Below are 71,862 nucleotides of genomic sequence, written 5' to 3' on the forward strand. Positions count from 1 at the left end.
CTCTTAAAAGCTGACATAGATATAACACGGTCTGTGTTTTTCTTAAATTCTCACAGACAGTGAGAATTGTCATGTGTCATGTGTAGGATTTAATTTCCCCTTTAAGAGAGAACAAATATAATTAAGTGATACAAATTGTAATTTGTATATATATTTGTATTATTGTTATTATTGTATTATTATCATTTCCCAGTAATTACAAAAGCCCACAACATGGATATGTTACTGAGCTATACCCCTCAGCTGAATGATTTGTTAAAGCTTGCATAGTTGATTGAAAGTAAAACTATCTTAAAAAGTGTTCAGAGTTTAAATAGCAGTAACTCATCTGACAGTACATGATATAGGAGCAGTTTTATTCGACTGACACATTAAGTATACTCCTGACTGCAAAGTGCGTCTGGGCAAGATAAATGGTTACAAATGACAATAGCCAAATAAAGGAATTACCAAACAAAACAAAACAAACAAACAAGCAAGCAAAATAAACAAGAAGCACTTTGAGAGTGAAATCCCTTGTCCAGGTAGTCTAATTCTATATCTTGGGATACAGCCAGAACAGGTGAGCTATCCAGGGTGTATCCTGACTCTGTGACAACTGGGATAGGCTCCAACACCCCTGTGACCTGTGGGAATTTTGCTTAATCACTGAACATTAATGGGAGATGCTTAGATGAACTTTACATATTGCTCTGCTAACAGAATGATGTGCTCCCTGTTCAGAAGGATAAAAACAGCAGTCTCACGGTGTGAAAGATTGCATAAAAAAGATACAGGTGGAAAAGGAAGGACACTGCTCACACTTACAGAGCACATTAGAAACTAGATTAGAGAAGAGGCAACAAAGAAAATGTATCTAATGGACGGAACAAAGGACAAAAGAAGAGTGTATGTGCGTTATCTTGTTTTGCAGGCAAGTGTTCATGTGAGGTGAACCCAACACAAAGAAGACCGGAGACTATTGCCTTATCAGTAAATACCCAAGAGACAACCAATCACAACATTGTGGGGCGATCGTGGCTCAAGAGTTGGCAGTTTGTCTTGTAATTGGAAGGTTGCCGGTTTGAGCCCCGGCTCCAACAGTCTCGGTCGTTGTGTCCTTGGGCAAGACACTTCACCCGTTGCCTACTGGTGGTGGTCAGAGGGCCCAGTGGCGCCAGTGTCCAGCAGCCTCACCTCTATCAGTGCGCCCCAGGGCGGCTGTGGCTACAATGTAGCTTGCCATCACCAGTGTGAATGACTGAACATGTAAAGCGCTTTGGGGTCCTTTGGGGCCATTTACCATAACAGTATACTGGCTTCCACATATCATAAAAATGTTGTATCTATGTGACTCGGGGCTATACGCTGCATACACACTGCCTGATGCAGTGAAAGCCTGGCGCTTCATTGTTTCAAATATCCATCCTGTTAGTAATATTCTTTCTCTCAGTCTCTGATAACATTACGGTAACAAACACAACAGACCTTGAATGAGAAGACAAGCGGAAAAAAATGGAAGGACTGATAGAATGTCTAAAATACATATTAAAAATGTTGATCATAATGTCTTGTATTTCACTGTGACATATTTCACTTACTGGTTTTTATCAAGTCTTAAGACATTCGTTCAGATTTTTGTTACAACATCACACTACATTTTCTGGTCCTAGCATGGCTGTGTGTGTGCTTTGAAGTGTTAATTTTTGTGTTATTGAATGTTACTCTTTTTAGAATTAGCCCCCAAATCCATAGAAAAGAAAAATGTAGGGATCTGAGTAGGTATGACCCCCCCCCCTCAAAAAAAAGAAAAAGAAAAAAAAAGACATCATACTGTTCTAGAGATTGTACTTTGTTTGTTTGTATTTTGTATTTTTCTTTATTTCAAACTGTCATGAAAAGAGCATGTGGTGTGCAGAGAGCAGAACTCATGAGACAGAGGTTTAGTTAAAAACCACAGCTTTTATTTGCTGGAAAAAGGCTTAGCAACAAAAGAAAAGCACACACTGGGACGTAAATTGCACAAGTGAACTCGACAAAGGAAAAACAGAAACACGAAAGAGAACAAATGTAACATATAACAAAACAAAAACCGGGAACTAGAAAAAACAAACTCAGATGCACTAGAGAACACAGACTTAAAGACAGAACTAATACAGAACTAAACTATATGAAAATCTCTTAAAATAAAAAGAATGAATCACAATACCACAATGCACTGTAAAACCCTGCTGAAGACCCAGGACTACGACACAAACCAGTCACCTTTAATGTGTCTTCACTTTGTAGCATGGGAGAGAGGAGACCCACCCATGAATAAATATCTCAAACCATACTGGATTTATCTTCCTCATTGTCTCCTTCCTAACACAGCCATCATCATTACACAAGCCAAAGTACTGGACACTCAAAATTAAATTCATTGTGTGTTCAGATATTATAGCAGTGAAGATTAAAATCACCTTACCCTCCTATTAATTTCACCCATTTGTCTGAGTGAATAAAATGTTGAATCAGATTTTTCCAGGTAATTAATATCTCTGCCGTCAATAAGTTATATGAGTCAATTTAATGTTTTAGCTGTTAGGAGTATTAAAAAAGTCCACCTTCCTTAAATTTGTTATAATGGAGGAAATTGTCCTCAAAGTACAAGAGTTTTTTTTTCTATCAGGTGTTTAACGTGCTCTTTAATGCTGTAACATTTTACACTTTTGGAATAAGCCTCAAGAGGTCATTGGGGGAACTGCAATTTTTGGCACTTTGGCATTGGCTTTACTTTTCAGCACAGTATGATGTGTCTTTGACAAACAAACAATTCTAAAAGTTCAGTCAAAAAATGTTTGTTTCTTAGTGCTCAAATTTGACAGCTTTATATGAGGGTAATTCTGTAAGTTTATAAAATTAAATACTGTAAATTAATTTCTTTTTGCTTGTTTGTGTTGTTATGGTCATTAAAAAAATACTTTTTACATTTTTTCTTCAGCCTGTACACTGCTTCCACTTTTCTTTCTCCAAGAGCTTTAGGTTGCCTGCTTCACAGAAAAACAAAATGTGTACAGTGAAAATTACTCTGAGGACGTATAGACAGGATAAAGCACTCAGTTGCTATCCTCAAAGCTGAGAAAAGTTTATTTTAGTATTTGCATCGCTATTGTTTGTTTGTTGTTCTTGTTTGTTTTTCCCCCCTTCCTCTAAGTTGATTAATTCATTGACCTTGTGTGGTTCTGGTCACCACCCTAAAGGGCATGTCTCAGGACTTCTTAAGCACAGCTGTTCCCTCGTTTTGTTGCCATCCAACTACAATTCTCTAGTACGAATGACATTCCAGTGTTGTTGCTGTAGATCCTAGTGGTGTTCATTAGTAAATCAATGTCACATTTACTCCTGTCATCCATATAGAAGAGGTGGGTAGCAATTCTTTCATTTTGTAGTTGGTATCTGTAGCCAGTCTTGTCAATGATTTGGCTGACATGGTTTAGGCCTTTGCACCACATCCCAGTCGATATGTATTCCCGATGAAGGCTCTTACAATATGGTCCTGTTGATCTTGTATAGTTCAAGGCATTCCAGTATCCATGTGTGAGGCATTGAATCATAGGATTTTCAGTAATCAATCATTGCACAGGTTGGTCAGTCTGGTCTTGCAGTTTCAGGTAACTGCTCTATCTACCAGTAGCTGGTGTTTTGCCCCTCTGGTGTTTCTACCATTTCCTTTCTGTTCCATGTGCATGACATAAGTCTACTATGATGCTTGACAGGAGCTTCCATATGGTACTGAGGAAGGTTGTTGGCTGGTAGTTGGATGGGACCGGTCCCTTCTGGGGTCCCTAACGATCAGGACTGTTCCGGCCTTTAGTTAGCCATTCTGGGTATTGCTCATCAACTAGCAGCTGGTTCATTTGTACTGCCAGACACTCATGGAATGCAGTCAGCTTCTTCGGCCAGTAGACGTTGTTGGGATTTAAATATATATTCTTAGTGCTTATTTTCTGATTATATTGTTTTATGTATTTTAATAAGAGAGAGCCAACTTTGAGTGTAAACTAGGTTGCAGGCTGACAGGAAACTGCATGCTTTTGCAGAGCACAGGAGGTGCAGACAGAAGGCGAAACTAAGCAGCGAAGAAAAACACGGCTTAAAGTGGTCTAACTCAAAAAATGATCTTTATTTTACATTCCCGGGAATGGGGAGCTGCTAGGCGCTCTCATGCCCCAACAGCTCTGAAACAAATCACCAAAAAGAATCTGTATGTGTCTTGTTCGGCTACGTCACACACACACCCTCAGTTTACTCAGTTCCTCTTTCTTTGTGTCAGATTTCCAGTGCAGCTTTGTAGTGATGGGATTTTCGGCTCTTTCGGCTCCGCTTTCTTTTATTTATCGATCACTTTAGTAATTGTAACATCACTTTCTCACTTAGTTATATGCATTTAGAATAATACCACAAATGGGCCTTATGCTGTATCACATACACACACACAGTGGGGCCATTGTAAGTTCATCCCAGCCAAACACCCTAGTGTTTGCCTCAGTTACATAAAAGGCTCATTTGACATGTCACATAACTCACTGGCTGGATCGTCAGAGGCGAAGAGGAAAGAGGAAGAGGAAAATGTGATGGTGATCTATAAAGATTATAAGAAGTATAACACCAAGAGGCAAGTGAGAAGTGGTAGCAGAAAATGATTAATCTTGTAAATTCATAATTTCATACATTTACTTTAGCACTCAGTGCATGATCAACACTGATTTATGGCCAACAAGACAGCTGCACATTGGTGAGGTTTAAATCTTTCTACTGATAGATTTACACATTTTATAATCTGCTATGACACTGACATCACAAGCACGAGTCAATAATATAAGTCACATCAAAGTTAAGAGATGGAAAATATGATTGGAGGGGGTTTTATAAGTTTGAAATACCTAAAGTGAGAACCAGTGTTAAGTATAGATGTGTGTCAGATTGTGTTTTTCTTTGTCATTTTTCAGGAAGAATTTAAACATTTGTATCATTCAACGTTACGGAAATTTGGCTTGATGAATTACTTTGTGTTGATTTAATTTGTTGATTTATCATTGATTTCTTTTCAACCTGTTATATAACTTATTTGGTTAAGGATTTGATTATTCCTATAGGGTAAAGGATAGGATAATTATAAACCACAAGGCTTCAGCCTATTCCTTTTTTGGTTACTGTATGATTGAGTACTTTTATGTAAAATGATAATCTGTGTTGTTGTTGTTGACCGAAATAAATTTCACTTCACTTTCACTTTCAAAGTTCTATAACTCAAAGAAGGAAACACGTCCGTAACACTAACATCCATGGTATGTTCATTTCTTTTACCTCGAAAACTGTAAAGCAAACATGTTAATTGTGTGAATCACAACAGAAGGAAATTGATTCAAATTCATTATACATTATTATGTGTTGGTTTAATCTTAACATTTGAACAATTTTGTATCATATTTTTAATTTCTTACAGGAAGGTAAATGTTAATGTCGGGTTGCAAATTTTGAAACCAATATGATAAGCTATTAAAATCAAATCACTCAAAGAAATTCTCTGGAATAGGAGTAGAATTCTTAAAACAGGATTTATTAAACAGTGGTCTATGAACAGTAAACAGTACAGCTGGCTCTTCTGATTCACTGCAAAGCACATTTGCACATGACACATCACTAGTGAAGATGGACAGAGCCCCAGGCGCATCCTCAGCAGGGCCAAGTTTATTTAACCCTATGTTTGGACTTGTCACCACAGGCCATAACACGATCAAAGGTTACTTATTGATCCTAATTACTATATTTCAAACAGTATGGATCAGCAGGTGCTCATACAACAAGTAGCACAGACTTTATTAACATAATTGTAGATAATATCTGGCCTAAATATATGGGTCTTGTGATTTGAACATGTAGGTTAAATGCTTAACACAAAGATTCCAATATATAAAACACTCCGGTGTAGGTGTATGTTGTGTATACGAGTATATATGATTACATAGTATATATGATTACAGTATGTGGTATATATGTATATATATATATATCATAGAAAAATCCCCAACATTAATAGCACCTCTAGATTTCTATCAGAGTTTATAATATAGCATGTGTATACAGAGATGGGCAATCTGATTACTTTTTTCAAGTAACGAGTAAAGTAAGGGATTACTATTGCAAAAACGGTAATTACATTACCGTTACTTTCCCGTAGGAACGCTGCGTTACTGCGTTACTAAAACCGTGATTTTTTTGCGAGAATGTCTCATGACAGTGAGGTAAGCGAGTGCGACGTTCATGACAACAGCTGTGTGCAGATCAACAATGGATCATATATCGCGTGCGGGAGAGAGTACAAGCGTGCAGCGTTTAAAGCGTGGAAGTACTGACCTTACTTTGAGTTTGATTCCATAAAAAGTGACAAAAACATTAGTGTCCGTTGTGCGTGGGAAGAAAACTTCTTTTTACGCCGAAAAAAACCCCTAAACAAGCTCCGAGTGCGCAACGGCGTAATGGGAAATTCACAGAGAAACTTGCGGATTCTTCCACTGACCGCTGCGGCACACCTGCACCAGAGCACACCTCCGCCTACCCAACTCCTGCTTTACAGGTGAAAATAGAGCAACGGGACCGCTAGTCTTTGATTTTATTTATTTTCTGCTGTGTTTTACTTGCATCTATTTGAAAGACTGAGTGTAAACACAAAAAATATTTTATTTTATGTGCTGGAATGTGCAGAAAATAGGTTTAAATGTTAAACTAATTTCTTCAAGTCAGAGAATGGTGCATATAATTTAATTTTTGCTTGATGCATAAAGTTAAAAGATTAAAACTGATAAAACAAGTTTAAAAAAAGAGACTTTTCCATTTGATTACATTTTGTATGATGGATTATGCAGAAAAAGTAGAATTGGGCTGAAAGATCTATCGCTTTATCACCTATTGAGGTTGTAAATCGTGTTTTTAAAAAGTAACTAAGTAATTAATTACTTTTGAAAATAAGTAATCAGTAAAGTAACGGGATTACTTTTTTGGGGAAGTAATCAGTAATTAGTTACTGATTACTTTTTTCAAGTAACTTGACCAACACTGTGTGTATATTGGTAATAGCCTATTTATTTTAGTATAGTGGTGTTCTCGGAAAGTCCACACAAGGCCAGATTTCAGAGACACGTGGGCGTTATCTGTGATACCCCTAAAGTATAAGTTGTCTAAGTTGACTTAAGTTAAGTTAAGTTAACTCGAGGTAACCAAGTCAGACAGTTCTTTTGTAATGAAAATGTAAACAATTATATCGCCGGTACGTTACTGCAGTGCCAGTTGTTTAATTCACACCACCTTATGCTGTAACCATGGTAACCACGGAGCAGCTGGATCAACACATCTTTTTAGAGAACCGGCTCATTTATGGGATCAGAACGATGCCACCTTGAAATGAAACTGAAAAAAAATATAGTAACTGAAATAAATGTACTGAAAAATCTTATATTGAAACTGAAAAAAAAATGATAGTGAAAAACAATTAATTGAAACTAATTTTTTTGTTTTCACTTATAATTTTTTTTTCGGTTTCAATCAATTTTTCGGTTTCAAACCATTTTTCGGTTTCACTCTGCTGGCACCGTTTTGCCATCCGGCGCGCTGGGGGGGGATTCCGACCCACATGTATTTGCAGACATTATAGAGGCCACTAGTGCTGACCAAGCTGCCATCTTTCTTTCTTCCCGTCTTTCAATGGCTGCTTCAATTTCAGCTTGACCCTCTAAACCGCGGGTAAGTAAAAAATTTTTGTTATCTTTCCTTGCTGTCCCACTGGACTGGACATTAGTTTAGTCTTTTTAACTACATCTGGTGAAGTTGTGGTAAAATACTGGTATTAGCCTATTCGTCGTAGCAAGCTAGCCTGAAGCTAATATTTGCTAAATTTAGGGATACCGTGTCTCTTTAGGAGTTGGAGGCCGGTGTTTTAGGAGCGGCACAAGATCTCATCAACAGGCAGTGTTAAATACAAAATATGAGTAAATGTATCCGTTACAGTTACCGTTCAATAGGTGATATTCAGAATACAGTTACTATGCTGAAATAAATGGATTACATGGCGGTAATTTCCTGTTTCATATGTTAGGCCAGACCTTCCCAAAGTGTGGGGCCCGCCCCCTGGGGGGGGGGGGCGCCCACACAAACGCAAAGCAGGAGATGAAGCATAGCTGAATATGTTTCCAAACCAACTTTATTCTAAGCCAAAGACTAGAAAAATGGTGAAGCATATCTTCCCTTTGGGTTCCATATGAACCAACGCAAAACACTGCAAATCCCAACACAATTAAATATAAATTAAAATATGAAAACAAAAAGAAAATGCCGTTCTCTGTAATAATGGTAAATGGACTGGTTCTTATATAGCGCTTTCCTACTCTTCTGAGCACTTAAAGCGCTTTATACAATTTGTGTATTCACCCATTCACACAAGCACATTTGTCTAAGTGTGTCAGGGGTTGTGTGTGGAGGCGTGGAAGAGATGACCCAAACGCAGGACTCACGGTGCAGAAATGATGGGGATTTATTGGAGCGGGTGAATGAACAAAGCAGGAACGAAGGACTGGCTGGCTGAAAGACTGGATGAATGGCTGGCTGACTAACTGAACATACATACGGAGAGACGAAAGGAACATCAATGACACGACAAGGGCTGAAGGGAAGAGAGGGCTTAAATACATAGACTGATGAGGATGATAATGAGAGACCGGTGAGTACACAGCTGAACATAATCTGGCTAATGACACGAGACGAGCTGACACAGGAAAAGCAGGAAGTGAGAACATGGAAGTGGCAAAGCAAACTGAACATGAACACAACTGAAAACACTGGGTCACCAACCCAGGAACCCTGACAAAGTGCTTTTTTTAGCTAACATTCACACACATTCATACTCCGATAGATGCATTGGAGAGCAATTTGGGGTTAGTATCTTGCCCAAGGATATTTGGCATACAGACTAGGGGAAGCCAGGAATTGAACCCCCAACCTTCCGATCAGTAGGTGACCTGCTCTACCACCTGAGCTACAGCCACCCCACCGATATGGCCTGCATGAATAAACTTTCTGAATCCTTTATCATCTGCAAATGAAAATAGTTGTGGATGATTACTATACCTTTATAATGTGACCTTGTTGTCCCTGGCTCCCTTTCTCTCTCTCTCTCTCTCCCTCCCTCCCGCTCTGTTCCTGTGCTACTGCCAGTGTAACTACCGCCCCTCCCCCCTCTGCCCAGCGCTAAGCACAAGGCTCGCGTGTGGAATGAAGTGGCAAAAGCGCGAGAGAGAGTGTGAGAGAAAGAGAGAAAAAACCACAGCTCGCGTTATTCACTTCAAAGAGTCGGCTCTAAGAGCCGTTTCGTTCGCGACCGACACATCACTAATGTATAGAGTTTTGCTTCCCCTTGGTCTCATCATGTGTGATTACTCCCAGCTGTGCTCTCCTCCTGTGCCTCATTTCCCTCGTTCCCCCTCTGTGTACTAAAGCCCTGTGTCTTCCTGCTTGTTGTCACTTCTTCCGCAGTTGCTGTTTAAGCGCCTTGTTTTATAGCCACGTCATGTTATGTCTCGCCTAGCCATTCGTGGTTTAGCGCAAGATTCTTAGTTCTCATTTCATGTTTGTTTCCTTTTTAGTGTTCATGTACTTAGTGTTAGCATGTATTTTCCAACAATAAAGCTGCTGTCTTTCGTTAATTATTCTGTCTCAAAGCCCAGTATTTGGATCCTAACCAAGCCTGCCACACAGCTCACTTTGTCTTTCCCTGATGAGCATCAGTAATAAAGTCATAGGCACAACTTTATTTAACTTCCTCATGTTGGCTAAAAACTATTTTACAGATATGATCTTAAACCAGGACACAGACACTGTAGTTGCTGACCTGATATCAAATGTATACGTAGACTGAGCCCATCTTTGATGTTTGTTTTTATATCTACTCTTTCCTCTCAAACTTTTAAACAGCAGCGGGCAATACTTATACACTGTTTATTCCTACAATGTTCTTACTCTCACACTGACAGTAGTAACAAAGTATCAGCATGGCTGAATTTACTCTAAATGGAAATAATTAAACAAAAAGCTGAGTAGGAAAACTTACTAGTTTCATGAATAGTAGTCCGACTGTGACTAGAGGACAGATGATCTGTACCATCTGATTAAGCTCTCAAATGCATAGCCAAGGGGGGGACTAAGCACATATCCTGATTTGGACTTATATCTCTAACTGGATGTTTGTATGGGTTGAAAACCTAAGTAATTAAATATCTATTCATCGATCCTCTACCACTTATCCAACTTAAATTACAGTTCTTTAAACAAGAAATCACTGATTCACAGTGGAGAGTCTTACATCAAGGGTTAAAATGATTTATTTGTGTTACACGGCAGTAAGCAGTTTACAAGCATATATGTGTCATTCTTCATGCAGTTACCATTTTGAATATACCGTAAATAGCAAAAAGTACATGTGCTGATTTTCCTTGAAGTTTATTTGGATTTAATTTGCAAAAGAAAAGAAGTTTCTTTTCACACCCTTTTTGTGTGACTGTGACTGTAGCGATGGCAAATGAAACATGAGCAAAATCACTTGAAGAGTAACTGAACATTTTCATTTTCTAGCTCGCTCACACATTGATTACAGGTCAGGATTGTACATCATTCAGGTAGTCCTCTCCATAGTCAATGATCTTTTTCAGTACACTCAGTATCAGTGAATCCACATCGTTATTCGTATAAGTTTCTTTGTGGTAGTTCTTCACGAAGAAGATGCAGTTCAGTGGAATACCCAGTTCCACGTTCACTGTGTCCATCTAAGTTTAAACAATATTACATTTTTAAAAAACCTGAAACTGTATTGTTGCACTAGTGATATAATTATAAATTACTTGTTCAAATATTTGTACTCATTATAGCTGAGGTTTCTGTTCAAATATACTGAAATGTACAGCTGAATTAGAGATGTTACATCCATGTGTAAACTGTCTACAAACTCATGAAACTTATGAAAGTCCTGAAACATACCAGCTGATTCAAGTGCTTGCTCCTGTAGGCGTTCTTTATGTCTTTTTTGACTTCAGGACAGGCTTCATCAATTTTAGTGATAACAGCTATTTGTGGGATCCCTGCCAATACAGAAAGCAATGCAATCATTTTATCTCATGTTTTTCTACTATTTGAAATCGTGACATCATACATGTAGAACATCTGCTCTCACCTTTGTCACGAGCATGTAGTCTGACTTCTGTCATCTTCTTCCAAGTTTCATCCTCGATTATGCTCACTTTGTCAGCTGGAATGACGAAAACCAGAATGTGGACTTTGTCATCTAAAGTAGGAGAACTGTTGTAGTCAGGATCTGATTCACGCAAGAGAGATTTGGGTTTGAACTGGGGAAAAAAAAAAACCCAAAATCACTTAAACCTTTTTGCACGATACAGTGTCCGTATCACAGACTGTGTTCAAACATCTGGATGAAGACATCATACCGTGTAACCTTCTTTGACATGTCCACTCATGGCAAGTTTGATGTCTTCTACATGAATTAATCCCTCAGCGCCCTTCTGAAGCCCCATGGTGTCAGTGAAGACAAAAGGGTAAAAAGTTTCTGGATTTCCTTTCTGAATTTTAAATGTCCTGTACTGTAAATAAAAAAATGTGGTGTTGTCATATTAGTGCCAGATACTAAAGACTAGGGGTGTAACGATACACAAAATTCACGGTTCGGTTCGGTTCGAAACTTTGGTGTCACGGTTCGATATTTTTTCGATACAAAAAAAATGTTCATGCTTTTTTAATTTATAAATATAAAATATAGATTTTAACTCAAAAGTACAGTTTTTAAATTTAATGTTGCTGAAACAATAAAATAATAATAATTTAAAAAATCCATCTGATCGAGAAATCACTCATCTTTGGAAAAGAGAGTTTATTACAGAGAAATGGCTCTTTCCAAAATAAAAGCTATAGTATACGCTTCTTCTGGGGTATATTCTCAGCAGCATATTAAACATATCAGGTCCCCATAAGGAGAATCATGTGCTAACGGCTGTCTAAGGCTACGTTCACACTGCAGGCGAAAGCGCATCAAATCCGATTTTTTTGACCCTATGCGACCCATATCCGATCATGGTCTGACAGTGTGAACGGCACAAATCCGATATTTTCAAATCCAATCTGGGTCACTTTCGTATGTGGTACTGAATCCGATACATATCCGATGTTTTAGAAAGCGACTGCTGTTCGAACGGTCATGTTGCATTAAATTCGTCTTTTACGTCACCGACACAAGACAGACGCCAATTATCAGCGCCTGAGAAGACATCGCGAATGCTTCCTGGCTATCCCGTGTAGACAACGTTGGAGAAACGTGAACATTTTATTTGTACTGTATAATCTGCAGATTCTGACAGAAATCTGCAACTATCCTTTGAAGCACCGCTCCTCTCTTAAACAGCAATAAGGATAATTATTAGGTTATCTACATTATTATGTAAATAACAAAATAACTTAAAGCAAAAATTGGGAAACGTAAAGTCCGAAGTCTTTATATTAACGGCCATCTGTCAAACAAAACTGTTTGCTCTGGGTCTAAACAGGGCGCGTTGTGTGTGACGTCTTCTTTTGCGCATGCGGCCCGCTTTGAGTGTTCACACTAGAGCGCGTTTGCTGTCGCATTTTATTTGTAGTGTGAACGAGCAGACAAAAAAATCAGATTTGATCAAAAAATCGGAATTGAGCATTAAGACCTGCAGTGTGAACGTAGCCTAAATGACTTGGGTAAAGTTTGTAGCATGCGTGCTTGTTGTTTTTGTCTGCTTCCACTTGTCTTTGCACTAGGATGGTGTCGGCGTAAATGTGCAGTCATATTCATTGTGTTCCCACTAGTGCTGTCAGCGTTAATCTTGTTAAAATTACATTAACGCCATAACGCGGCAAATCTCCGTTAACGAGTTACCGCGGATCGCCCCGTGCGTGGGGCTGGACGGCGTCAACACGTTAACAAGATAACTGCGCTAACGCACTAGATCCCACCAATTGAGCATTGCGTGGCACATCCGACATAGTGTTTTACTTTTGTCCATGACGCGCTTACCTTCAGGGTCATACTTCACATGAAAACCAAGATAGTTCCAAACGCCAGATCTGAATGAGGGTGGGGGAGGTAAAATTTGCCATGTTGCAACAAGCTTAGCTTCTGTCTTGCTAGCTTGCGCTGTGCTCAGTGGATCTGCACTCGACAGTGCAGCCTAGGCAGAGTAGTCGAACGCAGATCCACTGAGCGCTCAACACAGTCAGCATCGTCAGAAGAAAAGTTGATGAAGTAAATAAAATTTTTTGTATTGTTTGATATATATGCGTACCGAACCGAAAGCACTGTATTGAACGGTTCAATATCGATACGAGTATTGTTGCACCCCTACTAAAGACCTTAACAGTTTTCAAAATAATTGACACACTAGTTGTGCTGACTATTTTTCACTTGTTTATAGTTTAATGCTTATAAAGCAGTTTCCACTGCAGTATGCTCCTGTAGTCCTAGAAAACCTCAAAGAAAATGAGTGTGACACTATGATATGAATAGATACATCCTCATACATACAGTTTTAGTGAAACTGTCACCAGAGATTGCGTCTGCCAATGCTCGAGTTGCGATTTTGCCTCTTAAAACACTGTCCACAGAGTTGATGAAGCTGGACTTTCCAGCACCTGGTTGTCCATGAAGCATAATTCTGAGATGCTGGACATCTTTGTGAGGCTTGTAATCTCTGACAAGCTGCAGTTCTCGCTCTCTTGCACTGTTCATTCAGAAAATTACAATAGCATTTATTGTACACTTACAGTTTACACAACAGTGCTATGAATAAACACAAAATAACACAACAAACAAACAAAACACTTGAGGGGTGTACTACTGAGACAGGCTGACATCTGTTTTCTACTACCTGCAATTTCAGAAGCCTGAAATAACCAAATATGCATTTCTGTGTCACCATGTGAAACTATGTGAATTCCACATTGTGACTCAGAGGTTTGTGCTGCTGTAACAATTTGAATGTAAATATTTAATACTTCAGCAGAGAATCACTTACACTGACATCAGAATGAGCAAAAATGTGACACCCACAGATGGGTTTAAAGTCAATTGAACGAACATTAAACATAAGTTACCACAATGATCAAACAGGTCAAAAGAGATTGATTTTGTGATATAAAATTGTGACTCTATGATTAACACAGGTGAAATTAAATGGTTAATCTTAATAATTCTAGTACACCTCTCTAAGCAACCACACCCTTAATACTCACCCCCATGGTATGCTCCTCTCTTCTACCTCTAACACTGTAAAGTGAAAATGTTAATTGTATGAGTCACACTGGAAGGGCAACGTTATAAATTAATTACACATTATGTATTAAGGCTGTTACACACTGAACGTGTTGCTTTTTTTGAGGAAAATTCTTCCTCAATAAAAGCACTGTGAAAACTAAAAATGAAGCCGACGTCAAACGATGACGAGCTGAGAAAAGTAAGAAACTAAGAAAACAGCAGCAGGGAGAATTTAACGGTTGGATCCAGGAGCTGAAGCTGTGTGTTCGTACATAGTTCTGGATGTCAGTGGCACAGTTTGAGGCGAGGCAGGAAAATGATTTCAGAAAGCCGCATTGAGTAGCTGTGTGTCTACGGTAAATAGTATGACATGATTACACTTCCTGGAATTCTGCTGCTCAAACTGTCAGTGTGAACAGCTGCATTAGCTGCACTAACAGATGAGTCCGAAAAATGTTTTTAGACCAGAAAATATTTGCGCAGATTTTACGTGTCCGGTGTGTAAAAGCCTCAAGTTTTTTCCTCAGGACTAAATAATTTTGTATCATATTTAAAATATCTTACGAGAAGGTGGTGAGCGATTACCTGCAATTGAAATATGACAAAGTAAAAACATGTTAGCAACACTTTTCCATATTCAGGCACAGTTATATGAGATTTTCCAGTCAAATGAAATGTTACTTTTTGCCAAACCAAAGGACATTATGGTAACTTTTCTGTTGTAAAATAATTTTGCAAACATCTATAACAAATTCAGATAAAGATCACTCGAGTCTCCAGCATTTCCTGATTTCAAAACTGTTCAGTCCAGTCAAGCCAGTTTTACTTGTGTAGCTCAATATTACATGTTAAACCCACGAGGGCTTCACAAACATGACAATATAGGGCAAATCAAAAGAGAAGGATGAAGAAAACCACCAACAATGAATATGAAATGAAAAAAACTGCTTACCCGAAAAGATTTTTTTAATATTAAACATTTTTTTGTCATCAACTATCTGTGAAATAAACAAGCAAAAAAAGACAGTAAATTATAAAACAGTAAATTCTTCTTGAAATTAAATTATTTTATCTTGACACATGTCAACCAAATGTGAGATGACTCAATAAAGGTCAATTTAACAATTTAATAACTGGATTTCCTGCATTGGATTATTAACACAGTGTTACCGTACCTGAATGTCCAACTGTGCTGTGAAGTTGCCGTGTCTTGGTTGTTGTTCACACTGATGTAGATGATGTGTGACTTTGGATTTATAAATGTCCTTTCACTTTCTCTTTGGGTCATGTGACTTCTATTATTCGCTCTATCTGATGCCAGTCTAATGTAGTTGTAGCTGCATAGCTTCTTAATGTGTATGTGTCACTTACACCTATTTCTTATAAATTAAAATCTTACTTCTGTCATAATCCTGGGTTTTGTAACCAGCGTTTTCAGTTTTAGCCTCTGATGTAGTTTTAATGACCTTTTTACCTCCACTCCAGTTGTGTTTTCATTCTGATTTAGTATTCATAGTTTTCTTTGTTAATTATTCTCAAGTTTTTCTTCTACTGTATGTTCCTGGTGGTTTTGAGAATTTATTGTGTTTTGTTCTGGCTTTTTGTATATTAGTTTTGTTTAATTTCCTTTAGAACTTATTATATCCTCTGTAGTTTCTGTTTATAAGGTAGTTCATCTACTTGATTTCATTATTCCAAGTGACCTTCTTTTATGATCCCTTTCTGTTTCCTACTTGTGTCCCTGTATCTGTCTTGTGTCTTTGTGCTCTGGTTGTCTGTTTCCCTATTTAGTTGTGTCCATTGTTTTCCCATTCAGTCATATTTCCCTTCCTGTTTGCTGCATGTGTGTGTTTTAGTTCATGCTTTACTTTGATAGTCTCATGTGCTTGATATTGACCCCCATGCTTCCCCGTCTAATACTGATTTGCTCCCTGCTGTTTCGGTCTCATCTGTATTTATTGTGTTCCAGCATCAACGCTTTATTGGATCACATTGATCATTTGAGGCTCAACACTGTCCTCTAGTGGACCAACGAATACTCAAGAGGCACTCTAACAGTAGGTTGACATATGTTTGCAAAAACAGGTGTAGATATTACAGCAGTAATTACTACAGATAACACTCTCTTGTAAACAGTAACTCTACACAATAACACAATACACAATAACATCAACTCCTTATTTGGACTTGTATATCTACCTGGATGCATGTATGGATTGATAACCTAAGTCATTAAATATCTATCCATACATCCTCTTCCGCTTATCCAGCTCAGGGTCATGGGGGTGCTGGTGCTATCCCAGCTGTAATAGGGTGGACAGCAGGGAACAACGTGGACAGGTCAAAGCTTTATTACACGGCTGACGTGCTTCACAATGATGGCTTTATAAAATAAATGGGACTTAAAAGCATATCCTAAAAATGAAAATGATGAAATGAAAATAACTATTTATGTGCTATTTATTCTGATTATTTATTTGGGAACTTATTTACCTGAACACATTGGAGTTAGAAAGATGGGAGAAGTCCTAAAGGTGGTGTTGAGAGGCGGATGTTGTCCGCGGATGTTGTCCAAGATAAAGACAATGTTGGATAACACCTCCCACCCATTCCATGACATGCTGGTCAGTCACAGGAGCACGTTCAGTGAGAGACTGAGATTACCGAAAAGCACCACTGAACGACACAGAAAATCATTCCTACCTGTGGCCATCTCTCTGTACAACTCCTCCACTTAACACACTGTTTACCGCAATAGCTACACCCTTCTTGCACATGTTCTTCCTTTTTCAGCTCTTTATTAATAAGTGACTTTTATATGCATGTTGCCGTCCGCACGGTCGGTCCCCGGACCCCCTTCGCCTGAGTCGTTGCCGTCCGCACGGTCGGCCCCCGGATCCCCTTCGCCTGAGTCGCCGGCGTTGCCGTCCGCACGGTCGGCCCCCTGAACTGTCGGCTCGTCGTTGCCGTCCGCACGGTCGGCCCCCTGGACTGTTCGGGCTCCTGTGTTGTCGGTCCCCGGGCCGGCCCCCTGAAGTATTCTGTTTTGGACTTTGTTTTCTCGATACCGGTGTGTTTCTTTTTTGTCTTCTTTTGGTTTTGGACTCGTGTTTTGTTTTATGACCTTCTAGTGCTCCTGCTTTGTTTTGCTCCGAACCCTCCTTCCTGGACCCCCTCCGCCCGCCCTGGTCGGGTTGTTTTCTGTTTTTTCTGGATGTTTTTTTTCTTGTGCTGTCTGGAGCCAGCCTTTGGGGGGGGGGGTGGTCCTGTCATGATCCGGAGTCTGCGACTCCGTGTTTATGTTATTATTATTCTGTGGTTTTGGTTACCTTGGGTGTTTGTACTCTTCTGTTTCATGGTTCATGTTCCTATGTTCTGTGTCCCCCAGTCTGTGTTAAGTTGGTGTGTTATGTCATTACGTGTATGTGTTTCCTGTTTTACTTTGAAGTAGTGATGGTAAATTTGATTCTTTTTACTGAATCGAGTGTTAATGAGTCACTCACCAAAGTGAATCGGGTTTTTTGAGTCATTTGATTCACTGAGTCAGTTGACCAGAGAGTGCAAAAATTTTACATTTTCACTCAAACTTAATTTGTTTCCCTTTTCATGTAAATCCCACTGCTAAGATGAATGATTCAAAAAAAACAACAACAACAACTATTTTATAGAGAAAAAAAAGAGCAAAAACATTTCTAAAATTAAGCAATTTCCTATCAAAATTGCTTAATAAACATTTATTTTGTTTATTTGTATTTTATTAGTATTTTCCTTAAGTGAGTCAAATATATATTTTCTCATCTAAATGTCCACTGCGCTGTGAGCCAGGGGGCGGTAATGCGCCTTAACTTTGGTTGCCAACCAAGAAGAAGAAGAAGCTGTGAGTCAGGAGGGAGGGGGTGAGTGAGTGAGTGATTCGTTTGCTCGCTCTATGATTCAGCACAGGAGGGAGGGGGTGAGCGAGTCCTGAGTGATTCGCTTACGCTTACGATTCAGCACAGGAGGGAGGGGGTTAGTGAGTCCTGAGTGATTCGTTTGCTCTTTGATTCAGCACAGGAGGGAGGGGGTTAGTGAGTCCTGAGTGATTCGTTCGCTCTATGATTCAGCACAGGAAGGGAGGGGGTGAGTAGCTCAAATGTGTTGTTAGCATGTTAGCAGCGCGATGCTACTCTGAACCGAGGAGCTATTTTCTTGATGTGAGCTTCTACTCAGGGTTTTTTCTTCCAGTTCAGAGCAGAAATGCTTTTGTTACGAAACTGGCTGTTGTTTTTTCCCCCCACAATTTTAATTATAAGCTAGATATATTTCTACTAATGGAATTAGTTTGCTAACAGCAACAGGGATGAGTCAGTGAGTCAGTTGGGCTTGTGAATCATGATTCACGAGTCAGTAAAGTGATTCTCAAGTATTGAACGATTCGTTCACAAATCGAACATCACTACTTTGAAGGTCCCTGTTTGTTCTCAGTGTGTTCAGTTTACTTTTCCCGTCTCGTCAGGTCGGATTACTCCCAGCTGTGCCCTCCTTTTGTGTTTCATTCCCTCGTTATCCTTCTGTGGATTTAATCCTCGTGTCTGCCTCTGTTAGTTGCTGGTTCGTCTGTGTTATTCCCCTCCGTTATTCCGTGTTTGTTCCTCCGTCTTCCTGGTGATTCTCCCTGCAAGGTACCCTTGTTCGTGTTCTGGCTTTGTGTTAAATTTTAGTTTTCCCAGTTTAGAGTATTTTCTGTTCTGTTCCTCGCCCCCCTTCCTGTTGTGCTGTATACCTTTTGGCTACGTTCACACTGCAGGTCTTAATGCTCAATTCCGATTTTTTGATCAAATCCGATTTTTTTGTCTGCTTGTTCACACTACAAATAAAATGCGACAGCAAACTCTCTAGTGTGAATGCTCAAAGCGGGCCGCATGCGCAAAAGAAGACGTCACACACAACGCGCTCTGTTTAGACCCAGAGCAAACAATATTGTTTGACTGATGGACCTTAATATAAAAACTTCGGACTTTACGTTTCCCAATTTTTGCTTTAAGTTATTTTGTTATTTACATAATAATGTAGATAACCTAATAATTATCCTTATTGCTGTTTTAGAGAGGAGCGGTGCTTCAAAGGATAGTTGCAGATTTCTGTCAGAATCTGCAGATTATACAGTACAAATAAAATGTTCACGTTTCTCCAACGTTGTCTTCCCAACAGTTTCACTGACATCTACACTGGATGGCCAGGAAGCGTTCGCGATGTCTTCTCGGGCGCTTCTCCGGCGCTGATAATTGGCGTCTGTCTTGTGTCAGTGACGTAAAAGACGGATTTAATGCGACATGACCGTTCAAACAGCAGTCGCTTTCTAAAACATCGGATATGTATCGGATTCAGTACCACATACGAAAGTGACCCAGATCGGATTTGAAAATATCGGATTTGTGCCATTCACACTGTCAGACCATGATCGGATATGGGTCGCATAGGGTCAAAAAAATCAGATTTGATGCGCTTTCGCCTGCAGTGCGAACGTAGCCTTTGTTAATAAAGCTCACTCACTACTTAGCAGTCCGCATCTTGGGTCCTTATCTCCATTCCACACGTCTGCTACGCCAGGCGTGACACAAAGAGTTGGCTCTAAGAGCCGTTTCGTTCGCGACCGACACATCACTAATGTATTTAGTTTTGCTTCCCCTTGTCGTGATGGGATTTCCGGCTCTTTTTAGAGAACCGGCTCTTTAGGTTGTTTTGTTGCTTTAATTAATTTATTATTAACAACAACATAAAATTATGCACAAAAGGAATTAGTAATGTTAAAAAAAAGTGGTTTTATTTATATATGTTTATATATAAATATATACAGTGGCCCCTAGAGACAAATCATGTACAAACTCCAAAAAGCACGTACAAACACCATAACACATTTCTAGCGTTAACTGAACTTCCAAAACAGAGCTACCTAGATCACTTAAATTACACAATTGAAAGCATATGTGTATGTGTAAGCACTCATATATATTCAAATAATTCAAAAAAATGTTAATTTACCTGTTACTACTACACACCAAATCCGGTCATTGGTACTTACTGGCTTGTGTAGCCACTAGGTAACAAAAGCTCAACACTGCGCCTAGCATCCTGGAGCACTTGTGTTGTGTTTTGTACGTGTTTTGGAATTTTTACGTGTTTTGGAGTTTTCACGTGCTTTGTCTCTGGGGGCCACCGTAAATCTACTTTCATTTATTCACTCCACATAAAATGTAATAAATAAATCATATAATACAGAAACCAACTATTCACATTTCAACTTTTAACTATTTAAATTTTCATCTTTTTCCTTTTAAACAAATTTAAAGTGAAACAACACAAAACACTGCAAACCACAACACAATTAAATATAAATTAAAATATGAAAACAAAAAGAAGATGCACATTCTCTGTCATATGGACCTGCATGAATAAACTTTCTGAATCCTTTATCATCTGCAACTGAAAATAGTTGTCTAATGTGATGTTGTCCCTGGCTCTCTTTCTCTCTCTCTCCCTCCCTGTGTTCCTGTGTTTCTGCGAGTGTAACTACCGCCCCTCCCCCCTCTGCCCAGCGCAAAGCACAAGGCTCGCATGCAGAGTGAAGTGGAAAAAAGTGCAAGAGAGGGAGAGAGAGAAGGAAAAAAAAAAACCCACGGCTCGCGATAAGGAGCCGGCTTGCGTCGTTCACGTCAAAGATCCGGCTCTAAGAGCCGTTTCGTTCGCGACCGACACATCACTAATGTATTGAGTTTTGCTTCCCCTTGGTCTCATCATGTGTGATTACTCCCAGCTGTGCTCTCCTCCTGTGCCTCATTTCCCTCGTTCTCCCTCTGTGTACTAAAGCCCTGTGTCTTCCTGCTTGTTGTCACTTCTTCCGCAGTTGCTGTGTAAGCGCCTTGTTTTATAGCCACGTCATGTTATGTCTCGCCTAGCCATTCGTGGTTTAGCGCAAGATTCTTCGTTCTCATTTCATGTTTGTTTCCTTTTTAGTGTTCATGTACTTAGTGTTAGCATGTATTTTCCAACAATAAAGCTGCTGCCTTTCATTAATTATTCTGTGTCAAAGCCCAGTATTTGGATCCTAACCAAGTGTCATGGCTACTGAACGGACTAACACGCAGACAGTTCTTTCTAAGAGACCAAAAGGAGATTTATTTACAACAGGGATCACCTCAGTGCTATATATATGTACAGTGAGTTGGGAGGGGGGTCCAGGGCTCCAGGGAGAGAAGGGGGGGGGAATCCACACACACGCTTCCTCGTCCACACAGTCACCGCCACAGCTCCTCCGCACACACGCACTCCTCTTCAGCCGCACTCGCTCCAAAACTCCACACACGCTGCCACACCCGGGCAGGTCCCGTGATTTGATCCAGAAGAGGGATATCTACACACAGAAGTTAACGTTAGTTCCACAGCAAAATACATACAAGGGATTCTTTTGAAAATGCCGAGAGCACGAACTCAGGAGGTTCAACGTTCCAGCGGTGAGCTGCTCTGTGCCACTGCCTTAAATAGCAGCTGGGGAAATCAGCCAGATCAGCAGCAGGTGGACACAATCACACAGGTGCGTGGGCCAAGAGTGAGAGCCCGTAACGAGCTCCACCCAGGCAGAGAGGAGGAGGAGAGACAAGGAAAACAAAAACAAAAACGAACAACAACAACAAAATCTGTAGCCAGCGTGAGCCAACCAGAGAGACACGGGGACCGTGACACCAAGCCTGCCACACAGCTCACTTTGTCTTTCCCTGATGAGCATCAGTAATAAAGTCATAGGCACAACTTTATTATCTTCCTCATGTTGGCTAAAAACTATTTTACAGATATGATCTTAAACCAGGACACAGACACTGTAGTTGCTGACCTGATATCAAATGTATACGTAGACTGAGCCCATCTTTGATGTTTGTTTTTATATCTACTCTTTCCTCTCAAACTTTTAAACAGCAGCGGGCAATACTTATACACTGTTTATTCCTACAATGTTCTTACTCTCACACTGACAGTAGTAACAAAGTATCAGCATGGCTGAATTTACTTTAAATGGAAATAATTAAACAAAAAGCTGAGTAGGAAAACTTACTAGTTTCATGAATAGTAGTCCGACTGTGACTAGAGGACAGATGATCTGTACCATCTGATTAAGCTCTCAAATGCATAGCCAAGGGGGGGACTAAGCACATATCCTGATTTGGACTTATATCTCTAACTGGATGCTTGTATGGGTTGAAAACCTAAGTAATTAAATATCTATTCATCGATCCTCTACCACTTATCCAACTTAAATTACAGTTCTTTAAACAAGAAATCACTGATTCACAGTGGAGAGTCTTACATCAAGGGTTAAAATGATTTATTTGTGTTACACGGCAGTAAGCAGTTTACAAGCATATATGTGTCATTCTTCATGCAGTTACCATTTTGAATATACCGTAAATAGCAAAAAGTACATGTGCTGATTTTCCTTGAAGTTTATTTGGATTTAATTTGCAAAAGAAAAGAAGTTTCTTTTCACACCCTTTTTGTGTGACTGTGACTGTAGCGATGGCAAATGAAACATGAGCAAAATCACTTGAAGAGTAACTGAACATTTTCATTTTCTAGCTCGCTCACACATTGATTACAGGTCAGGATTGTACATCATTCAGGTAGTCCTCTCCATAGTCAATGATCTTTTTCAGTACACTCAGTATCAGTGAATCCACATCGTTATTCGTATAAGTTTCTTTGTGGTAGTTCTTCACGAAGAAGATGCAGTTCAGTGGAATACCCAGGACCACGTTCACTGTGTCCATCTAAGTTTAAACAATATTACATTTTTAAAAAACCTGAAACTGTATTGTTGCACTAGTGATATAATTATAAATTACTTGTTCAAATATTTGTACTCATTATAGCTGAGGTTTCTGTTCAAATATACTGAAATGTACAGCTGAATTAGAGATGTTACATCCATGTGTAAACTGTCTACAAACTCATGAAACTTATGAAAGTCCTGAAACATACCAGCTGATTCAAGTGCTTGCTCCTGTAGGCGTTCTTTATGTCTTTTTTGACTTCAGGACAGGCTTCATCAATTTTAGTGATAACAGCTATTTGTGGGATCCCTGCCAATACAGAAAGCAATGCAATCATTTTATCTCATGTTTTTCTACTATTTGAAATCGTGACATCATACATGTAGAACATCTGCTCTCACCTTTGTCACGAGCATGTAGTCTGATTTCTGTCATCTTCCTCCAAGTGTCATCATCGATTATGCTCACTTTGTCGGCTGGAATAACAACAACCAGAATGTGGACTTTGTCATCTAAAGTAGGAGAACTGTTATAGTCAGGATCTGATTCACGCAAGAGAGATTTGGGTTTGAACTGGGGGAAAAAAAAACAACCAAAATCACTTAAACCTTTTTGCACGATACGGTGCCTGTATCACAGACTGTGTACAAGCATCTGGATGAAGACATCATACCGTGTAACCTTCTTTGACATGTCCACTAATGGCAAGTTTGATGTCTTCCACATGAATTCCTTTCTCAGCGCCCCTCTCAAGCCCCTTGGTGTCAGTGAAGACAAAAGGGTAAAACGTTTCTGGATTTCCTTTCTGAATTTTATATGTCCTGTACTGTGAATAAAAAAAATGTGGTGTTGTTATATTAGTGCCAGATACTAAAGACCTTAACAGTTTTCAAAATAATTGGCACACTACTTGTGCTGACTATTTTTCACTTGTTTATAGTTTAATGCTTATAAAGCAGCTACCACTGCAGTGCGCTCCTGTAGTCATAGAAAACCTCAAAGGAAATGAGTGTGCAACTATGATAAGGATAGATACATCCTCATACATACTGCAATGGTGAAACTGTCACCAGAGGTTGCTGCTGCCAATGCTCGAGTTGCGATTTTGCCTCTTAAAACACTGTCCACAGAGTTGATGAAGCTGGACTTTCCAGCACCTGGTGGTCCATGAAGCATAATTCTGAGATGCTGGACATCTTTGTGAGGCTTGTAATCTCTGACAAGCTGCAGTTCTCGCTCTCTTGCACTGTTCATTCAGAAAATTACAATAGCATTTATTGTGCACTTACAGTTTACACAACAGTGTCTTGAACAAACACAAAATAACACAACAAACAAACAAAACACTTGAGGGGTGTACTACTGAGACAGGCTGACATCTGTTTTCTACTACCTGCAATTTCAGAAGCCTGAAATAACCAAATAAGCATTTCTGTGTCACCATGTGAAACTATGTGAATTCCACATTGTGACTCAGAGGTTTGTGCTGCTGTAACAATTTGAATGTAAATATTTAATACTTCAGCAGAGAATCACTTACACTGACATCAGAATGAGCAAAAATGTGACACCCACAGATGGTTTTAAAGTCAAATTGAACGAACATTAAACATAAGTTACCACAATGATCAAACAGGTCAAAAGAGATTGATTTTGTGATATAAAATTGTGACTCTATGATTAACACAGGTGAAATTAAATGGTTAATCTTAATAATTCTAGTACACCTCTCTAAGCAACCACACCCTTAATACTCACCCCCATGGTATGAGCCTCTCTTCTACTTCTAACACTGCAAAGTGAAAATGTTAATTGTATGAGTCACACTGGAAGGGCAACGTTATAAATTAATTACACATTATGTATTAAGGCTGTTACACACTGAACGTGTTGCTTTTTTTGAGGAAAATTCTTCCTCAATAAAAGCACTGTGAAAACTAAAAATGAAGCCGACGTCAAACGATGACGAGCTGAGAAAAGTAAGAAACTAAGAAAACAGCAGCAGGGAGAATTTAACGGTTGGATCCAGGAGCTGAAGCTGTGTGTTCGTACATAGTTCTGGATGTCAGTGGGACAGTTTGAGGCGAGGCAGGAAAATGATTTCAGAAAGCCGCATTGAGTAGCTGTGTGTCTACGGTAAATAGTATGACATGATTACACTTCCTGGAATTCTGCTGCTCAAACTGTCAGTGTGAACAGCTGCATTAGCTGCACTAACAGAAAAAATGTTTTTAGACCAGAAAATATTTGCGCACTTTTTACGTGTCCGGTGTGTAAAAGCCTCAAGTTTTTTCCTCAGGACTAAATAATTTTGTATCATATTTAAAATATCTTACGAGAAGGTGGTGAGCGATTACCTGCAATTGAAATATGACAAAGTAAAAACATGTTAGCAACACTTTTCCATATTCAGGCACAGTTATATTAGATTTTCCAGTCAAATGAAATGTTACTTTTTGCCAAACCAAAGGACATTATGGTAACTTTTCTGTTGTAAAATAATTTTGCAAACATCTATAACAAATTCAGATAAAGATCACTTGAGTCACCAGCATTTCCTGATTTCAAAACTGTTCAGTCAAGTCAAGCCAGTTTTACTTGTGTAGCTCAATATTACATGTTAAACCCACGAGGGCTTCACAAACATGACAATATAGGGCAAATCAAAAGAGAAGGATGAAGAAAACCACCAACAATGAATATGAAATGAAAAAAACTGCTTACCCGAAAAGATTTTTTTAATATTAAACATTTTTTTGTCATCAACTATCTGTGAAATAAACAAGCAAAAAAAGACAGTAAATTATAAAACAGTAAATTCTTTAAATTCTTCTTGAAATTAAATTATTTTAACTTGACACATGTCAACCAAATGTGAGATGACTCAATAAAGGTCAATTTAACAATTTAATAACTGGATTTCCTGCATTGGATTATTAACACAGTGTTACCGTACCTGAATGTCCAACTGTGCTGTGAAGTTGCCGTGTCTTGGTTGTTGTTCACACTGATGTAGATGATGTGTGACTTTGGATTTATAAATGTCCTTTCACTTTCTCTTTGGGTCATGTGACTTCTATTATTCGCTCTATCTGATGCCAGTCTAATGTAGTTGTAGCTGCATAGCTTCTTAATGTGTATGTGTCCCTTACACCTATTTCTTATAAATTAAAATCTTACTTCTGTCATAATCCTGGGTTTTGTAACCAGCGTTTTCAGTTTTAGCCTCTGATGTAGTTTTAATGACCTTTTTACCTCCACTCCAGTTGTGTTTTCATTCTGATTTAGTATTCATAGTTTTCTTTGTTAATTATTCTCAAGTTTTTCTTCTACTGTATGTTCCTGGTGGTTTTGAGAATTTATTGTGTTTTGTTCTGGCTTTTTGTATATTAGTTTTGTTTAATTTCCTTTAGAACTTATTATATCCTCTGTAGTTTCTGTTTATAAGGTAGTTCATCTACTTGATTTCATTATTCCAAGTGACCTTCTTTTATGATCCCTTTCTGTTTCCTACTTGTGTCCCTGTATCTGTCTTGTGTCTTTGTGCTCTGGTTGTCTGTTTCCCTATTTAGTTGTGTCCATTGTTTTCCCATTCAGTCATATTTCCCTTCCTGTTTGCTGCATGTGTGTGTTTTAGTTCATGCTTTACTTTGATAGTCTCATGTGCTTGATATTGACCCCCATGCTTCCCCGTCTAATACTGATTTGCTCCCTGCTGTTTCGGTCTCATCTGTATTTATTGTGTTCCAGCATCAACGCTTTATTGGATCACATTGATCATTTGAGGCTCAACACTGTCCTCTAGTGGACCAACGAATACTCAAGAGGCACTCGAACAGTAGGTTGACATATGTTTGCAAAAACAGGTGTAGATATTACAGCAGTAATTACTACAGATAACACTCTCTTGTAAACAGTAACTCTACACAATAACACAATACACAATAACATCAACTCCTTATTTGGACTTGTATATCTACCTGGATGCATGTATGGATTGATAACCTAAGTCATTAAATATCTATCCATACATCCTCTTCCGCTTATCCAGCTCAGGGTCATGGGGTGCTGGTGCTATCCCAGCTGTAATAGGGTGGACAGCAGGGAACAACGTGGACAGGTCAAAGCTTTATTACACGGCTGACATGCTTCACAATGATGGTTTTATAAAATAAATGGGACTTAAAAGCATACCCTAAAAATGAAAATGATGAAATGAAAATAACTATTTATGTGCTATTTATTCTGATTATTTATTTGGGAACTTATTTACCTGAACACATTGGAGTTAGAAAGATGGGAGAAGTCCTAAAGGTGGTGTCGGAGAGGCGGATGTTGTCCGCGGATGTTGTCCAAGATAAAGACAATGTTGGATAACACTTCCCACCCATTCCATGACATGCTGGTCAGTCACAGGAGCACGTTCAGTGAGACTGAGATTACCGAAAAGCACCACTGAACGACACAGAAAATCATTCCTACCTGTGGCCATCTCTCTGTACAACTCCTCCACTTAACACACTGTTTACCGCAATAGCTACACCCTTCTTGCACATGTTCTTCCTTTTTCAGCTATTTATTAATAAGTGACTTTTATATGCATGTTGCCATCCGCACAGTCGGCCCCCGGACCCCCTTCGCCTGAGTCGTTGCCATCCGCACGGTCGGCATCGCCTGAGTCGTTGCCATCCGCACGGTCGACCCCCGGACCCCCTTCGCCTGAGTCGTTGCCGTCCGCACGGTCGGCCCCCGGACCCCCTTCGCCTGAGTCGCCGCCATTGCCGTCTGCACGGTCGGCCTCTTGAACTGTTTCCACGTCGCCGCCGTCCACACGGTCGGCCCCCTGAACTGTCGGCTCATCATTGCCGTCCGCACGGTCGGCCCCCTGGACTGTTCGGGCTCCTGTGTTGTAGGCCCCCGGGCTGGCCCCCTGAAGTATTCTGTTTTGGACTTTGTTTTCTCGAGCTCCGGTGTGTTTCTTTTTTGTCTTCTTTTGGTTTTGGACTCGTGTTTAGTTTTATGACCTTCTAGTGCTCCTGCTTTGTTTTGCTCCGAACCCTCCTTCCTGGACCCCCGCCGCCCGCCCTGGTCGGGTTGTTTTCTGTTTTTTTTGGATGTTTTTTGTTGTGCTGTCTGGAGCCAGCCTTTGAGGGGGGGGTCCTGTCATGATCCGGAGTCTGCGACTCCGTGTTTATGTTATTATTATTCTGTGGTTCTGGTTACCTTGGGTGTTTGTACTCTTCTGTTTCATGGTTCATGTTCCTATGTTCTGTGTCCCCCAGTCTGTGTTAAGTTGGTGTGTTATGTCATTATGTGTGTTTCCTGTTTTACTTTGAAGGTCCGTGTTTGGTCTCACTGTGTTCAGTTTACTTTTCCCGTCTCGTCAGGTCGGATTACTCCCAGCTGTGCCCTCCTTTTGTGTTTCATTCCCTCGTTATCCTTCTGTGTATTTAAACCTCATGTCTGCCTCTGTTAGTTGCTGGTTCGTCTGCGTTATTCCCCTCCGTTATTCCGTGTTTGTTCCGCCGTCTTCCTGGTGATTCTCCCAGCAACCCTCGTTCGTGTTCTGGCTTTGTGTTAAATTTTAGTTTTCCCAGTTTAGAGTATTTTCTGTTCTGTTCCTCGCCCCCCCCTTCCTGTTGTGCCGTATTTCACCTTTGTTAATAAAGCTCACTCACTACTTAGCAGTCCGCATCATGGGTCCTTATCTCCATGCCACACGTCTGCTACGCCAGGCGTGACACAAAGAGTTGGCTCTAAGAGCCGTTTCGTTCGCGACCGACACATCACTAATGTATTGAGTTTTGCTTCCCCTTGTAGTGATGGGATTTCCGGCTCTTTTTAGAGAACCGGCTCTTTCGGTTCGGCTCACTGAAAAGAGCCGGCTCTTTCGGCTCCGAACCGGCTCTTTAGGTTGTTTTGTTGCTTTAATTAATTTATTATTAACAACAACATAAAATTATGCACAAAAGGAATTAGTAATGTTAAAAAAAAAAGTGGTTTTATTTATATATGTTTATATATAAATATATGCGGTGGCCCCTAGAGACAAAGCATGTACAAACTCCAAAACACATTTCTAGCGTTAACTGAACTTCAAAACAGAGCTACCTAGATCACTTAAATTACACAATTGAAAGCATATGTGTATTGTTTGTGTATTTATACAGAAGGACTCATATATATTCAAATAACTAAAAAAAATTTAATTTACCTGTTACTACTACACACCAAATCCGGTCGTTAGTACTTGCTGGCTTGTAGCCACTAGGTAACAAAAGCTCAACACTGCGCCTAGCATCCTGGAGCACTTGTGTTGTGTTTTGTACGTGTTTTGGAATTTTTACGTATTTTGGAGTTTTTACGTGTTTTGGAGTTTGTACGTGCTTTGGGGTTTGTACGTGCTATGTCTCTAGGGGCCACCGTAAATATACTTTCATTTATTCACTCCACATAAAATGTAATAAATAAATCATATAATACAAAAACCAACTATTCACATTTCAACTTTTAACTATTTAAATTTTCATCTTTTTCCTTTTAAACAAATTTAAAGTGAAACAACACCAAACACTGCAAACCACAACACAATTAAATATAAATTAAAATATGAAAACAAAAAGAAGATGCACATTCTCTGTCATATGGGCCTGCATGAATAAACTTTCTGTATCCTTTATTATCTGCAACTGAAAATAGTTGTCTGATGTGATGTTGTCCCTGGCTCTCTTTCTCTCTGTCTCTCCCTCCTGCTCTGTTCCTGTGTTTCTGCGAGTGTAACTACCGCCCCTCCCCCCTCTGCCCAGCGCAAAGCACAAGGCTCGTGTGCGGAGTGAAGTGTATAAAAGTGCGAGAGAGGGTGAGAGAAAAAAAAAACAAAAACCCACGGCTCGCGATAAGGAGCCGGCTTGCGTCGTTCACGTCAAAGATCCGGCTCTAAGAGCCGTTTCGTTCGCTACCGACACATCACTAATGTATTGAGTTTTGCTTCCCTTTGGTCTCATCATGTTTGATTACTCCCAGCTGTGCTCTCCTCCTGTGCCTCATTTCCCTCGTTCTCCCTCTGTGTACTAAAGCCCTGTGTCTTCCTGCTTGTTGTCACTTCTTCCGCAATGGCTGTGTAAGCGCCTTGTTTTATAGCCACGTCATGTTATGTCTCGCCTAGCCATTCGTGGTTTAGCCAAGATTCTTAGTTCTCATTTCATGTTTGTTTCCTTTTTAGTGTTCATGTACTTAGTGTTAGCATGTATTTTCCAACAATAAAGCTGCTGTCTTTCTTATTTTATTTATTTATTTACTTATTCTGTCTCAAAGCCCAGTATTTGGATCCTAACCATGCCTGCCACACAGCTCACTTTGTCTTTCCCTGATGAGCATCAGTAATAAAGTCATAGGCACAACTTTATTTAACTTCCTCATGTTGGCTAAAAACTATTTTACAGATGTGATCTTAAACCAGGACACAGACACTGTAATTGCTGACCTGATATCAAATGTATACGTAGACTGAGCCCATCTTTGATGTTTGTTTTTATATCTACTCTTTCCTCTCAAACTTTTAAACAGCAGCGAGCAATATTTATATGTAGCACTTGGTAAAGTGTAAAGTTAAAATATGTCTAAAACATTGTATAAATCTGTTGGTATTTGGGCTATTCAGCTATATGTTTGGGTTTTTGGCTGCTACATGTTTTCCACCAGTAGAGGGCAGTCACGGCAAAAAGAAAAGGAAAAAATGTTCTGTAAAAAAAAAAAGAATAAAAGAAGAGAGTATTCTTGGGTTCTGTATGTGAAAGCCACAGTTTCGTTTTTGGGACTACCTCACACAGAGGAAGACGGCAGGGAGCTAACACGGTAAAGGAGTGTGACAGAGCAAAGGGGCTAATGCTAACGGATTGAAACAGTCTAGCTAATGCGACGCAAACTGTGTTTTCTCCGGTCGGATACACTGAGAGAGTTTCACTCGTCCTAGTTATCTCTCAAGCATGTCTGAGGACAGTGAAGATTTTTTGTTGGAGTTGGAGCAGAAGTTATGTGCACTTTCTTTGGAAGAACTGCTCAGAGTATGTGAACAATGTAATATTACAGAAAAGGACAACGAAGAAATACAAAGCAAATCTCGCAGAGCTCTCGTTAAGCTTATTAACCAGTTCTGTGAACGAGAAGAATTTTTGCAACGAGAGGATGAAGGCATGTCGGTGCTTCTGGAGCTAAATGATGTGCTGGTTTTGCTGGTGGAGGCGCGGCCAGCGGCTGTCGGCGCGGGAGCGGCGGCCCGGTCTTCATCTTCAGACAGAGCGGGGATGACGGCGGAGGCTGTGCACGAGGGGCAACTCGCAGCGGTGCGGGCACCTCCGGAGCGGCGGACAGGGCCGATGACATCGCTGGAGCATCAGGCGGCTCAAGGGACATCAGCGGAGCGGCAGGTGGCCATGAGGACGTCGCTGGATGGCGAAACACAGCACAGGGGGAGAGACTGCATTGGCAACAGCTGCTGTAATGTTTCATCAGGTGGATTCAGAAAAGACTTCAGGATAAGTGGACATGTGGGTGAGTCAACAGCTAAAGACACGCTGAGTTTCAGTAGCTTAGAGCACCAGATGGAAAGCGACTTAAAAACGGGCTACCCTGAAGCTGAGATCGTGGAGGCTGTCATACGTGCCATCAGTCCTGGGTTAAAACTGAGGAGCTATTTGGAAGGGAAAGAAGATCTCACATTGACCAGTCTGAGACAAGTTCTAAAAGCCCATTATGCAGAAACGGATGCAACAGTACTGTATCAGCAATTAACCAAGGCTACACAGGGGGCAAATGAAACACCACTTGAGTTCCTGATTAGAGTGCTGGATTTGCGTCAAAAAATTATTTTTGCATCTGAGCGCGCCCAGTCTAGCCTAAAGTACAACAAAGAACTTGTTCAAAGTCAATGTTTTCAGTCCATTAGGACGGGTCTTCTAAATGACAATGTCAGAGCAGAAATGTGAGTATATTTGCAGAATGAAAACTGTAGTGATGAACTCTTATTAATGAAAATGCAAACAGCCCAGTACAATGAAAGCGAGAGAGTGTTAGCGAGAGACCGATGACCAGCATTGCGGAGCATGACGTCCGAGCGGCATTGAGGAGAGTGAACACAAGGAAAGCGGCGGGGCCAGACGGCATCACCGGCCGTCTGCTGCGCTGCTGTGCTGACCAGCTAGCAGGTGTGTTCACTTACATCTTCAACGAGTCCCTGGCGAAGTCTGTGGTCCCCACATGCTTCAAAAGATCCACCATCATCCCTGTGCCCAAGAACAGCAAACCCTCATCCCTGAACGATTACCGGCCAGTTGCACTGACCTCGGTAGTAATGAAGGTGTTTGAGAAGCTACTGAAGAACATCATCTCCTCCTCCATCCCAGACACCACAGATCCGCTGCAGTTCGCCTACCGATCCAACAGATCCACAGAGGATGCCATCGCCCACGTCCTACACACCACTCTCAGCCACGTGGACAAGAAACAGGGTAACTATGTGCGAATGCTGTTTGTTGATTACAGTTCAGCGTTTAACACAATAGTGCCCAGCAGACTGTTCACAAAGCTGAGGGATCTGGGACTTAACAGCCGTCTGTGTGCATGGGTGTTGGACTTCCTCACTGGCAGAACTCAGGTGGTGAGGGTGGGTAGATGCGTCTCTAATAGCATCACCATCAACACAGGAGCACCTCAGGGATGTGTCCTCTCGCCACTGCTCTACTCCCTCTACACTTCAGACTGTGTGGCCACCCATGGCTCCAACACCATTGTGAAGTTTGCTGACGACACAGTGGTGTTGGGTGCCATCTCCAACAACGATGAGGCGGCCTACATGGATGAAGTGAAGAATCTGGCATCATGGTGCCAGGACAACCACCTCCAGCTGAACGTCGGCAAGACCAAGGAGCTGGTGGTGGACTTCAGAAGGGGTCAGCACAGAGACTACAAGCCCATTATCATCAATGGAGCTCCAGTGGAGAGGGTGCAGTCCTTCAAGTATCTTGGTGTCCACATCTCCTCAGACCTGACATGGGCTGCCCACATTCAGGTCCAGACCAAAAAGGCTAGGCAGCGCCTGTATCACCTACGACAACTGAGGAAGTTTAGGGTCTCTCCAAAGATCCTCAGGATTTTCTATACAGGCGCTATGGAGAGCATCCTCACACAGAACATGACATCGTGGTTTGGGAACAGCTGTGTGAAGGACCAAAAAGCTCTCCAGAGAGTGATCCGTACAGCAGAACGCTGCTGCAGGATTGCTCTCCCCCTGCTTCAGGTCACCTACACCAGGAGATGCCGGACTAGAGCAGCGCAGATACTGAAGGACCCGTCCCATCCTGGCAACAAACTGTTCCAACTTCTGCAATCTGGTAGAAGGTTCCGCATCATCCGGGCAAGGACAGAGAGACTCAAGAGGAGCTTCTATCCCCAAGCCATCCGGGCCCTAAACACACACACCCGCCCTCTCACATCATCTATAATTGACTGAGACAGGACTCTCTTCCAAACACTCTAAACCCAGGCACAATGTACATTCCAAATTCCTTTAATTTTAAATATGTTTATATTGTCTATTCTGTAAAATAGTCAGATGTCTATTCATATTAATGTACAGAATTCACCTGCTTGCTGCTACTACTGCACATTCACCCAATGTATATACTATATATATATATATATATATATATATATAATGTTCTTCCTCTACCCCCCCCCCCCCCCCCAATTTTTGCACATGTCGAGGAGCGTGTCAGGCTACATTTCACTGTGTGTTATACTTGTATAACTATGCATGTGACAAATAAAGAACCTTGAACTTGAACTTAAAGGCAAAAGCCCACAGGTCATTTAGAACAGGACTACATGTAGTTGAGCAGAATGTAGCGCTTACTGATCCCCGCACAAGCCAGCCTGATACAAAACCAGCTAAAACCCTCAAAGATAACTCCTTATTTGCAAAAATTGAGGAAAGTAACTCAGCAATCAGGGAACTTACAGGACAGGTAGCTTCACTAGTGCAAACTGTCCAATGGGATAGAAGTGGTGACGGTGATAGGCAAGCCAGGGTGTACAGAAAGTTGCTCTGCATGTCAACAAGAAAACAGGGACTGTGACCATTGTTTCAAATGTGGCAGTGACTCTCACTGGGCAAAAGGATATAAAGTAAGGGGAGCTCAGAAGCAGGGAAACTGGGCGGGGCTGTGACTGCGGGACAAGCCACAGCTTCAGCACCAATGTCCCAATGTGACAACATTCCCAAGGCCCAAAGCTTATCCCATTGTGGTGAGATGTAAATAAAGATGGCTCCGAATGATACTCCGTAAGGCGGGTCCTTATCAGAGCCAGGGAGTGGAGGAGCTGGCCCAGAGGGTGGCCGAAATGGCGGCCGCCCAGCGGGAGCAGGCGGCGGAGGTGCGTCGCCAGCAGGAAGAGCTGCGGGACCAGACCGAGCGCCACCTGAAAAGGATTGGGGATCTGGCGACGCTGCTCTGGCCCTGGGCGCCACCCCCACAGGGGTGTTCCGACGGTGGTGAACCAGTGGAGGAGCCGCGTGAGGCACTTCAGCAACCGGAGGTGGTAGACGAGGGGCACAGCGGTCCGCTCCGGCCGGAGGAGGAAGAGCAGCCGGGTGAAGGGCTGTTCCTGCCGGGAGCGGTGGAGGAGCCGCTCCAGTCGGAGGCGGCGGACGAGGCACGCGAGGGTCTGCGCCGGCCGGAGGAAGAGGAGCCGCTCCACCCAGAGGTGGATGAGGACCAAGAGGGGCTGTGCCTGCTGGAGGTGGAGGCGCAGCGCGGGGAGCCGCTCCAAACGGGAGCGGTGGAGGCGGTGGTGGAGCAGCTGTGCGAGGAGACGGAGGTCCCTGGTCCAGGGCAGCCTGCGCAGCCGGAGCTGGAGGCAGAGGAGCGGGACAGCCCCGCTAAGCCGGGGGTCGGCGGGCCGGCCAGTCCAGCCTCGCTGCCACCAGTCGATTCTGCGCGCCTGACGTCTGCCCAGCCGCCTGTGTGCAGGAGCTCACGGCCATGCCTGTGGGGCCGTGTCCGCTTGCTGCGCGGCCGACCTCCGGACCAGCTTCGCCATCGCCGCTGGATGCGCGGGCGGCCACCAGAATGGACGCTCCCCCGTCGCTTGGCCAGGGGCTGGGGGCGCCGATGTTTTGGGCCGAGTCTCGCCCCAGTTCGCAGGGGGGAGGGGGAGTAGGTTCGGCCAGGTTGCTCCCCGGCCTCAATCGGGCGATGGGGGTGTTGTGGTGAGATGTAAATAAAGATGGCTCCGAATGATACTCCGTGGTCCCGCCGTGCCTTATTCTCGCCACACCCATGCATCACCAGCTGACTCAGAAAATCCTAGAATTAGGAACCAACCCCCAAATGTGTTCAAGCTGAGTACCAAAAAAAGAAAAGTAGCACAGCTCGTGGGCAAAAAGTGTCTAGTATGGTGTAGAATGAACAACTGCAAAACACAGGCACTGTGGGACACGGGAGCCCAAGTTCCAATAATGAGTGCATGCTGGAAATCAGACAATTTACCTCACTTAGAAGTTCACCCCATCAGTGATTTACTAAGTAAGGATGAACTTTCAGACTTGAGAGCCGTAAATGGATCTGAAGTCCCTTTCCAGGGTTGGGTAGAAGTTAGCCTTAGCCTTTGTGATCCGAGAGGAAAAGCTGTAGCTCAGAATGAGGTTCGGGTTCCAATCCTAGTATGTCAGGATGTGATGCAAAAACCAATAATAGGGTTTAATGCTATTGAGGAACTGATAAAAAAAGACACTACTCAGTCCAGTGAAAGCTTGTCTTTACTCAGAAACTCTCTAAGAGTAGGATCAAGCAAAGCAGAAGCACTGTTGAACCTTATCCACACCACCAGTAGCGAGATAGTTACTTATCCTGTCAGATCAGGACGCAAAGCTATTGTCGTACCGAGTGGACAAATGTACGGCCTTAGTTGTTCCATCAAAACAGACTTAAAGGTAAAAAGTGAAATCCTTTTTGAGCCAGATGAAAACCTGTCTTTAGATGAGGGTCTGAAATCTAACTGCCAGTTGCTGTCTGTATCAGGCAATACCTGCAAAGTCAATATCTATGTTACTAATGTTACCAAACATGACATTGTTTTGCCACCTAAAACCCTTCTAGGTAACATAGAGAGGGTAACACACATTTATCCTGTGAATCTCAAAGAAGCTCAGATAGGTTCGGTTGTAGAAAAAGACAATCAGAACTCACCTAGCTTACCAGAAGAGCCTTGGGAACCACCTGTCAATTTGGGCCACCTTAACACAGAACAACAGGCAGCTGTCATGGAAATGTTAAGGGAGGAGTCAGGCGCATTTGCTAAACACAAAGAGGAAGTTGGTTAGATAAAAAATCTAAAAATGGATATCAAACTCACTGATCAGATTCCTGTAGCCAAATCCTATAATGCGGTCCCACGTGCTCTCTATGATGAAGTAAAAAGTCACATTCAGGACTTGTTAAAAAAAGACTATTCGCAAATCAACCTCACCATATGCCTCTCCAATAGTGTGTGTGAGGAGGCGGGATGGAGGCCTGAGACTGTGTGTCGATTATAGGGGCCTCAATAAAAAGACCATTTCAGACAGACACCCTATTCCACGAATACAGGAAATCCGTGATGGACTTGGCAGCAATACGTGGTTTAATGTGCTTGACCGAGGCAAAGCGTACTATCAAGGTGAAATCAGCGAAGACTCGAAAATATATACCGCCTTCACAACACCCTGGGGGCTGTATGAATGGAATAGAATTCCATTTGGACTCACCAATGCGCCTTCAGCTTTCCAACGTAGTATGGAGGAAAGTTTAGAAGGCTTGAGGGACAAAATATGCACTCCATATTTAGATGATGTTTTAGTGTACAGTCAAACATTTGAGCAGCATATTGAAGATTTGAGATCAGTTCTCAAACGTCAGCAGGCTTGGGGAGTAAAACTAAGACCTGATAAATGTGACTTGTTTAAAAATGAGGTGCGCTATGTGGGCAAAATCATTTCAGCAGACGGTTACAAAATGGATGAAAAAGAGGTACAAGCAGTACGAGCTTTGAAGGACAACCCACCAACAAACATTAAAGAGCTGAGAAAGCTTTTAGGATTTTTAGGATACTACCGAAGCTATGTACAAGATTTTTCAAGACATGCAAAGTGCCTATATGATTTACTCTCAGTTGACCACACCCAAACACCAGCGCGGTCAGCCAAGGCGGGCCATGCTGCACCCACCCAAAAAATCATATGGAGTGACAGCCACCAAAAAGCACTAGACTATTTGGTGGATGTTTTGACTAATCCACCCATAATGGCTTATCCTAAGTTTGAGGAACCCTTCATTCTGCACATCGATGCATCAGAAGAAGGCCTTGGTGCAGTTTTGTACCAGAGGCAGGACAGTAAATTAAGAGTAATTGGATATGGATCAAGAACATTAACACAGGCTGAGAAGAACTACAGGTGGCACTCAGGGAAACTTGAGTTTTTGGCACTAAAATGGGCAGTGACTGAGCACTTTAGAGACTATTTGTTCTATGCTCCCTCAGTGACAGTATACAGTGACAACAACCCTTTAACCTATGTTTTAGGCACAGCTAAACTGAATGCGACAGGACACAGATGGGTTTCCGAGCTGGCTGATTTTAACATAACACTGAAATACCGACCTGGAAAAAGTAACGTGGATGCAGACTTTTTGTCCAGAACACCTTCTAGTATGGACTCATACATGTCAGAATGTACTGAGCTGTGTTCGCCTGAAGTGTTAAGCGCAGTACTGAATGCCATTGAAACACAGGAAGAAAAACAACTGGATTGGATATCAGCTATAACGTGCAATCCAGAAGTAAATAAAATACTTACAGAAACTCAGCCAGATGTGAGAATCACAATGCAGGAGCTATTACAAGCTCAAAAGCAGGACTCTGCCGTAGCTTATGTTCTCAACTTAAAGAGTACAGGTGCAAGCTTTGACAAAACATCAGCGACCAAAAATCCTAAAGTAAAACAGCTACTACATGAGTGGAAAAAGCTGTTTATTTCAGATGATGGGTTGCTGATATGAAAGACTGTGACTTATACTCAGATTGTGATTCCAGAATCGTACAAAGAACTGGTGTACAAACACCTTCACTGCGAAATGGGTCACTTGGGGGTGGACCGTGTGATGAATTTGGCAAGGAGTAGGTTTTATTGGCCGAATATGTACAAAGATATTGAGTTTTTCATCACACAGGTGTGCAAATGTAATATTCAGAAAAAAACCTACAGTTCAGCGTAGGGCCCCCATGTGTCACGTGCCAGCTACTGCACCCTTTGAAATGGTTTCAATAGACTATGTCCATCTCGAAAAGAGCAGGGGAGGGTATGAGTATATTTTAGTGTTACAGGACAACTTCACCAAGTTTGCTCAAGTCTACCCTACACGCAACAAATCTGGCAAAACAGCAGCAGATAAAATTTTTAATGACTTTTCCTTGAAATTTGGTTTTCCTGGTAAATTACATCATGATCAAGGCAGAGAATTTGAAAACCATTTATTCAAACAGCTGCAGAAGTACACAGGAATAGCTAATTCAAAGACTACACCCTACCATCCACAGGGGAACCCAGTGGAAAGGTTTAATCGCACCTTGCTGTCAATGCTGCGGACCCTGGATGAGGAAAAGAAAGAAAACTGGAGTGACTATGTAAACAAAGTTGTGCATGCCTATAATTGCACAACTAGTGACTCGACAGGATACTCGCCCTTCTATTTACTCTTTGGTAGACATCCATGTCTCCCTATTGATGTAATTTTTGGACTGAGTGAGACAAACAAATGCAAATCACATGAGGAGTATGCTCACAAATGGCAACAACAGATGAAAGAAGCATATGACATTGCATCCAGAAACATTAAAAAGACTCTGGCAAGAGGAAAATCACATTATGACCAGAAGAGACAAAGTGCTGTACTCTCACCTGGGGACAGGGTACTTGTCAGGAACATGTCAGAGAGGGGAGGCCCGGGAAAGTTACGCTCCTATTGGGAGGATCAAGTTCACATAGTGATCTCTCAAAAGGGGGAAAATAGCCCTGTTTATGAGGTCAAGCCGGAGCGTGGTACTGGACGAGGCCGTATTCTCCACTGCAACATGTTAATGCCCTGTAATGCATTACCGCTTCCCAAAATAACAAGAACTGAACAAAGCCGCACTACACAGACACAAAAACAAAGAGACCTACAAGATGCATTGAACCATATAGAGAGTTCAGATGATGAGGAGCAGTATTGGTCTCAGAGAGTGAGGCACCACCACTGTCAGCCTCAAGCGGATTCGATGGTGTCTGCACCTGCTACTGAACTTGACCAGGACCTTCAGCGAAAGAGCATGGAGCTTAGAGTGGACGCTGAAGAGTTTCAAGCAGACATGGTGAATGGACAGGATAACACTGAACATGACATCTCAGCATCATCAGACACTGTTGCTTCGCCAGATCAGCCCAGGGAAATGAACCCAGAACTGTCGGAATCGCAGCCGAGAAGATCTCAAAGGGAGAGATGTCCACGGAAAATATTGACTTATGATGCATTTGGCCAACCAGTTCAAAGAGTAATTGGTCACAGTGTTAACCCATTGTATGCCAGTGCAACAGCATCTCCATTCTATGAACAGTTTGGAGTACCTTGGGCAGCTCTACAAATGCCTTACTATCCAGCTTATGTACCAGTTAGTTATTATTGAACTGTGAATGAGTTTTTCTGAATTTAAATGGTGTTATTTTTCAAAAATATATGAGTACTTACAAGGTCTTACCAGTATGGTGACACAAGTATTTGATGCTTTTGGGATGGTAGCATAAGACATTGGATTGTGTTATGTTTGATGAGGCTAATTGTGATTAAATGGTTACTATCTAAGTTGACAAGCTCCGGAGCACGTGATAAAGTGATAGTAATGTCTTAGAGGGTAATATTTCTATGTGGACTATTGGAAACAACTCAGCATTGTTATAAGCCTATGCTTATCTGGTAAGCGAGTAACATGTGATTCTGTCAACTGAGGTTCAATAGTGCATCGTGAAAGTGATCTTAAAGCACTGCTAAACCCTATCCCAATTTACGCCAACCCTACATTGTCACAAGAAAAAAAGAAGTATATCTGTTTATTTTTGTTTCTTATTGTCATGTTTTGTCAATGTTGGGACAACATTTATTTAGCAGGGGAGGAATGTAGCACTTGGTAAAGTGTAAAGTTAAAATATGTCTAAAACATTGCATAAATCTGTTGGTATTTGGGCTATTCAGCTATATGTTTGGGTTTTTGGCTGCTACATGTTTTCCACCAGTAGAGGGCAGTCACGGCAAAAAGAAAAAAAAAATGTTCTGTTAAAAAAAAGAAAAAAAGAAGAGAGTATTCTTGGGTTCTGTATGTGAAAGCCACGGTTCTGGAGTACCCAAATAAACTCGGTTTGCTGTTTACACCAAGTTGTCCTGGAGTGGTGTAACATATACACTGTTTATTCCTACAATGTTCTTACTCTCACACTGACAGTAGTAACAAAGTATCAGCATGGCTGAATTTACTCTAAATGGAAATAATTAAACAAAAAGCTGAGTAGGAAAACTTACTAGTTTCATGAATAGTAGTCCGACTGTGACTAGAGGACAGATGATCTGTACCATCTGATTAAGCTCTCAAATGCATAGCCAAGGGGGGGGACTAAGCACATATCCTGATTTGGACTTATATATCTAACTGGATGCTTGTATGGGTTGAAAACCTAAGTAATTACATATCTATTCATCGATCCTCTTCCACTTATCCAACTTAAATTACAGTTCTTTAAACAAGAAATCACTGATTCACAGTGGAGAGTCTTACATCAAGGGTTAAAATGATTTATTTGAGTTACATGGCAAACAGCAGTTTACAAGCATATATGTGTCATTCTTCATGCAGTTACCATTTTGAATATACCGTAAATAGCAAAAAGTACATGTGCTGATCTTCTTTGAAGTTTATTTGGATTTAATTTGCAAAAGAAAAGAAGTTTCTTTTCACACCCTTTTTGTGTGACTGTGACTGTAGCGATGGCAATTGAAACATGAGCAAAATCACTTGAAGAGTAACTGAACATTTTCATTTTCTAGCTCCCTCACACATTGATTACAGGTCAGGATTGTACGTCATTCAGGTAGTCCTCTCCATAGTCAATGATCTTTGTCAGTACACTCAGTATCAGTGAATCCACATCGTTATTCGTATAAGTTTCTTTGTGGTAGTTCTTCACGAGGAAGATGCAGTTCAGTGGAATACCCAGGTCCACGTTCACTGTGTCCATCTAAGTTTAGACAATATGACATTTTTAAAAAAAACCTGAAACTGTATTGTTGCACTAGTGATATAATTATAAATTACTTGTTCAAATATTTGTACTCATTATAGCTGAGGTTTCTGTTCAAATATACTGAAATGTACAGCTGAATTTCAGATGTGACATCCATGTGTAAACTGTCTACAAACTCATGAAACTTATGAAAGTCCTGGAACATACCAGCTGATTCAAGTGCTTGCTCCTGTAGGCGTTCTTTATGTCGTTTTTGACTTCAGGACAGGCTTCATCAATTTTAGTCATAACAGCTATTTGTGGGATCCCTGCCAATACAGAAAGCAATGCAATCATTTTATCTCATGTTTTTCTACTATTTGAAATCGTGACATCATACATGTAGAACATCTGCTCTCACCTTTGTCACGAGCATGTAGTCTGACTTCTTTCATCTTCTCCCAAGTGTCATCATTGATTATGCTCACTTTGTCAGCTGGAATGACGAAAACCAGAATGTGGACTTTGTCATCTAAAGTAGGAGAACTGTTGTAGTAAGGATCTGATTCACGCAAGAGAGATTTGGGTTTGAACTGGGGAAAAAATAAGCAAAATCACTTAAACCTTTTTGCACGATACAGTTTCTGTATCACAGACTGTGTACAAGCATCTGGATGAAAAACATCATACCGTGTAACCTTCTTTGACATGTCCACTAATGGCAAGTTTGATGTCTTCTACATTAATTAATCCCTCAGCGCTCCTCTCAAGCCCCTTGGTGTCAGTGAAGACAAAAGGGTAAAAAGTTTCTGGATTTCCTTTCTGGATTTTAAATGTCCTGTACTGTAAATAAAAAATGTGGTGTTGTTATATTAGTGCCAGATACTAAAGATCCTAAACAGTTTTCAAAATAATTTACACACTAGTTGTGCTGACTATTTTTCACTCGTTTATAGTTTAATGCTTAGAAAGCAGCTACCACTGCAGTGCGCTCCTGTAGTCATAGAAAACCTCAAAGGAAATGAGTGTGCAACTATGATAAGAATAGATACATCCTTATACATACGTCAATGGTGAAACTGAGACCAGAGGTTGCGTCTGCCGAAGCTCGAGTTGCGATTTTGCCTCTTAAAGTACTGTCAACATGATGAAGCTGGACTTTCCAGCACCTGGTGGTCCATGAAGCATAATTCTGAGATGCTGGACATCTTTGTGAGGCTTGTAATCTCTGACAAGCTGCAGTTCTCGCTCTCTTTCACTGTTCATTCAGAAACCTACAATAGGATTTAGCTTGCACTTACAGTTTACACAACAGTGTTATGAACAAACACAAAATAACACAACAAACAAACAAAACACTTGAGGGGTGTACTACTGAGACAGGTTGACATCTGTTTTCTACTACCTGCAATTTCAGAAGCCTGAAATAACCAAATATGCATTTCTGTGTCACAATGTGAAACTATGTGAATTCCACATTGTGACTCAGAGGTTTGTGCTGCTGTAACAATTTGAATGTATAATATTTAATACTTCAGCAGAGAATCTGACATCAGAATGAGCAAAAATGTGACACCCACAGATGGTTTTAAAGTCAAATTGAATGAACATTAAACATAAGTTACCACAATGATCAAACAGGTCAAAAGAGATGGATTTTGTGATATAAAATTGTGACTCTAGGATTAACACAGGTGAAATTAAATGGTTAATCTTGATAATTCTAGTACACCTCTCTAAGCAACCACACTTTTAATACTCACCCCCATGGTATGATCCTCTCTTCTACCTCTAACACTGTAAAGTGAAAATGTTAATTGTATGAGTCACACTGGAAGGGCAATTACGCATCATTATGTGTTAAGGCTGTTACACACTGAACGCGTTGCGTTTTTAGGACAATTCCTCCTCAATAAACGCACTGTGAAAACTAAAAATGAAGCCGACATCAAATGATGACAAGCTGAGTCAAGTAAGAAACTAAGAAAACAGCAGCAGGGAGAATTTCATGGTTGGATCCAGGAGCTGAAGCTGTGTGTTCGTACGTAATTCAAAAAATCGGAAGAATCTCTTGGTCTAAAAAAAAAAATGCTGTGATTTATTTGGGATTTCAGTAACGTTGCTCTGCCTCTAATCAGTCTCACCTCGCCCAAAGTTCAACTACTGAAACTTTTTTTTTCTAAACTTCCAGAAGTTCTGCAACTGAAATGGTCAGTGTGAACAGCTGCATAAAGAACAGATGAGTCCGAAAAATATTTGTAACCCAGGAAACATTTTCACGGATTTTACGCGTCCGGTGTGTAAAAGCCTCTTGTTTTGTCTTAAGGTTTGAATTTTGTATCATATTTTAAATCTCTTACGAGGAGGTGCTGGGCGTATAACTGCAATTGAAATATGACAATTTACAAACATGTTAGCAACACTTTTCCATATTCAGGCACGGTTACATTTTCCAGTCAAATGAAATGTTACTTTTTGCCACTTTCAAATCAGAGGACATCATGGTAACTATTCCATTATAAAATAATTTTGCAAACATCTGTAACAAATTCAGATCAAGATCACTGGAGTCTGCAGCATTTCCTCATTTCAAAACTATTTGTTAAGTCAAGCCAGTTTTATTTGTGTAGCTCAATGTTACATGTTAAATCCCAGAGGGCTGAACAAACTGTGTTAAGGGCAAATCAACAAAGAAAAAGAAGGAAGAAGAAAGTCACAACAATGACTTACACTGAAAAAGTGTCATGACTTTTTGTTACCAACTACCTGTAAATAAAACAAACGTCAAAGAAAAGTAAACTCCTTTAACTTAACACATCTGAACCAAATGTGAGATGACTCAGTTCGCTCAATTTAATAATTTAATAACTGGATTTCCTGCATTAGATTATTAACACAATGTTACCATACCTGAATGTCCAATTGTGCTGTGAAGTTGGTGTGTCTTGGTTGTTGTTCCTACTGATGTAGATGATGTGTGAGTTTGGGTTTTAAATTGTCGTTTCACTTTCTCTTTGGGTCATGTGACTTCTGTTATTCTTTCTATCTGATGGCAGTCTACTCTAGTTTATATATAGCTTCTTAATTTGTAGGTAAAGTCAATTTATTCTGTTTACCTGATTACCTTGAGTGTATTTAAACCCTCAGTTTTCTTTAGTTCTCTGTCATGTTGTACTGTTTGTCTGCCTCAGTGATTTTGTCTCCTGTTTTTTTCATCCACCTGGATTTGATGCTTGCGCTGTAAAATGGTAAATGGCCTGTATTTTACTTTACTTAGTCCCTAAGGACCCCAAAGCGTTTTACACTACATTCAGTCCTTCACCCATTCACACACACATTTACACACTGGTGATGGCAAGCTACATTGAAGCCACAGCCGCCCTGGGGCACACTGACAGAGGCGAGGCTGCCGGACACTGGCGCCACCGGGCCCTCTGACCACCACCAGTAGGCAACGGGTGAAGTGTCTTGCCCAAGGAAACAACGACCGAGACTGTCGGAGCCGGTACTCAAACCGGCAACCTTCCGATTACAAGAAGAACAGCCAACTCTTGAGCCATGATCGCCCTACAAAGGTTTATTTTTCATTTCCTCAAATCAGTCTTGGAGTCTGCATTTGCCTCTTAATTCCTAGTGATGCGCAAATGAAGCAATGAGTCAGTATTGAACTACTTAATCAATTGTATTGAAAATAGGTTCTAGTGGCAAATTAAGACAAAACAAAACAATGTCTCAATAATCATGTGCTGAGTGCAATAACGGTTTTTATGATTGATACAAATACAACAAAAACAATTGCATTGTAGCAGTTGGAAGCAGTTGGAAACAGGATGTGGTGGGATGGTAGGGTGTGCTTGTGTAACTAAAGCGGGGTGTGACTAATCTTACATGGGACCGGGATTTAAAGACTTTAAATCACAATTATTTTTACATTGGTTTGTTTTTGTTTTTTAGTTTCTTGCTAGCAACTTCTCCAGCTTTTGAAAACACATATTCACATGGGAATAAAATGTTACAAAGAATCTCGTGTAGCAGTATCGATTGCTTCAAGCAGTCACGTGATTCAAGGTTGAGTAGACGTGAGGAGACATCACGGGCCAAGTGTTTGTTTGTCTGCCCTCCGGCATTAAAGTAAGCTTTGAAGCAGTGGTTCAAGGAAAATACAAATTGGAGTTGGAGGCTTGTATTGGAGCATCGGTGTCATATGGCCATTACTACTAATCCCCCCTAAACAATGACAGCTTCAGAGACATGTTTTAGTTAATGACTATAACAAATAATTACCAAGTTGAATACAATGACGTTTTTTAAATGTAGGTCCTTCTGAAAGAAGTGAAAGAAGTAGGTGAGCGTGAGTTGTTTATATGTCAGTGAAATCCAGCCACTGTGCCAACTTGTTCTACAGGTAGTACAGGACACATATTCATGAGCAGAGACACGCAAAGCCCAGCCAAGCCTAGCTGTTCTCTGCTTCAAAGCACTTTTTATAAAGTGCTTTAAAACAATATGCTGGCTAAAATGCTCATCATTAAGCTCACAATAGAAATTCAAATTCATTAATAATAATAATAAAAATTTTTTAAAGTCAACTCTCTCACTGTGGCCAATGAAAAAAGGTGGGCTTTAAATAGTTACTTAAAAAACGTCAGTGCAGAAGCATGTGTAATATGCAAGGGCAGAGAATTCCACAACTTAGCTGACATTTGTGACTAGGAGGGTGAGTGCACCTGTAAGAGCTCAGAGAGTGGGGCAAGGTCATTTAAAGACTTAAAAACAAACTACAGAATGTTAAAGTGAAGTCTGGAAGACTGTGTTTGACCAATTGTCTATGGTGAATAAAAAAGAAGACACTCGCTCTCACCACAGCACTGAATTGCTTTTAATCACTGTCCATTTTGACACCCAGGTTAGTGACAAAATGTTTTGTATTGTGTAAGAAGGCCCAGATCTAAAGGAGGAGACCCACCAGTAATAACTTTTACTTTATCAAGACATTTAAGGTTTTTCTAAGTTAACGGGCATATACACCTGACTGTTACCAGCATAAAAATGGGAAGCACATTTATGCTTTCTAAACATGGAGCACAGGGGAAGAAGATTTAATAAAAATAGCAGGGGCCCAAGGGTTGATCCCTGAGGTACCCAACATGACAAGGAGAACATGATGACTTAAATCTATTAAAGATAACAAAATGTTCTTTCAGCCAGGCAGGACTTACACCAATTCAGGGTAGTGCCATTAATGCGTGCACAATGTTCCAAACAAAATATCAGAATAATGTGACCCACTGTAGCAAAGGCTATTAATCTAGTAAAAACTAGGATCAAATAATTCCAACCATCTGTAGCTAAAAGAATGTCATTAAAAACCCTTAGTAGTACAGGTTCTGTCCTATGAAAAAAATTTAAACCAGACTAAAATCCCTTAAAAACATATTATAATAATATAATATAATATAATATAATATATAATATAGACTCTTTTTTTTCCAAAATGTTTGAAATAAGGTAGCTTGGAGATTGCTCTAAAATTGGACATCATGGTGGGAGCCAGGCCAGACTTTCGAATTAGGTTGCATGATAAAATAAAATAATGAAAACAAAATTTTATTTATATAGCACCTTTCTCGACAGACAAAGTGCTGCACATAAGCCTAAAGTCTTTTGGAGTTACAGTCAAGGACAAACTGCTGTTACTAACAAGAACTGGCCCAAAAGCAGAAATCACCTCTTTTAAATAGTCAGGGTGGGACTGCATCTGTGGGGGAACCTGAGGACTTCTGATGACCAACAACCTCATATAAAAAAGGTAAAGTCACAGGCTTAATAAACTGATAAAAGGCAGCAGAGCAGGGAAAAGAGGATGATGGGTAAATGGCATAGGGTAATATCTGAGTTCTCATATTAGCCACCTTATCCACAAAGACATTTGAAAAGTTTTCACATACTTCAAATACAGATTCAGTGCAGTCTGTGGAAAATCAACAACAGCATCTAAAGTATTAAACAATATATGATGCTTATTGCAGTTGCAGAGACACGGCCTTATAGAAGCATTTGGCAATAGAGCAGGGCGATATGACCAAAAATATTTATCACGATATACATTAGAAAATTTGCAATAACGATATAACTGACGATATAATTTGGATTAGACAAAATACTTTACAACTCCACAACTTTATTAGTGCAAAACACCCCATCAATGTATTTTCACTTAAACAAGCAGCTGTTTTTTATGTGCATTAAAGTTATATAAAAATGTAACAGTGGAAATGCAAATTCCTTGCTGACAGTTTAACCAAAAGGCATTTCCAGTGGAAATTGGCCGACATATCCTCAGCATAACCATGTATAATATCCACAAAACTTAAAAAGAGGTTATACACACACAATACGGTAATATTATGTTGAAGCACAGTACGTATCACTCCGCAGAGGCTCCTCCCTATGATAGCTGTAATGCTCCGACAATCCATCAAGCGGTGCGGCTTCGTAGCTTAGCAAAGTCGCACTAAAACATTTGACAGATTTTCGAGCGCCGTGTACAACATAAAATCATTTCAAGGTCAGTAAACACAACCAGAATTCATACATAAGGCACACGGGATTATAAGGGGCACTGTCGATTTTCAGAAAAATCAAAGGATTGATTTTAAGTGTGCTTTGTTGTGTATCTGACGGACGAAAGCTAAACCAGTCCCACACCACTGAAGTTGCAGCATTTTTACAAACCAATTCTGGTTCATCCGTTTCATTTAACGATCCACTTTCGCGCTTCTCATTCTGGGTCGCTGCCATGCTTTTTCCGCCATGTGTGTATGTAAACATAGGCACTGCTCATGCGCGTTTTACCCATATTTTATCGCGATATGTCATGAACGGTATGATATAGCCCAGGCCTATTTGGCAGCTTACAAAACCTGCCAACTGTTTTTTTTTTTTTTGAATAAAACTGCAAACATATATAACACAGCTATAACATAGTTGTGTTATATCTGTTATAAGCCTCTTTAGAGTTTCTCAGCAGTATCTCATTTTAAATGTCCTTAATTTTTGTGGCAAACAATCCAACACATTTCAGACACTAAAGTTACTGGGAGGGAAATCACATGCTATGCACATACTTAAATTCTAGCTTCAACGATTTGCCATCTAAAGATGTATTTGTGTCTCTAGAACTCAACATATTCTTCAACTTGGCAACTTACAGTACAAGCTGGTAAGGTTTTCTTAATACATTAATTTTTCATATAAGGATATGATATATATGGAAGCAGAAAACATTTATCAGGGAATCACCCAACATGCTTTTGATTCATATTATAGCAGATCCAATATAACCCATTGTCTCTGGAACGTGGTTCAGTGCTGTCCTATTGTAATAATGTACGGTCATAATATAATGACACGGTATTGGAGAACTGTGTTTATCACTGCCACACTTTAGGCACACACCATCACTGGCAAGTAGAAATATGAAATTGGTATAAGTAGGAAATAGTAATATAAATATATTCATATATTCAATTATTCAGGTAAAAAAAACAAGAAAATATCATCTTAACTGTGAGACAGAGGCAGATAATACAATATGGTATAAACCCACAATCATAGTTAAATGTGATGAAATTGTCATTGTTGTACAGAAACTGCCCTCTTGTAGATGAAAGAATACACTTAAATACATGTGACACGTGGGTTCACATATGTGGCTTTTTGCAAAGACAAGCGTAGATATTACAGTAGTAATTACAACACACAACAAGCTCTACACAATAACAACAATCAACTCATTAACTGAAACAGTCTGTAAAGCAATGCTATTACACTGTTTACTGCTACAATGTTGCGACTCTCACACTGGCAGTAGTAACAAAGTATCAGCCCCTGGCTGAACTTATTTTGAATGGAAACAATTAAACACAAAGCTGAGAAAGTAAACTTAACGGTTTCATGAATAACAGTCTGACTATGGTCGGAAAGCCAGACATATTTGTGTACAGCATCCAACCTACATCTCAAGTTTCTGGCATTTCTTTCTGAGTTTGAGATGTCCTGTACTGTAAATTTACTTACAGTTCATCTACAAAGCAGTTAACACTGCATTGCACTCCTGTAGTTCTAGAAAATCTTGTAGGAAATGTGTTTTTCATGCAAGCCTCTAACAGCAACTGTAATAATAAGAAATGTGACTCTAGGATTAATAGAGTTGGTGAAATTAAAGGGTTAGTCTTAATAATTCTAGTACACCTCTCTAAGGAACCACACCCTTAATACTCACCTCCATGGTATGCTCCTTGCTTCTACCTCTAACACTGTAAAGGGAAAATGTTAATTGTATGAGTCACACTGGAAGGGCAACTACACATCATTATGTGTTAAGGCTGTTACACACTGAACACGTTGTGCTTTTGAGGACAATTCCTCCTCAATAAACGAACTGTGAAAACTAAAAATGAAGCCGACATCAAATGATGACAAGCTGAGAAAAGTAGGAAACTAAGAAAACAGCAGCAGGGAGAATTTCATGATTGGATCCAGGAGCTGAAGCTGTGTGTTCGTACGTAGTTCAGGATGTCAGTGGGACAGTTTGAGGTGTTGTTGGCAAAGTTGGGACCAGATCTGAGGAGGCAGGAAATCATTTTACAGAGCCGACTGAACCAGAGCATCGTGTAACTGTGTGTCCAAGATAAATAATATCGTGTGACTATTTCCATCTGTGTATTCAGTACAAATGCCGTGTGGGTTAAGATCGCAGTTGTTGTCAAACCCAGTGGCCTGATCAGGTATTTGGATCCGAAAAATAGGACAAAGAATTAATTCCACTATTTACCCGGGATTTCAGTAAAGTTGCTCTGCCTCTAATCAATCCCACCTCATCTATGTGTTTCCATTACAGAAACCTTTTTTTTTTTTTTAAACTTCCTGGAATTCTTCAGCTTGAACAGTTAGTGTGAACAGCTGCTTAAAGAACAGATGAGTCCGAAAAATATTTGTGACCCAGAAAATATTTGCACGGATTTTACTTGTCCAGTGTGTAACAGCCTCAAGTTTTGTCTTCAGCACTAAATAATTTTGCATCATAATTTAAATATCTTACGAGAAGATGAACGATTTCCTGCAATTGAAGTATGACAAAGTAAAAACATGTTAGCAACACTTTTGCATATTCTGGGCAGGTATTTTTTTTTTCTTCAAGTCAAATATAATGTTACTTTTTGCCACTTTCAAATCAAAGGACATCATGGTAACTATTCCACTGTAAAATAATTTAACATCTATAACAAATTCAGATCAAGATCACTTGAGTCTCCAGCATTTCCTCATTTCTAAACAGTTGAGTGAAGTCAAGCTAGTTTTATTCGTGTAGCTCAATATTACACTTGAAAGCCTTGAGGGCTTCACAAGGATGGCAATATATTAACGGCAAAGGGTGGCAAGAAAACCACCAACAATGAATATGATATGAAAAAAAAATGCTTACCCCAAAAGATATTTTTAATTTTCTCCATGTTTTTTTTTTTTTTTGTCATCAACTAATTGTGAATTAAACAAACAGAAAAGACAGTAAATTAAAAAACAGTAAATTATTTAAATTCTTCTAGAAACTAAATTCTTTTAACTTGACATATCTGAACCAAATGGTAGAGATGACTCAGTCCAGTCAATTTAATAATTTAATAACTGTATTTCTTGCATTGGATTATTAACACAGTGTTACCATACCTGAATGTCCAACTGTGCTGTGAAGTTGGTGTGTCTTGGTTTTGTTTCAGCTGATGAATTTGTATGACTTTCAACTATGAGTTTGGATCTATAAATGCTGTTTCACTTTCTCTTTGGGTCATGTGACTTCTATTATTCCCTCTATCTGATGGCAGTCTAATCTAGTTGTAGCTGCATAGCTTCTTAGTTTGTATGTGTCACTAACATCTATTTCTTAAAATCAAAAACTCACTTGTATCATAATTCTGGGTTTTTTACCCAGCTTATCCAGTTTTAGCCTTTTTACCTCTGCTCTGTTGTGATTTAGTATTCATAGTTGTCTTTGTTTGTTATTCTCAAGTTTTTCCTTTTCTTCTACTGTATGTTCCTTGTGCCTAGTCTGTTTTTCTGTTAGGTTTCCCGTGTTTAGTCAGTTTTTGTCTGAGTTTTTACTTTGGTCTGTCCAGTTTTTATCTTAGTTGGTGAGTAGGCTTCCTGTTTTATTTTGATAGTCTCTCAACTTATGTACTTTACAGTAATAATAGTAATAATAATAATGGTGATGATGATATTATTATTATTATTATTAACTTTATTTATAAAGCACTTTCAAACAAAGTTACTTTTGTATTAATGGTTCTAATGGTTCAGCTTTATAGACATACTGTAGTTAGTGGCTACAACAAATATTTACCATGTTGAATACAATGACTTATTTTAAATGTAGGTCATTCACTAATGAAAAGCCAAAGAAGTATCTAAATAGTTGTTTATAGGTCACTGAATTCCTGCCAGCTTGTTCTACAGGTAGTACAAGACACACATTCACGAGCAGAGATACACCAAGCCCAGCCGAGATACTTTATTTATATGGTCCTTTGAAGTTCTGACTAAGGTGCTTAACATTAAGAACACAATACAAATGAAAACAAGGTGTATTGCAGCTGCAGACAGCCCTATAGAAGTGGCTAACAAAACCATGGCGTTCAGCTATGTTTGAGCCAAAACTGCAAACAGATACAACAAAACTCGAACATAAAAAGGAAAGGTAACACCTTCTTTAGAATTTCTCAGCACTATCTTATATTAAATGTTCTTGTTTTTCCTTGCAAACAAACATATTTCTAGCACTGTAAAGCTACTGGGGGAAGAAAAATCACTCAAGCCCCTCGCTTAAATGACAAAATCTTGTGTTTGTTGATGTAATTGTTCCTCTTGGAACTCAACACACTCTTCTTTGCAACTCACACTACATGTCTGCACTGTTTTGTTAGTTGATTTCTTTTTCACAGACTTTTTTTGTGATTCCTTGTATTTTTGAGAATCTATTGTGTTTTAGTTTGATCATACTTTGGTTAAGAGTTTCCTTTAGTATTTATTATATCCTCCGTAGTTTCAGTTTGTAATGTAGTTCGTCTACTTAGTTTTATTATTCCAGTGAATAACTCCAGTGACTCATCGCCAGCTAGTCTTCTCAGACACCTCCCCGGCAGGGTTGGGTACCACTCGGTGCCTAAATTCTTGTTATCCAGTGTGCATTTATTGTCTCCATCTTCCACTGTCCTTTGTCATCTCCTACCATCATAGTTTTGCACTCCTTGCTCCATGTTCCCAAGTTTATGCACTGCGTAGTTTTCCCTAGTACATAAACTTGGGAACACAGAGCAAGGAGTGCAAAACTATTCTTGGCTCCAGTGTTTCCCAGATTTTGTATTTCATACTTGTACCAACACAAAGCAGCTGCCTGACTTCTACTCCTACAGAGGTCAATTATCTTGTTCTTGTACCTATCTTGTACTTATACTGTAGCTCCTGTGAAAAAAAGAGTTTCAAATGAGAAGTACTTGACTCCCAGGTATATTTCTCAAACGCGCACTTTAGGCAGATAACTCATAAGCTGGAGAGGGAATAGTGTATCACATATTTAGATGATCATCATTTAGCCATGGAGAAATAGTTTGCTGCCTTATGAGAAAGCCCTCTGTAAAGCTAGAACATCTTACTATTCATTATTGAAGAAAACAACCCTGGGTTTCTCTTATAATCTGTATATAATCTGGGTGTCCCAGAAGAGAATTTAGTTTACTTTAACTGCTAGTCTGCTTGCAAGAATGCTGCAGAGTAGGGGTGATGCAGTGAGCTCACAGAGCGGAGTGGAGGCGGGGAAGAGCAGGTGTGTTGAACTGGTTTGATGAAGGGCAACTCTTTTTGTCTTGCAGTGAGACGTAGCAGAGGAGAGTGACAGTTGCAGAGAAGTGCCGGCGTCCTGGGCAGAAGCCTGAAACCACAGTAATCACTACTGTCAATAAAGGCACTGATAAACGACAAAGCTGAAGTGTCAATCCTTGGGTTCTGTGTCAAATTAGACTTTACTAAAGTAATTATTTAATGTAAAATAAAAACACTAAATATGCATTACGTGTGCTTGCACAAAGGGCATTTAGCCTTGGTATTCATGCTTGGTCCAACATGATATACAAAGAATTGGAAGCGACTGAGGTGAAATGGAAAGCTGAACCTCAGAGTGGCTGATGCAAGCGTCCCTGCATATTGTGTCCCAGCAGTACATTACTGCCCTCTGCCAAGGCAAAGAGTTGAGGTGACGCTATTGATTTAATTTCATTCACTCGGATTCATTCGCAATTGGACATAGATGATCATCAAGGACTCACCTTCATACTCACCTTTTCCCAGCCTCTACCACAGCGTGAGACTTGTTTCAACGTAGCTATTACACAATGTGCCACAGCACACCTGGTTTGTGTCTCTCTGAGATCTCCAAGTTTTATTTCACAGAAGTGGGAATAGCCTGGGGCTGCACAGGTATGTTTTGAGATTAATTACAGCAGGTTTCATCAAAGAGCAAAGAGTCCTGATAAAGATCAAAATGTGTCCCAAGCAAACATCTTAACTGGACACAAGGTGTGACGGATTCAGTGTGGATGTTAGGGAAAAATCTCTGCCCGAGTATGAAAACCAGAAACATCAACTGGGTAAAAAGTTAACTAACCTCATCCTCTCCAGACTCCATGTCACAGACAGAGTTTATTTACTGATTATCAGTGGTTTCATTGAACTTCAGGAAGTCAGAGAAAAGATATTTACTGTACACATTTTGTATGCAGAGCCTCTGTGAAGACATTTTTGTTGAAGCTGATCACCAAATATGCATTTTCTGATGTTTCACAACACATTACTGACAGTGTGATGGTTTCCATGGTAGATGCCTGATATCAATGCAATCAATAACATCACATGGCCAGATTGCCAAGAGGTTTTGGCAGGACACCAGCGTAAAGCATTATTCCCATAACAACAGACAAGAAAGGAGTCTTTGTGGAGTTGTCCTTACGAAATTGACAAGGCCTTTTACAGCCTTTGATACAGGCTGGCTGCCTCACACAATAGAAGGCATATAAATTTGCAGATGTCGTCTGGAAAGCTCAAATGTCAACGCTTTTCACAACAGCACCCAGGCTCTGCGAGAGGAATAATTGATCGGCTCACCTTTTGTCTTGAGCCAAATATTCATTCTGCAGGACAAAGCCGGAGGCAAAGTGAAAGATGAAAGAGAATCTTCAGTTTCACAGTGTGTGCGGATAGTGTTCATCTATTCTCTTTGAAAAACAAACAAGCAACAAGTCTAGCTTGTAAAATACCAGAATATTTGGTGCTCATGTGCTGACTTAAGTGTCAGTTCAGAAAACTTCTGACTTGCCCTCATTAAACTATGCCTTCCAAAATTATGTTGACGTTGAGGAATACTGAATGTTAATATCTAAAACATTAAAATCACGGCCTAATATCACATGTGCTGCTTGTTCGTTTACTTGCTTGGTTATTGCCCTGAGATGCTGACAGCTGGGCATGTGCCTCCTGTGAGATGCTGGCTTTGGGGCTCCATGGATGCTTGTTCGTATGAGGATCGTCACCAAGTTCATCTTTGCTACATGTCATCACTTGCACCCAACCTTCTCGGTAGTAGCTCACTTATGGATGGTTTTTTTTTCTCATTCATGCAGTAAGTTTCTCATCTTGTGCCAACTGACCAGGTCATACTTACCTGAGCCAGTGAAACGTATCGCTTGAATCAGCTTTCGTCACCTTGGCTTTTGCAACCCACGCCTAATTTTTGTCTGCCTTCTTGAACAGTATTGTTTGAATTCCTTCAGTCTGCTTTTTTTCTCCCCTACAACAGCCCCATCACTATCTCTTTAACATACCACAAAGTAAACATTTACTTATATAGAAACAAGGGTGCATGACAGACCTGTGATTCAAATCTCATTCACTGATGCACGCGACAAAAACAAAACTGGCTGGTGCAGATATTTTATAAAGCTGATGACACGATTGCGTGTTCACTTGTTTTGCGTCTAAGTCTAAGAACATTTCAGTTTTGCTTCTGTTGTAGTCAGAGCGTGCCATTGCCACTGGGTGTGTGTGTGTTTTCAACTAAGATTAGGTGGTTGGTTCTAATACCACAACCCAGCAGAGAGAACATTGCTTTGTAAGAAGATGACCAAATAACTGCAGCCCCCTTCATTCACTTAGTGTATGAGTGGCAATCTTAAACTAAAGGTAGTTCTGTGGAAATATTACATAATGTTCTTCTTTCTTCACAACAACTTAGACAGAAAAGCTTCAGCAGCATTAGCACTTTTTGCCTTCTTTTTCAGTGGTGTCAGCGGTTTTGTTGCCCATACTTGTCTAACTCCAAATGTAACTTAGTTAAATTTAGTCCATTAACAAGCATCACTGTTCACAGATCAGTCGACAGGCGACTGGTGGCAGAGGAAACTAATAATCAGGAGCTAGACTGCAGTGTGAGTCCACACATGCATGCAGGATACTGACTAAGAGTGAAAGGAATCACTGGAGTTTTATTGTTTTCGGCCAACAGGTGTCTGCTTTGTGAAAGGTACTCCCACATGCACACAGTCAAAGTCCTCTGGAGCCGTACAGTACCTTTCTGTCTCTTCATTGTGCTGAATAGCTTGTGATAATTTCTATTTGACTTGTATTGTTGCATTGTGTCCCCCTCTTTCTTTCTCACTCTTTCCTTCCAAAAGCCTCACCATTAATTTTCAGCCTCTGCAATTTTCCTCTCCAATAGCAGAAAGGAGCGAAAGAAAAGGGGGAAAGAAAGATGACAAAGACAACACAGGACTCCTCTCTTCCCCCGGCCCTGTTATTGTACAAAATAGCCCAGCAATAATTTTTTGTCATTGGTTTACTCCTAAAAGCCCATTTGACGTCGATCCTGAAAAGAAAGCAATAAAGAAACCTTTTCAGTGGAGTTGAATGAGCGAGAGAAGGAGGAATGAATCCCTTTGGGACGCTGCGACCAGAGAGGCCTTTTTATTTTTCTTTGCTCTGGTAATCAAATGGAGCTGAAATGAAAATGGAGTTTTCTATGAAAATAGGGGCCTTTGTTGGCTTGGAAGGCTGGTAATTCATAAACAATAAGCCGACTCCTTTTGTTTGGGTTATAATATATTCCTGCTGCTCTGAAAGAGGTCTCTCTCTCTCTCCCTACACACACACACACACATATACTGAAGCCAGGGTAAAAGCCAAAGTGAGGCAGCAGGGGAAGAGAGAAAGAGAATATAAAGGGAGGCAGAGAGGCAGGCTTTCCATTCATCCTCCTGGCTGAGAGACGACAGGATGCTTGCCTCCTCTCTCCATCCTTTACCCCGTTTCTCTGCTGTCTCTGTTGGAGAAATGACGGTGTTGGGGCTTGCTCTTCTTTGACTTGTTGCTAGAAAAAGATTAACTTGACTGGGGTTTTCTTGGCCAGGCAACAGGTGTGGAAGGATTACTTTTCTCTGAGCACAGCCTACTTGCCAATTTGAGGAAGGTTTTTCTTCTTCATTAAATTAAAAGTGGATTTGCAATTTTTTTCACCTCTCTGGTTGCTAAATTTGTTAAATCTGCTGAAAGTTGGAAGACTTTAAGCAAAATAAAAAGAAGACAAGGAGGTGCAGGTTGAGGGGTGATGACAAACCTCAGCATCAGCAGTATGGCAGGACCACAGCGACGTACCAATGAGCAAAAACGCGTCTCTTTGCTTAAAAACTAACAAAATGGCAATTATACAACTTCAAAAGACTAGGACTTCAGTGCTTGGAGAATAATTTGTCTGAACGTTTAACCCTTTAACAGAGAGGGAACAGTGACATCATCATCTGCTCCTGCATGGAAATCCACCTGCTGTGTTGCAGTGAAGACATCCAAGAAATAAGGTACAGTTTATAATCGGGATCAAACTTTTCGACAAAAGATCTATTGCAAGTGCTGCTTTTGCATATTTTGTTTGTTTGGAATCGAATGGTTTTTTTAAGTCTTGTGGCACACGGAAGGCATATTTCAGTGTTTTTCTTGATGTTTCTGTTAGTTGTTAAGTTGTTAAGCAACAGCCCAAGCTTAAAAAAACAACAACCCATATTTATGATCAGAATGAATTTGATAGAAAACATAATTAAGCTGGTTTCTGCCCATGAAACAGGTTATCACAGCTGACATTAAAGATGACACCAAAAGCAGGATAAGAAAAGCTTCATATTCTTTGCTTTACCCACTGTATACAAGCTTAAAGCTGTCTGATTATCCTCATACAAAGCTGCGACCTTCTAGTCGGTTGTTCCAATTATTCTTATTCTGTCCGTGTTTAGCTTCTCTGTGTAGTCCCTGTGTAAATCTAAGCTAAGAAATAAGATGATTCATTCCTTCATTGGTTCACTTTATTACATACTGTTTAATTAGTAATGGCCTTAAAGTTCACTAAATAAAACATTCATCATCCTATTTTGGGAAACAGATTTAGGTTTTCCTGATGCATCCATGTCTGTGTGTTTGTGAAGCTAGTTAAAAATCATTGCTATATTACAGTCACAACATTTTTTGTGTTGCAAGTGTAGCACATAGCCTTGAATAAGCAAAGCACACAGAGAGAGCAAAGGCAGACTTTTATTAAACATGTGCACTTATAAAGCAGTTCAGATGCATCAGACAGAACTGATCTGTTCACAGCTGTGTGTTCGCTCACTCTACAGTTATATGATGTTCATAAAAGTTTTTAAGGGGATCCTTGAAACTAAGGATCGAGCATGTTCCCCTGCAGCAAAATAAGGACAGAACAGACTCAGATAGGTTGCATCTTAATCGTGACTGAACAAGAGATCTTGTATTTAGTCACATGACTTATCGGCACTATTGGTACTAACAAGAACTCAACACGAACTCAACATGGTGAACAAATCAGAGTGAATGCTTTAGGTGAAGCAACTAACAGTATCCCAACAAAGAATCATTTTTCTCATTATTATTTACCTGCTTTTCTTCATGCTGGCTCCTTCCTGGTACCAACCTTTCACATTAAAAGCTTTCTGTGGCTACTTTTGAATCTGATTATATCGGGAGACTTTGCAGACATCAGAGCTATAGCAGTGTTGACATACAGATGTTCATGCGTGTGTTGGTGAAATGTTTAAATTAGAATGAACACTCTGAATTGTTTATGAACCATATACATATTACACAGAGCGTAGATGATTGCATTCATAAAACTGTTGGTTAATATAGTTGTTTTGATTCTGAGTATCCTGGAAGCAAATCTGTCCTGGCCTGCATGAAAGTTGTTATTAGTCAGTTAATAATGGCATATCATTAGTGTAGTGTTCAAATGAAGTGTGAATTTCATTTTATTTTAATGCTGCAAATTTACTGCATGGTTGTTTTGCACTTTTGTGCAATGTAGCTACACAGTCTTTCAATCTTGCTGCTGCTGTAAAGCATTTGAATGTTAAAAGTTTCTCACTTTGCTGGATAGCCAGTGTCAAGCTGTTTAGGCCACAAGTGTAAAAGAAGAAAGAACTTCAAAAACTGACTCTAAAACAAGGGTGTTTCTGATATTCAATGTAACCAATTATATAAACAACAACAAATTATACAGCATATTATTTTGTTTTAATACAAACTTTCTAAAAAATTTCAGATTTAAGTGCCAGGCTGAGGCTAAAACCTTCAGGATGAATTTAACTGTTCAAAATGACATCACTGCTTCGTTAAGCATATTTTGAAACATTGGTTCTTGTGATTGCTGAGACTTCCTGGTTTCTCTTTAATTACAGATCAACATCAGTCATAACAGAGCGCAGCATTAAAGACCTCGCATATTTAAGTGTACACAGATCTGATATGATTTACTGTATTTCCATTATTGTTTATTATTTTTTTCTAAACTGGACTTCCTGTCAGTGAAACAGTCTCATATTGGTGGCTGCTGGTGTTTGGATTTCCAGTGTAGGTGAAGATGAACCATACTGAATCATGTTCGTCATGACAAGATGCTTCAGGTCAAACACACCAGAAGGTTAAAGTGCACCACTTCCTGTGAAGACCAACTAATCGTTTTATCTTTAAAGTGATCCTTTGCACAGATGATGACAAGTGGTTCTTTTTCAAAGAAGGAACGTTGTTTGATCTTGTATTGCATGACTTCAGACAGTTTTCTAATGCTTAGGATGTTTTAGATGATTTAAAGTGCAGATGCATCCAGTGGAATTTTACCCAGAAGAGATCAATTTGCCTTCTAATCAAGTAGGACAAACAGGAAATGAAAAGAGTGCAGTATATTTAAAGTTGATCTAAATCTAAAACACAATTATTAAAGGAATTTTTTAACAAAAGCTGGAACAGACTGGTGAGATTAGATTGCTCTGTTTGAGTTGACAGATGGTGTGAACCTTGATCAGATCACTAGATGGCAGCACAGTCTAACAAACAGGAAGCTAGGGTTGGTGCACTCATGCTGGACAGACTTACTCCTTTTGGCAGGTAACTGCAGTTTTACAGTTTTAAGTTATTCTACAGAGTTAGACATTCAGTTTCATCAGAGCTATCATCTTAAACGTTTCAGTTTGTGAGCATGTTTTATTTTATCTGACAGAGCCTGATTTGAACAATTAAACTAGCAGCATGCCAGTGTCCTTTTTTAAATGCTTTTTTCTTTAAGAGGAAAAAGCCGCTAATTGCTAACTATGGTGAACTAAGACAACAAATTTAACCATAAAGGCATATAGTTACCACCAATAACCTCTATAATATTATTTCTTCATGAATTTTGTTAGCTTAACAGTCATTTACAATACACATTCCTGTCAAAATTACCAATGTTTTGAACTCATTTAGGTCAGAATACTATCATAAGACATCATATTAAGTCTGAAAATGGTGTTAAAAATGTGGAAATGTTGATATAAATAGAAATTCATCTTCAGGTTATTCAAGTATACGATCACTGCATCTTTTTCTGGCTCTTGTTAAAGTTGTGTATGAGCTGAACATTTAAACTTGACTTTCTTTCTCTGAAGTATAGATATATCTGTTTCCCATGCTAAGCTAAAACACCAATATTTGTATTTAGTTTAATTGATTTTTCTCACAACATGTAACATATAGGAATAAGGACCTGTTGCACTGAGCGTCTGAGAGAAAAGCTCAATATAGATTCTTTATTGCTACGATGAAGAGGGTAGACACCCTCCACTAGAGGGAGCTTGACATCCGCCTTAAAACTGCTCATTGAAACCACCAACAGGCCTCTGAAGCTGTGTTAACCCAAGCTGCTTGTGTGTACTAAACTCTATAATACTATATATAACTATAATGTTAACTGACCAAGAGAAGAAAAATGAACGCCTTCTGAATTGGTATTCATAGCTGGTTGTTGTGCCTCTAACAGGCTGTGCAGTGTGAAAAACGACTGTAAAATAAAAGTTTGTCACACTGTCAAAGTTTAGCTACTAGATTAAGCCTAAGAGACAGCTTAATTTGAGAGAATGCCATCTCTTCATAGCAGTACAAGGCATCACATTAGAATAGTGTTTGTTTAATATTTGCTTTTTTATAATGAAAACATTTTTATATTCTGGGGAGAAAGGACTGACCCCTGTGATTAAACTGAAAACACAGAAGATGACATTTTAATTTTCCAAATAAGAAATGAAATACCCCACAAAATTAGCATCACAGTCTCATTAAACATGCAGTTTCGGTTCAGTTTGAGGTAGACCTTTTTAGCATAGCCTCCAAATGTCTCCATTTAAGATTCAAGTGCATCAGATTAGAGCAAGAACAGAGAAATGGTCACATCACAGCAGGCTGCTCAGCTCAACCACAGTGTGAGAATAATTTAGATTGTTTATTTATTTAAAATCTGCAATTTTAGTTCATTAAAACACTGTAAAATATGAATCCACAGTTTCTGCTCATACACAGGAGAACCTTTCACAACACATTGCGCCTGTTTTTTCCAGAGGCTCGGAGATTAAAATATGAATAGGTGGGTAGGAAATATCACTTCTCCTCACTATGTGCGCATTATGCCATTTCTTCAGCTGTTATTTAGACTAACTGTACCATAATGGCCAAACGAGCTTGAGTGGAATAAAGCCTGCCATTACGTGAGCTCGGAGCCTCGACCTGTTGCTGCGCCATTAACTTCAGTTCTCAGATGTGACTGGATTGTGAAACTGTTGTTCACTCCTCACTGAGACCGGGGTTAACTGGGTGCGAAGGCTGGAGAAAAACAACAGGTGGTTTGACTCTAAATGCTGCAGGAAGTCTGATGTGTAAAACTAAACACAACTGCATTTTTTAAAACTTTCTGTGAAAGAAGTTATCTGTTTAGATGTACCATAGCTGATAAGTCTGATGTAATTAATTTGTTTATATTTGTTATTTTTATCCTTGTGCACAGAATTTAAACAGGTTTGGTTAAACCTCTAAGTGTCTCCAAATATCAGGAAGGTCTGTTGAGCTAATTAGTTCATAAGTCTTTATTGTTATCAACAAGCATAATGAAATTAAGACAATACTCCCTCAAATGTTGTAAAAGAAAAAATACTCTAATAACATAAATATACTCATATAATGTAAATCCAAATAAAATATTTAAACATAATTTATTGATTTTAGCTGTCTTACAAAAAAATCTACACTCTTGAACCGAAGCATGTGAGCTCCTTTAATCCCAGGTTTCACATGTAGGCCCAAAGTCAAACTTTACAGTTCCTCCCCAGTCCTGTTGGGCTTGTGGGGAGTGCTGAAAGCAGGACGTCATGGTCAGTCGATGGTTATCGCTGCTTATAGGAGAAATACAAGGTGACCAGCACTCGTATCACAACACACATTTCTTTTTAAAATATAATCTGTTTATTTCCTTGGTGACTGACTCATCATTCTACTATATTAATAGTATAGACATTTTGAAAACATTTCCAAACACTATTTTAAACAATTATATAGTTGTAACTTTATATTTCACAGTTACTTTCCATGATTACAGAAGTGCTGAATGTCCACCACTACATTAAACACACAGTGCATTTTCTTTCACTTTCAGTGTTAGACTTAGAATGCATTTAAAGCACATCTAAAGCTCTGATTGTGCACACAGTTAGCTTGTGCTTGGTTTTACTTTAAAATATTATAATTTCTTAGTATAGCTGAAAATGCCACAAAAATATGTTGAATTTAAGGTGGAAAATTATTTTACAGACAGTAACTTTAAATGTATTTTTACATATTTATATATATTTATTATATATGTTCTCAGTCATGCTCATTTTGCTTTACAATTCTCCATATACAAAGACACATTCAGAGGAGGCTTTTAAATTTTTGCCGCTTCTATTTTTTGTCTTCATGTCTGAATTCAGGTTAGGTATTCGAGTTGCTCGTCTTACAGTTTTGTACTGGTTGTTTCTGAACTCTGGTCCAAATCTAAGATTTTTTGCTCTGAAATGAGTTTTAAAAGCTTTGTCATATATATAGATCCCAAATAGCAACGGGAAAATAGGTCTGACCACAGAATGTACAGTTTACAGTAAGACTGTAGAGGTGTTGGATTTTCTCATTCTAATCTGTTTGCTGTCTTTAATGATATCAGACCTCCAGCTCTTAGCATGCCCTGGTTGATGGCCGGTGAGTCTTTGGTCGTGGCTGCTGGCTAATGGTGTATTGGCAGTTCAAACCACTATCATTTTAACATCTTTGATAAAAATGATTTTATGACAACATCTTATTGGTGATGTCCTTTGTCCTCTAATTTTACATTTGATGTTTTGCCATCTTTTCTACTTTTTATTTTTAGTTATTTTCATTTGCAAATCTCACAGAATAAAGGCTATAGAAGGCATGCATGAATGGCCAATGTAAAAATGTCTGGTTGCAGTTGAAAATGAGGAGAGATTTTCTCTGTGTCAACATTTAAACATAAGTTTAGAAACAGTCTGCAAGCTCGAGTAGGTATTTCACTAAAAAAGGAGGTGAGAGCTATAGAAATGAAGCCAAAATAAATAACTTTACTGCAGAATTCAATAAAACAGCCAAAATCTACCAGCAACAACTACACTGAAATTGATTTTAAAAAATAAACCTGTGAAATATAAGTGGTGTGAAGCTTTCCAAACCATTTGCAGAAAAAGCAGGGACCAGTGGGATACGAGAGTCTTCCTGTGGACTGAATTGCCTCAAAGTGCCAGCCTGCTATCAAACCGTGCTAATGTGATGGATATCCGAATGCATTCATTCTCGACGCAGTAAACATGGGAGCTGACAAACAGATCCTGGTGAGAGGGCCTCCAGCACAGAGCGACCGCCTCTCCGCCTGTAATGCATCGACAAATATAGCCTGGGTTCAGGTACATTTTACATAAAAATACACACAAACAGACACACGTTTCCTAAACCCAGTCTTTCCAAAAATCCAGAGAGCAAGCAGTTTCTTTCTCCTTATCTTTCTTCTTTTTTACAATAGAACAAAAACAGCTGTTGCTTTTATAAGAAAGAGGGGGGTACATTCATGGTGCTACTGCGTGGAGCTTGCAGCTGCTTTCAGTTATTTGTCTTAATATTTGGTCTTAATATTTTAATTTAACCGAAAGACACATTTGTGCTGCATTGTGAAGAAAAGAAAATATTGGGTAAAAATCCTGACTGCTGAAAGCTGAAAGTGTAATGGTGATCATCTGATTCAATTAGGGAAAAGGGCAGCAGGAAGTTGTGCATTCCTCAACTTAAAAATTTTCTAATTGCTTATCTTAATACTATGGAATGGATTTTATTTTCTAGTAAATCTTGTAAATAAATATTGCTGTTTGGTGAAGATGATCAGATTTAGAAGAGACAGTTAAATAACTGCAGACTCAAGTGTACTGTTGGTCATACAAAAAATTGTATTATCATAATTCAAAAGCCCGTCTAGCCTAAAAAATGTCAACGTTTCAGTTAACCTGAAAAAAGGGCACTTTTTGTGGAATTATTTTGGTGTTTCTAAAACTGAATCTCAAAGTGCAGACTTGTGAGGAGAAAACCAAGCTCTTGTCATTCATGCCCACATGGCCAGTGCTTACCTGATGTTGATTACTGCCCTGCTGAAACCATATAACCAGCATGTGTCTGCAAACACTGTCACAGTAAGTGCATTGTGGTTTTGTGGTTTTCACACCCCAGTGAGGCAAGCGGCAAATTGTGTTCAGAGCTGGACAGAGAGTCAAACACCAGGGTCTTCATAACTTAAACAAACAAACAAAAAAAACAACAGGAAACTTTAATTTCTGCCTTACAGTTGGGGTATGTGAGGGTAGCGCTAAAGTGCCCTAAACTTGCAGTCTTTCTAATAGCCAGTAGGTGGCGACTCTGACTCTTCAGGCTATTTCTTTATATTAAGTTTATTGGGGGGGGGGGATTACCTTACTTCTGAGTTTATTTACTACTTGAGTACACATTTTCCTGGTGATTTTATTTCTCGGGAGGTAGTTTGATGTCTTTTTCAATAAATAGTTATGTTCATTTTAAAAAAGTTATAGTCCGAGTTAGAGTAAAATAGATAATGAACAAGTGTATGGTTTAGGCAAAGTGTAATGTATAAGTTTTTGTGTCTTTGCGTTCTCACTCAGATCCAACCCTCATTTTTGAGATCCAGGTTTTTAAAATCCAAAATGGTAAAAGACTCCACGAGCAAATGAGTGATGGCACATTGGTCACATCCATCTTTTGCATACAATTTATCGCTTAGACTTGGCCCAGGTGATTTTGCTGTTGGTTGTGTGTTGTTCCTGTAGTTTGGGGTGTATATCAGCACAGCTTTGTCTTCCTGTCCCATTACATTCACTGCAGGGGCAACACACTCTCAAGCAGCACAGTTGGCTTCATTTTTGAATCCACTTTTTTAGGAATAATAAGTATTTCCTGGTTCTACTACTCTCCCCTCTATCATTGCTGTGATCCCGTCTTCCCCAAAAAATGCGCTGTTCTCTGCTGATCCATTGTTATTACTGTCTAAGACCTAATTTGTGCTGCCATCATATAAGGGGAAACTGCAAGGTGGGTCCCATCAGTTTGGGCTGATTTGATATTTGAATCACGGGGAAGTAAATGACAAATGAACTCTTAGAAACTACCTAAGCAAGATTTTTTTTTTATGCTTAGCTTTTTATCAGTGAAACGTAGCCACACTTATACTATAAATCTAAAAAAAAACAACGTAGGATTAAAGCTGCTGTATAAACTGTTGACAAGCATCATAAATGCAAATCTGCCTGTGTATATATTTAAATAGACTCCCCAATCATCCATGCTGGTGTCCCCCCCATGGCGCCCTACTTATACCCCTACACGATGAAGGAACTACACCGCCATCATCACTCTACTCCGAGCATTACACAAGATATTCAGTCTAAGTAAACGGCTGGGCCAATTACATTGATTTTAGAGGAGCTATGTTGTTTGAATTAGTGGAGGAAAATGGACTGCCATTTTCCATGTTGTTGAGAATTGAGCTCTTTTCAGGGCCTATAATGGACAGGATACCAATCAGCGGGCTGATGTAACGCTACACGCTCCTCTTTTTTTTCTTTTTTTAAACCGTGTATCACATTGGGTACTTACACCATTAGAAAGTCTTTTCAATATATTTCTAATTACATGAGCAAATGTATTTTTAGCTTTGCTAGTGAGTGCACAGGGCAGGAAAGTAGGCAGCACAGAGGCTGGAGTGGTGCTGGTATCCAAACATGCTGGAGGGGAATGTTTAGTGTGACGTGTCCTATTTTTTTCACGCTGCTTACTTTCATAGAGGAGACTTGTTTTGCAATCAAAATGGGGATCCATCTTTTCGAACCAGTACTCCCCACTATGACTTTTTTGATACTCTAAACCATTTTTGAAAAGTTATAGATTTTGAAATTCAGGCTTCAGAGTGACAAGATCTTTTTAACATACAAACTCTCAAAATGAAATTAGTTTTATGCACATGCTTGCAGATAAAGTACAAGCTGTTATTACAACTTGTACAGTAATGAAAGTTAAGTAGTGTCTATCGGGTGTTTTAAGAAATGCCTGTAAAATGTGTGCTGTTGTGGGAATGCCAGGCAAAGAACAAAACAAAAAACAACACTGTTACTAATGTGTAGCATAACTTTGTGGTAAGCAGTTGAAGTGACTACCAGTGACTTTAAAAGATGCTGTTACTTCATTCAAGATGGCTAACACTAACCTGACCAGCGCTAGCTACAAAGCAATCAAATCTTATTCGAGACGAATTCCAAAACTCAATCTATCACTAAACTTGAATCTCCTGATTCAGTCATGTGCATTTGGCTCCTAATGCAGACTGTATCAGTCCTCATACTTTGAAAAACTTCAATACCACAAGTTTTCCATAGGTAGTATCAGAACTTAGCAATTATATTGACCAATATTAGTTAGCTTCTAACTAAATGATCATATTAATTGGTTGAGATAATTGCTCTAAACTGGACAATTTCAGGTGGTTGATGGTCCATCCATCCGTTTCCGGTTATCCATTTCAGGGTCGCGGGGGGCGCTGGAGCCTATCCCAGCTGTCATAGGGCGAGAGGCGGGGTACACCCTGGACAGGTCACCAGTCTGTTGCAGGGCTAACACACAGAGACAGACAACCATTTGCACTCACATTCACACCTATGGGCAATTTGGATTAATCAATTAACCTATCCCCACAAACTGCATGTTTTTGGATGGTGAGAGGAAGCTGGAGTACCCGGAGGGAACCCACGCAAATACGGGGAGAACATGCAAACTCCACACAGAAAGACCCCGGCCTGATGGCGGAATGGAACTCAGGACCTTCTTGCTGTGCAGCAACAGTGCTAACCACCATGCCTCTGTGCTGCCCGACAATTTCATCCATTCGCTTCTGCTTATCCTTTTGAGGGTCGCGGGCAAAATTTACAAAAAAAAAACAAACAACAAAAACAAAAAAACCCTGAACATTTTGGGTAAACACAGGGAAACATTACCTTGGCCTCTGGAGAATTTTAAGAGCCACTTTTGAGCATTTTTGCCTTTTAGAGAGGTCTGACCAGAAGAATAGTCCCTCAGCAGCATATTAGCAAACAGCAACAGCAATCGCAAAATACATTTTTAACATCAGCCATATTTCCACAAAAGACCCTTCTGTTCCAAAAGCCGTTGGTTATACAGTCAGTGGGGCTGTTAAGAACAGTCAGAAACTTATTATATTTCCTAATGTAAAAATAAAAAATAAAAACACGTCATTGTACAGGCATGAATAGGGTTAAAGCAACCACCCCACCTCCCCCGTGTAATACACACACAGACACACTCCCATGCACTCCTAAACCAGAGCACCACTAAGTAAGAAATCAAATGTCATTCTCGGGGGCCAAGTCGATTTCAATCTCTATTTTCACCTTTTCCAAAAACCCATAAATGCAGCTCTTAACACAGGGCTGAGAGCTGGGAGAGCAGAGGGTTAAATTGGGGTCCAGGGCTCTGTCAGGCTTGGGTTAACTGCCGTGTCATAGTGGCTTTTGTCCTCTGAACCGCGCTGCGCTGATTGTGCGTGGCGGACAGCACAGCCTGAAGTGATCTGGAAGGTTGTCGGTTTGAATCTACGCAGTGAATTGGCCCCAGCACTGCTGCTCGAGAGTCTCCGATATGGCTGCCAGAGAGTGTTTTATGTGAACCTTTTCAGAGGGACCGAGCTCTTTCTCTTTGCTTTAAATAGAGCAGAGGGATGTCTTATGGGCCTTGTCACTCAGCAAAGACAAATATCTTGTTGTATATGTTGCTGCTGTATGATCAAAAAGCTTTCAGGCCTTATAGCTGGCAATAACCACAAGAGAAATGCCTCTCCAGCCACGTATCATAGCTGTCTCACAACAAGCCTCGCCTCAAAATAATTTCTTAATCCATTAATTGGCGTGGAGCAGCATTCGGGGCAGGGCTTTTTGTTCAGTATGTTTTTCAGAGATGCATACTAATCATATAAAGTGATCCTTTGTGCTCAGGTTGACAGCAACAGCGAGGGCTTTTAGGCGCACGCGCGCACACACACTCAGCGAGGCATGTGTCTGGGAGCGCCGACGGCAGAACGAGTGTATTATTTTCCCTGAAGAGTGTTATTTTCCTGTCAAGGCTTGATGGCAACGTGCCAACAGATGTGACAGGGAGCGATCATCCCTCCTTCATACAGTACAGAGAGAGAGGGGAAGTGAGGAGGGATGGATGAGGACAGAGAGAGTAAGACAGACACAGCCCGCGCTAGCTGGGTTTCCATGCGGGCACATTTTTATGCAAATTATGATGTATCGAATTTGAAAAGCAGCATGAAAAATGGCTAATTCTAATGAAATTTTCTCAGGAAAAACTTTTTCTGCTGGAGGCCAGGAGTTTGATTTAAGACTTTAGATTGAAGCCCATGTTGTCACCGACATGGGGATACAATCCGTTCACCCTGAACTCCCAGCTGCTACCACAAAGAGTCATACATCCACTTATGCTAAATCCTAAAGTTATTTCTTTACAGGAACTGACTGTAGCTAGCATACTTGCAGTTTTTATGGGTATTAAGACTTGCGTGTGTTCCTTGTTTGTCAAGCTGTGGCTGTGTACTTTCTTTTCTTCTGCCTTTTTCCCCTCCTCACTGATTTTTGAGGTTTTTAAAGTTGACTATTCAGTCCTTTTTACTACTCCATACTTGGCTTTTCAGAGTGCTGACGTTTTTTTCCCACCAATTTGAGAAGCATTTGTGGTGGGCATACAACACTTAAAAAAGACTTTTGAATGTGCAATCAGAAGAGCTTAAAATTCAACAGTTCTTCCAATAAACAATTAACGTTTTAGCAGCTCCACTGTAGTCTAGATTGCATATAAGGCTTTTAAAGGCTATTCACCTAATATCAAAAGTATTTTTTTCTTCTTTCTGATTTGCATCAAGTGACTGCTGTAATTTTATCATGATATTTAAATGTGGATTCAGACACTTTTTTGCTGCAGCTTGTTGTAACAGTAAAAGTTAACAGCATGTCACTGTGACTCTGTGCTGATTTCACATATTCACCTGCTTCTTTTCAAAGGCATTGGTCAAAGTTCCAGGTTGGTAGGAAAGTCTTACAATTATGCTTTGTAGACCTGGCTGTCTTTCATATGATATTTTCCCATTTGTGAATTTTAATTGATAGAAGATAAATACATAAATACATAAACAATTTAAAAATATTGCAATGTAAATATTAGAAAGTTGTGCAAATGATTAGGATTGGACTAGGTCAAATAGAGTATATAGACAAATAAGTGAAACATCTGTATGTAAATGGGTCAATATACTTTATCGGGATGTATGGGCACAGATGTATTACTGAACCGGTCTGCTCAATGCAGGCCTATCCTAGTCTTTTTCTTTGAGGTGGTGGTTAACATTTATTCCTGGCAAGTCAAACAATGACAAAGAGACAAAAAAGGTTGTTGTTTTAATGTTTCCCACAGAATTAGATTCACATGTGTACACATGCATTAAATTACTCGTTCATTTGGGTAATTAGCTGGATCGCCAGCAGTAAGTCCAACTCCAGCATCACAGATGCCTAAGCCAGTTAAACCACGGTTGCAGGTTGTGGTAATTAAGTTACAAAATATACCTTGGTAGCCTACCTAGCTAAAGGCAAACTAATGTAGGACATGTGGGAACTTTCTGCACGTTTGGGTTCACTCTTGTTGCCGTGCATGTTAAGGACAACAAAATAAGACGTATCTGAAGGGATGAGGAAGTTCTATACCTAAAAGATGGTTGCGGAGCGTTAACTATATTTTTGCCCAGTGGTCTTTTGCAGGATCGTTATCAGGTGCTACAAATCTGTGGGAATCTCTGCTTCAAGAAACCCACTTGAATCACTGCTGGATGTTGCTCTTGCAGACTAAATTTGGATTTCCACTCCAGATCTTGCCTCAGTAATCTGATCTCCTGAGCCAGCTTTTCCCGAGAAGCACACAGTGAGACTCGCTGATGAGCGCTGCTATTCAGAGCTACCTGATAAATAACAGCTGCAGCAGATCAAATTATAGTGTGTGTGTGTTAATGCCACTGTTCTCCTTTGTCATCTGGTAAAGTCTGTAACTAAACTGATTCTTGCCATTATCTCCCTCTCTTTCTGTGCTCCTCAATATCGCTCTCTTTGCTCCTTTACCCTCTTCATTTACTACTTCCCTAACTAAAAAACAAAGAAAAGCAAAACAAAGCAGAAGAAAACAAAAGGAAAGAAAGAGGAACATGTCATTACTGGTTGTGTTTCTACAGCCGCACAATACCCTGACCACCCTCATCAAGTGATAGGAGATCGCGTGCACGCGGGCAAGTACGAGAGAGCGATAGAGCCCCCGTGCGACGAAAGGCAGTTTAATTTAGATAATTATCTCACAAATTAACCACAAACTCCTTCCCTGTTAATTACCTGTCCTGGGGAGCGGCGCAGGAAAACAAAAAGCAGAGCCAGGGAGGTCTTTGTTCAGATCTTCTTGGGGGGGCCATAAATTGCTTACGCTCCTGCTGAAAAGCCAGATAACCCTTTTGAAGGAACAACCACTAAAGCATTTGATAGGCTAATGGGGAATACTGTTAGCATCCCTGCTTGTAATTGGACGTCATAAATCTGGCCCAGGTGATGGGGGTAACAAAAGAGGGGTTTTGTCTGGGTGTCAAGGCCACAACGCGACTTGTAAATCCTTCTCCCTGCTGAATGGCACTATCTGACGTTCCACATAGAGCTACAAGACGAGATCTCCCGGTGTTTACATGTGCTCACATACGCACAACAATATATACACTTTATATGTATATATGTCTGTGTACGTGTGTGTTTGTATCTGCTCCAGCGTGCTAATTAAAAGACCTTTTCTTATCTCGGTGTCTGCTGAAGGTGATTCTGTCAGCTGCTATTAACCTTGCCTTTATAATGACAGCTCAGCTGATTAGATTCAACACTTAAAGCCCTGACATTTCCAGTTTCACTCCGTTATTTTTCTTCTTCGGGTCTTTGTGGCTGTTACAAACACGCTCTCCACATCTTTATCTTCTTTAATAATGACTTGTGTTGTTAGGGCTCCTCATTAAAAACCAACATTAAAGCCTTGTTTTTTTTTAAGCTTTCAACAAACAGCACCAAAGTATTTTTCCATAAGTAAGCAATGTGCTTAGAAGAAAATCAAAAGGTAAAACTGTAATAAAAAGAAAACACGTTTAAATTTAATGAAACAAAAACAAAAAAAGCACAGTAGGTAGTCCAGCTGCTTAAAAGAAATCTTGGAAACAGATT

General features: G+C 40.0%; 2 protein-coding genes, 2 long non-coding RNA genes and 1 pseudogene across 7 annotated transcripts in view; 1 reads left to right on the top strand and 4 right to left on the bottom strand.

The window, feature by feature from the left end:
• Positions 1-10,095: 10,095 nt before the first annotated feature.
• LOC146360859 (interferon-induced protein 44-like) lies at positions 10,096-15,564 on the bottom strand. Of its 2 annotated transcripts, XM_084922221.1 has the most exons (9): positions 15,526-15,564; positions 15,303-15,348; positions 14,915-14,935; positions 14,329-14,362; positions 13,622-13,817; positions 11,508-11,660; positions 11,237-11,408; positions 11,044-11,144; positions 10,096-10,832 (listed from the first exon to the last, which is right to left on the bottom strand). In XM_084922221.1, exons 2-9 carry the CDS (start codon positions 15,328-15,330, stop codon positions 10,665-10,667), a joined length of 873 nt encoding a protein of 290 aa, XP_084778347.1. In that variant the 5' UTR covers positions 15,331-15,348; positions 15,526-15,564; the 3' UTR covers positions 10,096-10,664. The 2 variants fall into 2 exon arrangements, with proteins under 2 accessions (XP_084778347.1, XP_084778346.1); XM_084922220.1 differs by lacking the exons at positions 15,303-15,348; positions 15,526-15,564 and having other exon boundaries at positions 14,915-14,966.
• A 6,867-nt stretch (positions 15,565-22,431) lies between these two features.
• On the bottom strand, positions 22,432-26,146 carry LOC146360860 (interferon-induced protein 44-like). Of its 2 annotated transcripts, XM_084922574.1 has the most exons (9): positions 26,108-26,146; positions 25,876-25,921; positions 25,488-25,508; positions 24,910-24,943; positions 24,202-24,397; positions 23,825-23,977; positions 23,553-23,724; positions 23,360-23,460; positions 22,432-23,148 (listed from the first exon to the last, which is right to left on the bottom strand). In XM_084922574.1, the coding sequence occupies exons 2-9, from the start codon at positions 25,901-25,903 to the stop codon at positions 22,981-22,983; spliced, it is 873 nt and encodes a 290-aa protein (XP_084778700.1). In that variant the 5' UTR covers positions 25,904-25,921; positions 26,108-26,146; the 3' UTR covers positions 22,432-22,980. The 2 variants fall into 2 exon arrangements, with proteins under 2 accessions (XP_084778700.1, XP_084778699.1); XM_084922573.1 differs by lacking the exons at positions 25,876-25,921; positions 26,108-26,146 and having other exon boundaries at positions 25,488-25,853.
• Positions 26,147-41,047: 14,901 nt separating this feature from the next.
• Positions 41,048-46,837, bottom strand: LOC146360861 (interferon-induced protein 44-like; annotated as a pseudogene). Its single transcript, XR_014799523.1, has 8 exons — positions 44,222-46,837; positions 43,852-43,872; positions 43,255-43,288; positions 42,558-42,749; positions 42,182-42,334; positions 41,913-42,084; positions 41,720-41,820; positions 41,048-41,506 (listed from the first exon to the last, which is right to left on the bottom strand). The product of XR_014799523.1 is annotated as an interferon-induced protein 44-like (transcript).
• A 172-nt stretch (positions 46,838-47,009) lies between these two features.
• On the bottom strand, positions 47,010-51,022 carry LOC146360862 (uncharacterized). Its single transcript, XR_014799473.1, has 3 exons — positions 50,979-51,022; positions 50,595-50,612; positions 47,010-49,809 (listed from the first exon to the last, which is right to left on the bottom strand). It is a non-coding gene; the product is annotated as an uncharacterized LOC146360862 (long non-coding RNA).
• Positions 51,023-56,831: 5,809 nt separating this feature from the next.
• The window catches only part of LOC146360863 (uncharacterized), a 118,955-nt gene continuing 103,924 nt past the window's right edge, over positions 56,832-71,862 (top strand). Inside the window, exon 1 of the long non-coding RNA XR_014799452.1 lies at positions 56,832-57,447. This is a non-coding gene — a long non-coding RNA (uncharacterized LOC146360863). The remainder of the gene's footprint in view (positions 57,448-71,862) is intronic.

Source organism: Perissodus microlepis, chromosome 23, assembly GCF_051167445.1.
Source record: "Perissodus microlepis isolate ML-2025 ecotype Zambia chromosome 23, ASM5116744v1, whole genome shotgun sequence".
In the NCBI taxonomy this organism is placed as follows: Eukaryota; Metazoa; Chordata; class Actinopteri; order Cichliformes; family Cichlidae; genus Perissodus; species Perissodus microlepis.

Coding starts and splice junctions, on each gene's coding strand:
- LOC146360859 (XM_084922220.1), bottom strand. CDS start 14,966: ATGTTTTTACTTTGTCATATTTCAATTGCAGGTAATCGCTCACCACCT. Junction 14,363..14,914: donor TAATCGCTCACCACCTTCTC/GTAAGATATTTT, acceptor TTCACTTTACAG/TGTTAGAGGTAGAAGAGAGG. Junction 11,145..11,236: donor ACTACATGCTCGTGACAAAG/GTGAGAGCAGAT, acceptor CTGTATTGGCAG/GGATCCCACAAATAGCTGTT.
- LOC146360860 (XM_084922573.1), bottom strand. CDS start 25,539: ATGTTTTTACTTTGTCATATTTCAATTGCAGGTAATCGCTCACCACCT. Junction 23,978..24,201: donor GTGACAGTTTCACCATTGCA/GTATGTATGAGG, acceptor TTTTATTCACAG/TACAGGACATATAAAATTCA. Junction 23,725..23,824: donor ATGTCAAAGAAGGTTACACG/GTATGATGTCTT, acceptor TTTTTCCCCCAG/TTCAAACCCAAATCTCTCTT.